Source organism: Triticum urartu, chromosome 2A (genome assembly GCF_056163025.1).
Source record: "Triticum urartu cultivar PI428250 chromosome 2A, HENAU_Tu73, whole genome shotgun sequence".
NCBI lineage: Eukaryota > Viridiplantae > Streptophyta > Magnoliopsida > Poales > Poaceae > Triticum > Triticum urartu.
Genome location: NC_141874.1, coordinates 705,380,861 through 705,452,732, shown reverse-complemented (window position 1 = coordinate 705,452,732; position 71,872 = coordinate 705,380,861). Strand labels below are relative to the sequence as shown.

Here is a 71,872-nt window from a genome sequence, read left to right as displayed (position 1 = left end):
TTCATGCTATTGAACACACGGATAATGAAGAACACAATCGAACCAGATTTTGTGTTAGCAACTCAGCATCCTCACAAAACTGAAAGCGCCCTACACACAATCTCTGGTATACGACACATTTTTATGGCCACTGCTATGTTGCAGCACATAACATTACTTGTTGTATTTTATTCAGTTATACAGTATCTAGCGACAACTTACCAGAGAGATAAACACATTAAATTTGTCCATACTTCTATCCCATACTCCTTTACTATAGCACCACACATAGTGCATGCATACACGCCCGCATGCAACGCATATGTATACGTGAAATTGCAGATACTCCCTCCGGTCTTTTTTATTTTGCATATATATAAGATTTGACTGAAGTCAAGCGTCGTAAAGTTTGACCAACTTTGTGAAAAAAAGTGTCAACATTCATGGTATGAACTGAATACCACTAGATGTGTCATGACTTAAAGTTTCATATTATATAACTTTAGCGTGACAGATGTTGATACTTTTTCATATAAATACGGTTAAACTTTGTGAAATTTGACTTCAGAGAATTCAAATATGCAGAGTAAAAAGGACCGGAGGGAGTACATTTCAAAACAACCATCGATGTAAATCTACTCGAGGTTGTAGCAGCAGTTCTTGAAGGCGTCCATGTCGCGGCTGAAGAGGGGCACGTAGGCGTCCACGCTCCCGTCGCCGGCGAAAGACGGCAGCAGGATGAGCAGGCCCTCCACCGGCAGGTAGCTTGGCATGAAGAAGAATGGCTGCCCGCCGCCGAAGTCGAGGTCGTAGAACGGGATCCGCAGCCAGCTGTCCACCTCGATGTTGGGGCTCAGCGCCATCTCCGCCGCGTCGGCCGTCGGCACCAGCCGCTCCTTCTGCACCGCCTCGGAGCTGGCGAAGTCGATGAAGGACTCGAAGTAACCGCCGTTGATCCGGGCCACCTCCCGGTTGATGAGCTCCACCGCGTGCTGCAACGGCCTCGTCACGAGCTCCTGCGCCGTGGCGGTGGGCCGCGCCCAGAGGACGACGTTGCCGGTGTAGCCGTCCGGCACCTGCGGGCTCATCCGCGCTCGGCCGTCCACGGCGATGGCAACGCTGGTGGAAACGCTCCCGTCAAGTCCGCGCGCCTTTGTGACGCACCGCCAGAGGTGCGCCACCAAGCACCGCAGCGTGCTGTACGGCCGGTGCGCGCCCACCGACGCCCGCGACTTGAGCTTGGAGATGAACTCCAGGCTGAGGTGCACCTTGTTTACCACCACCACGTCGCCGTCCCCGGCGTGGCCTTCGTCGTCGTTTTCGTCGACCTCCTCGTAGGGCTTGAACTCAACGCCGCGGTGTTCGTACTCAACCTGCGGCGGATCGCGTGGTTTAAAGAAGGAGGCGCGGTCGTGCACCGGGACGGGGTCGACGGCGACGCCGCGGGTGGCCTGGCTCCACGCGAGGAAGAAGTTGCTGGTGGCACGGCCGTCGGACACGAGGTGCTGCGCGGTGAACCCCACGACGATGGACCCGCACGCGAAGCGCGTGACCTGGATGAGCATCAGCTCCTCGGGCCCGTCGTCGCCGCTCGGGTGCAGGCTCAGCACCTCCGGCGTGGGTTTCATCGGCATGACGCTATCCAACGCCACGTCGGCCGTCGCCTCCACGAACCTAGCGCCGGCGTCGCATAGCAGGATCGCGCGGTCGCCGGTGGCCGCGTCGACGCCGAGCCGCCCGGCCCACTCGCGGTAGTCCACCAGCGCCTTGGCCAGGCCGGCCTCGAGGACAGCGTTGGGCGGCGCCGGCGGGCGGAAGGCGTAGATGACGGAGATGTACGCGTCGAAGTTGGCCTTGTCTAGCACGGTGAGCGGGACGACGTCGGCCGCGCTGCCCGGAGGCACACCGCAGGCGCCGTAATCGGGCTTGACGGGCCTGGACGAGAGCACGGTGACCTTCATGGCGATAAGTGCAAGGTTACGTACAAAGAAAACAAAAACCTTGTATCACTATGTGTCTATGACCGTGCGGCGCAGTGAGCTGTTAGCTAAAATCATCCAGTGATGTATATATATAGCCGTACGTAGCTAGAGTTGGAGGCTGAGGTCGCCAGAGATTGTTAATGCACGAGAAGAGATCAAAGGAGGGTAGGTGAACTCTACGGCTGAATACGATTCTCTAACAATTATCTTCTGGCTGAGGGTTATGATTTCTCGGCGCCGGTCAGTCGTCGACGTCGACGCGTACTGCTCCCACGAGCACCATGTCTGCGGCTCTTCATGCAGGCACATGCGTGGTACACTAGCTATTGCACCGCTCCAACAAATGCAACGACACGGTCGAGCTAGCAGCTCCTCCATGCACTGTAGCCGGTTGACGGTGCCGCTTGTGTGTTCAACGGTGGTGCCTGTGGCGGTGTGGCGTTTCAACGCTGGGAGTTGGTGAGCAGCGGGAAAATCGAGCCGCCACCTTCAGACGGATAGGTTTGGGCTGAACGGACATACCCCTACATACGCATATAGTTGCGCCGTTGTTCTGGGAAATATCCAATTGTGTGTGTGTAAATATCCTTCTTTCGTCTAAAGGAAAAGGTGGTGTTCCTGTCGGTTCCTCGGAAAAAATGGTTACGTTGGTGTGCGGTTGATGTAACTCCAGCAAGCGGCTACGATCGAGTGGCTCAGCTCCTGGCACAATTCGTACTCGTACTGATCGTGCGTGTGGGACGTGGAAAATGGGGCAAGAGGAAGCATGGTGTCGTGTATCGATCGGGGTACGCTGTCGACCGCCGCAAATTCGATGTGCACGTTACCCGATCGAGCGTGTTTCCAAGTTTGTAGATCGTGGTCAGATACTTAGACTAAGACAGGCTTGGACTAAACGGCACTACTATTGTCTACAGTGATAAGCCTTGCTAAGAAAAAGTCTACAGATAAGCCATGGAATCATCCCCGGGTCAAACGCTACTGCTTCTACTAGTTTGTGGCTGTACGTGCAGCACACAGTTGTCTTGAAGTAAATATCATAGGCACTATCGGGCATCTGTGGTCGCCATCTGAATCTCCAATCTAAATGTGCAGCTTAAGTGTGAGTCTCAAAATAAGCACGGGAGCTGAGCCTAGCTGCTTGGTATGCAAGGTGCTGCTAAGCCCACCTGTGTCGTCTGAGCAATCCAGCAACCAGGAGCCGAAGGCTCAGACGACGTCGCTGTTAGATAACATTTGTCGTCATCTATCTAATAAGTTTGAGTTTGCTCAATTCAAAACTCATCTGCAGAAGTTATGGCGGTCCAGGCTTTCCTGCTTCCATCTGTTTTGTTTAGGCCTTTTTGTTGCTCTCCAGCAGTGGTACTGCCCTGGGCAGCGGTAGTACCGCTTGCGCGATACTTCCGCGGTTCCAATTCCGTAGGCACTACCGCTTGTTTTCGGGGTTCTGGACTTGTTTTCCTCTGCGCGGAAGTAAAGCTGCAGTAGTGGGCGGTCGTACCGCTCAGTGCAGTAGTATCGCGCTGCAGTAGTATCGTGGTCAGATACTTAGACTAAGACAAGCTTGGACTAAATGGTAATGCTACTATTGTCTTCAGATAAGCCTTTCTAAAGAAAAGCCTACAGATAAGCCATGCATTCATCCCGGCCGGGTCAAACTAGATAGCTACTGCTTCTACTTGTTTGTTTTTTGTCAGTGCAGCACACAGTTGTCTTGAAGTAAATATCATAGGCACTATGGGTCATTTTTGTGGCTATCTGATCTCCAATCTAAATGATCTAAATGTGCGTCTTAACTGCGAGTCTCAAAATGAGGTACGGGCTGCACATTTAGATTATGAGTTTGTCTAGAACATATTTAGATGTGTCATAAGTATTGCATGTCTATCATGTGAAATCAATGAGCACATTTAGATGTGCTCTAGCAAAATTGTTAAATTATTAACTAAATAACCTACGTTCCTATGTATGATAAATACAGTAGGCTATGTAACATCACGTCTAGTCACATAGTTACTGTGGCTAATGTCTTGGAAGAAGCCTGACTCGTAATTAGATTTAGAAGAATACTCTGGGGCAGGGATGAAGTTAGAAAAAACATGCACCGGTGTCAACCATTGCCCACTATAGCACGGACTATGACAACACAATATAGCTAAATCTGGGGGCAATATAAGGAGTGAAAAGATGCAATGAATAAATTATGTAAATGATAATGTACTAAAAGGATTTCCATATCGAGTATTGTTGAGAGAAGTTATAACACCACTTGCTCATATATTCAGGAAAGTGAGGATTGCTGCAATGTTTTGGTCTTTGTGGAGGTCCAGAGATTATATTTTCTTTAATAGAAAAATAATTGGGGATCCGATGACAATTGTGAAAATGATGTGTGTTTGGATCACTGATTGGTCTATTTTACAAATAAAGGAGCCCAACACAAAAAGGTGGGCGCAAGGCTTCTCAAGTAGCAAGTGAAATTTTTAGAGCGTCCCAAGGATGGAGGCCGGGATGAGTAGGTGGACTGCAGCAGAAGGAGGGATCACTCTGGAGCTGTGGGTCATACAACTCTGGTCTCGTCCCAGCGAAGACCTGGAACATCTTCCTGGCGTTGCTTTTGGTTCTTAGTTTATGACTCTCGCTGCTAGTTGTAGTAGATACTTATTTGGTTTGCATATGTCGCGCCTGGTTGTTTTTGTGCCTGGAATGTTTCGAGATGTTATCCGCCCTTCTAGGTTCGCTGCTGATCTTGCATGTGGTGGCTGGGTTGGGATGACCCCCCTCCCAGTTTGTAAAGGATTGGTGGTCCTTTCCTTTTTCTTCTTTTAACAGTCCAGACATTGGTTTTCTATAATGAATATCGGAGAGGGTAGCCTCTCTTTTGCTAAAAAAACATATTCAGAAAAACAAGCAAAAGAGGTGACTTCGACGGTCGACGCACTCCTCTTGTAACTTTCCGAATAGGATAAACAAAAGGAAAAAAAATTAAATTCACAAAGAAAGATCGTTAAGCAAAAAAAGTGATGTGAGACTCACTTATAACTTACCTCTCGATATTTCATATTTTTAAATAGATTAATCATGACATCATTCGTACTGACAAAATATAGATCTTTCTCCACATAGATAACTAGCTACCTATTCTATTGCAACACACTCTTGACACTATTCATTGATGAAAAACACCTCTCCACCTACGCTGCGGCAAGCAGGCAACTAGCAAAAATAGCACCAACTTTAGAAGTTGATACACCAAGGAAAAAGCATGATGCTTCTTAGTGTCCAACAATTTAGCAAGATCAACAATGCGGTCCAAATTAGCAAATCTTATGTTCGGTCGGACATAGTCAATGTATGTTCGAAATTAATGACCAAGATCTGTCAATTGTGTTGAATCGAAGATGCCGGGATAAAACTTAGCTAGCTTCAACAACTGTCCGAGTTAAACGAAGCGTAAGTATTTAAAGTATGCTTTTCCTAAAAGGTCCTCTAGTTAAATATCTTCATTTGATCTCATGTTTCTTCTTAGGATTCTTCGTCCACTGTAGTATCCTTTTTCGACCAGCCGAATCTGAAGGAAGTTCATCTAAATTAATTTATGCTGGAGTAGTAGCACCACTGAATATTACGCAAATTTAGTTTGATAGTCCTTGCACGGCCAGGCCTTGAAGTACGTGACGCATCAATGTCTCGTATCCACTTAACAAAAAAAAATCATAAACTTCTAGTCCTAGAACAATCAAGGGAGGTAAACTTAAAATTTCAATCTGAATACTATACATGTGTGTCAGTGCGTGCAAAGCGGGTACCTGGAAGAGCTGAATTGGGCAATCTAAAACCCAAATGATAAGTGCCACACGTCAGATGCATAGCACTCCGGCTCTTACGTTTTTCGATGACAGGTTTAGTCACGTAAGAATGTCAAAGTACAGTGACACACTTATCAGGAAAAATAAACTAAATCACAAAAGTTATCATGCTTGTACTATAAAGTTGTCATCCACACGTCAGATACTGTATTAAAAGTTGTAAAGAAATTACAATAGGGTCATGTGGGTTTAGCTAAACTATGCTACCATGTACTACCATCGAGAGGAGAGCTCCTGTTTGACGCTCGTTAGCGACAAACTGACGAGGCTTCTCACAGATTCTTGTGCAATATCCCACCAGCCCACTCCGGCAATGTGTATGGTCACACTCCATTGCAGTATTTTTGTTTTTGTTTTTTTATCTTCGACTTCAATCGGTTTTCATTTAGTTATGGTGTTGTTAATGGGCCCAATTCATAGCCAATATGAATATTCATAGCACTTGTCCAAATTCTATTTCTCACCCTATATATGGTGAATTTACAATTGAGATGATAAATGTATATTGTGTTAACAATTGACATGATATGAATATTCATAGCAAATGTCTTTTCTGTTATGGGATCTAGTTTTGAAGAACCCATTACAAGAAAACTAATGATGAAAGAAAATCTTAATTTCGACACTTGATTCAAAAGTTATACTCCCTCCGTTTCAAAATAAATGACTCGACTTTGTACTAGCTTTAATACAAAGTCAATACGAAGTCCAGTCACTTATTTTAAGACGGATGGAGTAGTTTTTTGGAGAGAAAAAAATGTAACATAATATAATCAGATGACATCAGCATATATGCATGCAACTAGTACTGAAGTCTACCATGTGTGTACACTGGCAGTTTTCCCTGCTGCTCCCCGCATGCGTCTATTACTGGGTGGGGGTCCTGATGAACACCTGCACTTTTCTCGTCAGACAACAGCGCCAGGGTGCGCCCGACGCTGTGGAATAGAGCTGCTGCGCTTTAAAGTTCCTTCCTCTTGTTGATGATTTGCATGAATCTTAATAAAAAAAAATGGTTGTGTGCATCACAATAATGCAATGATGTACCAACGATAGTACTCCCTTCGTTCCATAATGTAAGACGTTTTTTGACTAAATGTTATTATAGTTAAATGAAAATCTTTTCTAAATTGGTCGCTTCGCTTCCCATCTTCCCATCTGAACCTTTGGTTTCTCTTCAGACTTAAGTCTCACCCCCACTGCAAACACGACGTGCAACTTCTCAAGAACCAGCGCGTTGCGAAGCAAGCACTTGACCAGCTTCCTATGTGGCTTGCTGCCATCGTAATCTTCCATTCTAATCTCCCTCAGTCGATGCCGCAGACACGGGATGGAGAAGATCAATTTACGAGGGACCATGATCTCGTTCGGAACCTTCCGCATTCGGCTCGAACAATGCCTTTGTGTCTCCGTCAGCTCTCGCGATTCGTTCATGACCAGAGACAGGACCTCCAGGCTCGGGGTCTGCTCCAGGATCCCGCCAACCGCGAAGACGCACCGTCGGCTGTGGATACAAGCTTGCAGCGTGAGCCGTGTCAGGCAGGAGAACAACGGGAACCTGGCGGCGAAGAACCCTTGCAGATTGAGGTGCTTGGTGTCAGAGATTTCCTCGAGGAACCACGTGAACCCGGTGAACTCCTCGGGGTCATCGAGCGGTCTGCACAACTCGACGGTGCACGAATGGATGATCGCCGGTGAGCCGTGCAGGGTTAGGACTTAGGAGGGACTCCGCGGGTGCTTGGCCTATGTATTCCAGGGATCCCAGCCCCACGCCCCCACCGACGTGTCCATGTGAACGGACCTCAGGTTGTGGCAGCACCGGAGGGCCACCCTTCGGAGGCGTTTGTCGAGTAGGGAGACCCTTTTGAGCTTGCACAGGGCTTCAAGCATCACGTCGGTGAAGTGGGGGCAGCTCGAGATCAGCCGCTGGATGTTTCTGCCGGAGTCGCGGAGGCCCGTCAGGTGCAGTGTCTCGAGGAGTGGCAGGTCGATATGAACCACCTCCGGTAGCTTGAGCCGGCAGTAGCTGAGGCACAGGGTCCGGATGGCGGCGTAGGACAAGAGCCTACGTGGGACGATATAGTACCAGGAGCCATCCTCTTCTCCTCCTCCTCCTCGTCCTCGCCGGAGTCGCTGCCGGCCTCATTGTAGCTGCCGGTACAGATAGAGCGGATGTGGAAGCGCAGGTCGAGGTGGAGCCCCGGGTGGTTCCTAAGCGGCGGCATCATCACGTAGGCGAGCCACTGGTCCACGGCGACCTTGTCCCACCGATGCCAGTGGTCGAAGGCGAAGCGGAGGCCGCGCAGCGGCACGGCGTGGCCGGGGCACCGGCGGCGGCAGAGGAGCGCCGCGCCGAGGCCGTCCAGGAGCGCGTCGCTGCAGCTCTTTCTCTCCGACGCCTGCATGTTGGGAACTGTAGAAGGACAAGTTATGGGCTCTGCAATCTCGATGTATTGATCGGTGCACCAGGCACGTATATATAAGTACAGAGGTGGGCCACAACCTCAACTATACAAGGAAATAGGAGGTGGGCCCTACACACAAATATACACGTACACAATATACTCAACACTCCCCGCAGTCGAAGCGGCGCCAGTGACGCAAAGACTGGAACGAAACTCCTCGAAGGTAGAAGTCGGCAGTCCCTTCGTCATCACATCGGTGAACTGTTGTGCAGTCGGCACATGGAAAACCCGAATGCGTCCAAGAGCCACCTGCTCGCGCACAAAGTGAATGTCCAGCTCAATGTGTTTAGTCCGGCGATGATGAACGGGGTTGGCGGAGAGGTACACCGCAGAAACGTTGTCGCAATAGACAACCGTAGCCTGAGAGACGTCGTGATGCAGCTCCTGAAGTAACTGTCGTAGCCAGGTGCACTCAGCAACAGCGTTGGCCACAACTCGGTACTCAGCCTCCGCGCTGGAGCGCGAAACCGTGGGTTGTCGCTTGGACGACCACGAGACGAGTGAAGGACCGAGGTAGACGCAGTAGCCAGAGGTGGACCGACGAGTATCGGGGCAGCCAGCCCAGTCTGCATCGGAGTAGGCCACCATCTCCAGGAAAGTAGACGCCGTGAGTGTCAACCCGAGGGTCATCGTGCCACGGATGTAACGAAGGATCCGCTTCACAAGAGTCCAATGGGAGTCATGAGGGGCGTGCATGTGGAGACACACCTGCTGAACAGCATACTGAAGATCCGGTCTGGTGAGAGTCAAGTACTGAAGAGCGCCGACGATAGACCGGTAAAAAGGAGCATCCGACGCAGGCGAACCCTCAAGAGCAGAGACCTTGGCCTTCGTGTCAACAGGAGTAGCAATAGGGTGACAGTTGAGCATGCCAGCACGCTCAAGAAGCTCATGTGCATACTTCTGCTGATGAAGAAAGAAACCATCCGCACGCCGAACGACCTCAATGCCAAGGAAATAATGTAGAGCACCCAAGTCCTTAATGGCAAACTCGTCACGCAACTGAAGAGTAATCTGCTGAAGAAGAGCTGCAGAGGAGGCCGTCAGGATGATGTCATCGACGTAAATGAGCAAATATGCAATCGTGTCACCTTGGCGATAGACAAACAGTGAGGCGTCCGAGCGAGTAACGCTGAAGCCCAGTGTCTGAAGAAACCCGGCGATCCGTTGGTACCAGGCGCGGGGTGCTTGCTTGAGCCCGTAAAGAGAGCGGGACAGCAAACACACGTGGCCAGGAAGTGAGGCGTCGACGAAACCGGTGGGTTGCTCACAATACACCTGCTCCTCAAGATGGCCGTGGAGAAAGGCGTTGGAGACATCCATTTGGTGAACGGGCCAGCCGCGGGAGACGGCGAGCTGGAGGACGGTGCGGATCGTGCCCGGTTTGACAACCGGGGCAAACGTCTCAGTGAAGTCAACTCCAGCGCGCTGGCGGAAACCACGGACCACCCAACGAGCCTTGTAGCGCTCGAGAGTACCATCCGAGCGAGTCTTATGGCGAAAGACCCACTTGCCGGTGATGACGTTGGCGCGAGGAGGCCGGGGAACCAGTGTCCAGGTGCGGTTCCGTTGAAGGGCATCGAACTCTTCCTGCATCGTCGCAAGCCAGTGAGGATCACGGAGGGCGGCGTGAGCGGACACGGGAAGAGGCGACGGCTCCACGATGGAGGCTGCGAGGACATATTCGTCACTCGAGTACCGGAGGCTCGGGCGATGAACGCCGGCGCGAGCCCGTGTAACCGGGCCAGGCGGCGCCGGCGGAGCCACCGGCGAGGCAGCCGGCGAGGCGGCCGGTGTCGGGGCCGGCGTCGGAGCCGGCGAGGAGGCCGGCGAGGGAGCCAGCGAGGAGGCCGGGGGCGTAGGGGCCGGCGAGGAAGCCGGCGTGGTGGCCGGCGTCGGAACCGGCGAGGGGGCCGGCGTCAGGGCCGGCGAAGAAGCGGCCGTGCCGGCAGCGCCCGACCCCGCGGCGCCCGAGTCGGGGGCGGCGGGTGAAGAAGGGGCGCCAGCTGCGCCGACAGGGTCGGCCGAGCGGGCGGGCGTCGGCATGAGGGCGCGAGGACCGCCAAAGCCCGGAGGCGGTCCACGAGCCAAACGAGACCGTCCACCTGACAAAGTCGCCGAAGAGCCGCCGGTGGCCGGCGGTGACGAGGCGACAAGAGGTACCTGCTACTGAAACGGAAACACCATCTCATCAAAGTAAACGTGTCGGGAGGTGAAAACACGATGGGAGACGGGATCATAGCAGCGGTAGCCCTTAGTGTTAGGCGGATAGCCGAGAAAGATGCAGGCGACGGAGCAGGGTGCAAACTTATGAGGCGCAGTAGCGGCGATGCTAGGGTAGCAAAGGCAGCCAAAGATGCGAAGCCCATCATAAGAGGGAGGTGCACCGAAGAGAAGATGATGAGGTGTAAAGTCCCCGCGAGTACGACATGGGCGGATGTTGATAAGGAGAGAAGCGATGGCGAGAGCGTTAGGCCAAAAGCGCAGAGGCACATTGGCATGAAAGAGAAGTGTCCTAACGCAATCATTGAGAGTGCGAAGGATGCGCTCAGCATGACCGTTCTATTGCAAGGTGTACGGACAAGTGAGACGAAAAATCATGCCATGTGTGGTAAGAAGATTACGAACGACGAAGTTGTCGAACTCCTTCCCGTTGTCTGTCTGCAACGCGAGAATGGGACGACCAAACTGCGTGAGAACATAGGAGTAGAACGCGGCGAGAGTGGATATAACATCCGACTTACGGCGCAACGGGAAGGTCCACACATAATGCGAAAAATCATCAAGTATGACAAGATAATAAAGAAAGCCCGTATTACTGGCAACAGGAGAGGTCCAAACATCACTATGAATTAACTCAAACGGGTACGATGCAACAAGAGAAGAAGCTCTAAACGGAAGACGATCATGTTTGCCGAGGCGACATGCATGACACGAGTGATCCTCATTCTTATTACACGTGAAAGAAAAACTCCGAAGTATGTGGCGAAGGGTGGCAGGATTAGGATGACCCAAGCGAGCATGCCAAAGATCCACTCCGGTGGCGAGAGCGACGAGGGCGGTGTGGGTCGCGCGAGTCCGGGCCACCCGCATCCGGCGTTTCTCCAACTTGAGGTACGCGACCACCTTAGCGAAGGTGGGCTGTGGGATGAGGGTGAGGTTGGAGGCGGCGTTCCCGAAGTCCTCGTTGAGGCCGCCGGAGAGGGTGCTGATGAGGAGCTCGTCGCCGATCTTTCCCCCGAGATCACGGAGCTCATCGGCGAGCTTCTTGAGGCGCATGCAAAAATCATCGATGAACGAGTCAAGTTGCTGGCATCCATAAAACTCACCGTAGAGCAGGACCTTGCGCTGCAGCCGGTTGTCGGTGAAGAGGCCATTGAGCTTGGTCCAGACCGCATAGGCGTTATCCTCGTCGTTCACCACGGTGTGGAAGAGGTCACTGAAGATGGTGAGGTAGAACCAGCGGATGATGGTGGCGTCGAGGATCATCCACTCCTCGTCGTTGATTATGAGCGCCGAGTCCACGGTGCCGTCCACGTGGTCGTGCAGGAGATACTCACGGAATACAAGCAAAAAGTACCGCTTCCAGGCGGAGTAGGATGCGGTGGTGTTATCAAGCTTGACCGGAACGCGCTCATGGATGTTGAGGTCGCGGACGAGGGTGACATCGGGACCGGCGAATGGGTTGGAGACGGTGGACGAGGAGGAGCTCATGACGAGGGTTAGGGTTTGGGATTTGCGGTGCGGGTGGCGGCGCGGACTGGGAGGTGCGGCGGCGCAGGGGAAGGTGCGGGTGCGGCGTGGGTGGTAGGGAGAGGTGCGGGAGAGGTAGGCGCTAGCGGAAGCGGGAGACGCGGCGGCGGCGGCCTCGGGAAGAGGCGGCGGCAGCGGCGTGCGAGGAGGTGGGGAGAGGCGGCGGCGACCAGCGGCGGCGACGGCGACCGGGGAGGTGGCGGCGGCGGCGGCTGGTGGCGGCGGCGGGGAGTAGCGGCGGCGGCGCGGAGAGGCGCGGCGGTGGCGGCGGCTTAGGGTTTAGGATCATGTTGCGATAGATACCATGTAGAAGGACAAGTTATGGGCTGTGCAATCTCGATGTATTGATCGGTGCATCAGGCACGTATATATAAATACAGAGATAGGTCATAACCTCAACTATACAAGGAAATAGAAGGTGGGCCCTACACACAAATATACACATACACAATATACTCAACAGGAACAATTCGAATTCGGTTTCCTTTGTGATCCAAGTGGCCACCGGATTAATTCCTTGCAAAGCAAATCTCTCCGTGACAACATTCATCACGATCGATCTAGAATTGGATTGATGTAAAATTAGGTGGGCTGAGCCTCCGCGAGCGGTCGACCTCGGCTCGGCTCCACCGTCGTCTTCCCCGCCGACCGGCCAAAATAAATCTCCTCGCTGCCGGTCCACTCCCCCGCTTAGCTCGATCGGCACCCAAACAGCGCTACCTCAGGAGTCAGGACCCCTCCCTCCTCCGAGCATCATAGGGAGGGCTTGACAAGGCACCCAGGCAAGGTTTGCACACTCGCCATCATCACATCCGTTTTTTCGATGCCGTCCAAGTAGGTCCTGGAACTATAAAACCATCATCCAAGTCTCAAAGTGCAATAAGTGTGCCGTCCAAATCTAAAATCAGTTCAACACTAAAGTAGTTCGAGGTCCTATATTTTGCCTAGCATGACACACTTGTTGTACTTCGAGAATGTAGACGATTATTTTTATAGTTTGAGGTTCTACGTGACATCCTTGAAATAGTTCAAGGAACTACTATGCACTTCGCTCACTATAAAATTTATAGTTGGCTCTTGCTATTATCTTTCTATTTCCCCCGACAACTGGAAAACGAATCTTAATACATGAATAAATCCATTGATATGTAGTGTAAGTGTAACTACTCCTATGTAACCATGCATAATTTGGGATTTACAGAGTCTCACTAGTTAGAATCAAATACAACAGGAACTGAATACTGAATTCCTCTGCATTTTTTGTCTATCTTCCCATTTTCTGTTAATAAATCATGATTCATTCTCAGATTGAAGTTTCTTCCTTTAGCATTGCTTTCTATGTCCTCCTACAAATATTGCATTCATACTAGCATACACATGATATTGTTGCATCTACGTGGTTGCTCCAGCAGTAATAATATGTCAAATAAATATAGGGTTAACGAAAAGGTGCGATGGCACCCGGGTTCACGACAGCCCCTTATCCAAGCCGTTCCTCGATTTGAAGATTCATGCAGTGTCATAGCGAGCAGCAGACCACATGCGGTGTCAGGTTAATTAAGCACCGAGACATACAGGGCAGGCCCTAGGCTTTCGGGAACAGTATGCATGCAGGGCGTCACCGCGGTAGGCCTGGCAGGAGGTCAGGCGGGCCATCATAGGGCGGTGCAGTGATGCAGCTGGCAAGGGTTCCCATGCCCAAAACTTTTCTCATACTCCATCTCGATATGCTGCGGAGTGATCTTTATATTTGTACATATGGCCTGGTCCATTGATATAACATGCATATAACATGTCTATATAAGACAGATATATCATGTATCTAAGCACAGAAGATCATTGGATTCCCAAGAAAGCATGGAGCAACAGAAACTTTTTAACTCTCGGTGTCCATATCCTATTTTCTAACACATCAGCTCTGCCCAAAAGCAAAAGGCCACAGTGCCACTCTTCAGTCTTCACACGAGCAGACGAGCTAGTCCTTCACAGACGAGCTAGTCTCTTGCGCTTTCCTGTTTCTTCTTCCTCTCCGCCTCTCCCCAAAATCCATCTATCCCCAACAGGTCAACATAGCGACGCTCAGAAGTATTGCAAGATTCAGACGGTGATTCATGTATCTGTTTTTTTAGCCCTGACCATAGAACAATCGTTCTACGGTATTTTCATTAATAAAAAGTGTAAAATTTTACAAGTTATAATACAAGAATGAAACAAGGGACAAATGTCCTCAGCCAATCCCTGCTCTAGGAATCATAGGTAGACCCATTAAAGATATAAATCTGTCCATGCTTTAACCTTGATTGCTTTGTCTTCTGTGGCTCGAAGTTGCACAGTCCAAAGTCCTTCTGACAGGTGAAATTTCCATGAATCAATCGCCGGTGGAGCAGACTGAATGATTTTGTCATTTCTGACTGACCAAATACTCCAGCAACTCATAATGATAATATCCAGTGCCAAATCTTTAGGAAGCCGAGTAGAAATTAGCACAATCTCATCAAAAGTGGAGATACCTCTGGTTCTCCCCGGTGCTATGAAATCCCAGCAAGACAAAGCAAATGGGCAATTCCAAAATAAGTGAAGTAGAGTTTCTTCCACATTGTCAGAGCAGAGAGCACAGGTTGAGTCTGGGAGGTGCATATTGCGTCGAAGTAGCATATTTCTTGTGTTAATTCGGTCATGTAGGAGAAGCCATCCAAAAATCTTGTGCCCCAGTCTGCAATTAGTACTCCAGAGATTTTGAAATATGCTGTGAGCTTTGGAGTTGCCCATAAGGCGTTTGTACATCTTCATGGAGGAATATTGACCAGATGCCCAATGATATTTCCATATGTCTCTGTTATCAGAAGGTGTCCTGGAAGTTAACAGTTCTTCAACCCTGGCCAATTGTTGATATGCTTGCAGGGAGAGTGGCCTATGGAAAATGCTGTGGAGATCCACTTGATTATCCACAAAGTGCAGTGTACAGTCCTTATGAATAGCGAAGGAGAACAGTTCTGGGAATTTAGCCTGTAGTGGTTGACCCTCCCAATTATCAGTCCAAAAGAAAATGGTATCACCTTGACCAGCTTGACAAATGGCATGAGATTTGTAGAGAGGTATGAGTTTGAGCAATGTCTTCCACCAAAAGGATCCAATTAGCTTGTCACTTGGTGGGCTATTGTGGTAGTGTGTCTCCCAAATGATTTGCACCCAGGGAGTATCCACTTTGTTAAGAAATTTATGAAGAAATTTCATCAACAGAGCTTTGTTGTGGACAGAGATATCAAGAATACCTAATCCACCTTGTGCCTTAGGTTTACATACAGAATCCCATGAAATCAATGCAGGGCCAGAGTCCAGAGACCCAAATTTTCTCCACAGACAGTTCCTGAGGTAACTTTCAATTTGTTTGATCACTGCTTTGAGTAACATCAAGGAGCACATGAAGAAGATGGGCATACTTGCAAAGACAGATTTGATCAAGGTAAGTTTGTCACCAGTGGAGAGCAAGGTAGAGCAACTTAAGAGTCTATTTTCAATTCTCTTCAGCATAGGCATGAAATCCACAATTCTTGGTCTGTTGAGACTGAGTGGCAGACCAAGATAGGCATGGGGAAGAGCACCAATTTTGCAACCAAGAATCCCTGGTAATTGCAGCATTTTAGCAGAAGGAGTGTTGATGGGAATCATAATGGATTTAGCATAGTTAACTTTGAGGCCAGTGTAGGCAGCATAGTGGAGAAGCGGATTTTTAATTTGAAGGAGTTGACCAGCATCAGCATTAGCAACCAGGATAGTATCATCAGCATGTTGAATGATTGGGTAGTCTGGGCAAGAAGCATGGATAAGAGGGGAACTTATCAAGGAGTGCAGCATGACCTGATTGAACATGGTTTGGAGTAGATCAGCAGCAAGAACACAAATGAGAGGAGATAAAGGATCCCCTTGTCTGACACCTTTCTTACATAGAAATTGCTTGCCGGGGATACCATTAAGAAGGATAGATGAGAAGCCAGTGCCATATATCATTTTTATCCAATTAATCCATCTGCTTCCAAAGCCCTTAGCTTGTAGGATCTCCACAATAGTGTCATGGTTAAGCATGTCAAATGCTTTCTCAAAGTCCAACTTGAGTAGAACAATTTCTTTCTTAGATGAGTGGCATTGGTGAATGTACTCATAAGACCAGGCAAGACAGTCCTGAATGCATCTATTATTGAGGAAGCCATATTGGTTCTTGTGCACCAGAGTGAGGATCACCTTCTGAAGTCTGCTTGCAAGCAACTTGGTGATGATTTTAAGTGTACAGTTCAGCAGGGATATGGGCCTGAACTCTGCAGGAGTGGATGCTGCATCTGTCTTAGGGATCAATGTGATGTAGGAGTAGTTGATGCTCTGTAAGTTGACTGTCCCATGATAGAAATCATTAATAAGCTTGTAGAAGTCAGGAGCAATAATAGGCCAGCATGCTTTTAAAAAAGTAGCATTAAAGCCATCCGGTCCAGGAGTTTTGTCAGCGGGCATATGAAGTATCACATGGTCAATCTCAGCTGTTGTGAATGGGACTTCAAGTTGAGCCAAATTGTCATTAGAGGTAAGAAGGTGTTCAAGGAGCAGAGGGTTATCTGTGGCAACAGTGGTACCCAGTCTTTCTTTGAAGGCTCTGTAAAGGATTGCACCTTTAGCACTGTGATTGTGATGTTCCAAGTTATCCTCATCTTGGAGCATAGCAATACAGTTATGCCTATGCTTGATAGTAGCCTTTGCCTGAAAATATTTAGTATTGGCCTCTCCCACCTTAATTTTCCTGATAGTGGCTCTTTGCTTCCAGTAGAGTCTTTGGTGATGAAGGATTTTTTCCAAATGAGCTTTCAGGATATGTCTACCATTAGCTTCCATAGTTGTGAGATCTCTGGCTTCTTCCAAATAATCAAAACATATGATCAAGAAGTTAGTATTAGCAATAATCTTCTTGAGTTCAGCGAGATTTCTGACCCAGTTCTTTAATCCTTTCCTTAGTCTCTTAAACTTGGCTGCAATGATCTTGGCACTATCTACCTCGTCCACTTCTTGGTTCCAGATGTTTTGAACAACAGACAGGAAGTCCTCATGTTCTAGCCAATACTTCTCAAATCTGAAAATGTGGGACTTGGGAATAGTTGTACCTATCTTGACCATGAAAGGAACATGGTCTGAAGTGGTTTTAGCCAGGGGATATGCCAAACTATCTGGGTAGCTTAATATTCAATTCTCAGAGGTAAAACACCAATCAATCTTTTCCAACAGAGGCTAATCCTGCATATTACTCCATGTAAAGTTTCTGCCTTTGATAGGGATTTCAACCAGAGATAAGTTGCTGATGGCTTCATTAAAAGCTAACATGTTAAGAATATTGCCCCCTTGCAGGTTTCTGTTATGTGGGTATCTGATATGATTAAAATCTCCAAGAACCATCCATTTGCTTTCTTCAGGGGTCTGGAACTGCCTAAACCACTCAATAAAGTGTGGTCTCTCATCATGTTGGCTAGGTCCATAAATGTTGGTCAAAATCCAACTATCTCCATTGTGGGAGGAGGAGAACGAGACAGAAATGGAATAGTCATTGGAATGAAACAGTTGGCCCTGGAAGATTTGTTCATTCCAAACCATAATCAGCCCTCCTGCTGCTCCAATTGATGGGAGATATTCAAATCTGCTTAGTCTTCTTGGACAGAAGTTTTGTAAAAATCTGCTATCAATAACCTCTCTCTTGGTTTCTTGAATACATAGAATAGCACAATTAGACTCCTCAATCTTATTTCTGATAGCTGTCCATTTCTTGGGGTCATTTAAACCTCTAATATTACAGTTAAGAATTGACCAATCCTTATTCAAAGTCATAGGTATAATATAACTGTGTACTTATACAATATAACAGCTGCACACCTTATGAGAATAGATAGATGGCTTTCCCATAGAAAGTAGACATCAGTCAAAGTACCCAACATCCACCAAGCAGTCCATAACATCCACATACATAGCTCTAAGAGTGACACCATAAACAAGTGGAGGTAACTGCCAGCAATCCATCCAAAAGCTGCAAGTGTTACAAAAGACCAAATAGTTCTGTTCCACAGAAGGATTACACCCTGGACATCTTTACAAGAGAGTTTCCAAAAGATAGAGCTAAGTAAACTCATGGGAGGGAGCTTAGAGCCCACTGAAGATGACTGAGACTATTAATTAATGGAGCTGGCTCTTGTGTCCTCCTTTGCAGCTGGGTTGCTTTTGCTTTTCTTGCGCTTGGTTTTCATCATCTCTTCTGTAGTATCTTGTGCAGCAACCTTGCAGAAAGTGGTATTAAGGCTTTTAATCACTTTTGTAGGTATTTGAGCAGGTAAAGCATGATAGGATAGACAATTTCTATCCATGCAAACTTTTTTCTTATAACCCTTTGCTAGCTGTTGTAAACGACAACTTCTCCTTACCTCAGTCTCTACAAGTGGGACCTTTTCCTTTCTCTTCTTGATATTGTGCATGGCCGAAGTAGAGACAGCACCTGGGGCCAGTAGAGGTGCAGATGGAGCTGGGGAGTTGACTTCTTGCTCTTGAGTTTCCTGTGCCAAATATTGTGAGAAAGACAGGGATGAGTCCACAGGAGGACAAGATTGAGGAATAACAAATGACAGTGTAGTAGAGCTGGCTCCTTGTGTAATGATCTCCCATACTGTTGAAGTAACAAATTTCTTTGCCCCGTCAAATTTGTCAGGTGTAAGGAATGTGACTGATAGAAAATTAATCCACTCTACATGTACCTGAATGGCAGCTTGTTCATTGTTTAGGGGGGCAAAGTGCCTGCACCAAACTTCAGCACCTTCCTTACCCAGAAGTTCAATCTTCTGATCTATGTTGAAAGTATCATCTGTTTTCAACTCAGAAGACATCATGAGTGGGTTTTCTGTCTCTGAGAGAAAATCATTGCTTGGAAGGAATGCAGGGAATGGAAAACCAGGTGGAGCAGACAGGTCAGAGGAAGAAGTTGACTCACCCATTGCTCCAACCTCAGTTGGCTTGACAATACCAACAGTAGCTAGAGTAAAGCTAGCAGTGGTATCATTCAGTTGTTCATACTGTCTGTCCTCAGGCCTGACAGATTGAGGCTGTAAATCCATGAGATTGAGGTCATGTTCAGAAGCAACTGCAGAATGTTTAGCTGGTTTCTGCTTGATGAAAGTCCTGTGCACAGATTGGGTCATGGTACTGGCTTCCAATAGCATAGGGTCATCTCTGTAGTCCATAACATTTGGTTGTGTTGATATCAGCATTAGGTTCAGGCTCAAATCTACAATAGGAAGGGGTGCCATCTCCTGGGCTTGCACAGGCAAATATTGCAGAATAAGAGGTGGGCCAACGGGCCCAGCTAGAGCTACTGGTGCTTGCTCCTGTATTGGCCCATTGGGCTCATCCAACATATTCAAATCTGGCACAAGTGGCGCAAAGGGACCAGCCACAGATGCTCCAGTATTGCCACTGCTGGTAGATTGTCCCAGAGAGAGTGTGGGGCTGCTTTGAGGGACCTGGTCCAGATTTAGTGGCTGCTCATCCTCCATGGGAGCCATCAAGTCCTGAAGTTCTAGAAATTCACCAGGATGTAATTCCTGATCCACCTCTGGGTTGCCTTCAGGAATAGCCTAGTGGCCCCAGCCAGGCATCTCTTCTGGGTCTTCTTCCTCTTCCATTTGATCCTCATTAACTTCATTGTGCAGAGCCAGGTTAAGATCCAGTGGAGGATTCCCAGGTGGAGCCACTTCATGATATTGAAGAGGGCCCAGAAAGTGGTTATGTTGATTTGGGTGATGGTGTTGCTGTGCTAGTTGAGGATGGGGATTGCCAAATGGAGGGATAGGATCCTCATCATGTGGTTCTTCCCCAAGAACTTGGTGCTGCAGAATGACAACTAGTACTGTCAGAGAATCCGAGTGCTCCCCATCTCCAAAAACTATACTTGAAGGTATATCCCTCAGTTCTTCCACTTTGATCTTCACCATTTGGTTGGCCTTAGTGCTTCTAACTCTATCCCACATCACAAATTTCCCAAACTTACTGACCGCATCATTAATTTCTGTAATATTCCTTCTGTCAAACGGATAACCAAAAAGCAGAATCCAGACCTCCCTAGTAAGAACTAGCTTTCTCCAATTCAGACCCTTATCATGATTTTGAAAAATGACATGGACATCAGTAAACTGGTGCGGGCTATGATTCACCAAATCGTCTCGATCAAAGACACTGTTGAGCTGGATGTAGGCTTGCCCGAATGGACACTGAGTAATTTCTCTGAACCCTAGTCCTCTGTCAGTGAGGAAATCGGAGAGTACGTCGCGCATCGTGTTGAACTCCACCGGCAGATTCGGCATAGGCACGATAGTGGCGATGGCCCATACCTCATGGAGTGGTGTTGGCGCCGCCGATAACACCTTGATTCTTGCTGGCCTCCCTTCTACTATGATGCTCTGGTGGTTGGGGAGGAAAGGGGAGGGATCGAAGGGGAAGGAGGCCATGGCAATGTTGCTCTCTGATGGAGTGGAGGAGGGAGTGGAGTGGTGTTGGGGTCTCCTGGCAATGGGGATGGTGGCGGCCAGCAATCTTTGAGCAGCGGAGGGAGGAGAGGCGGAGTAATGGAGGGAGCTAACTCGGGAAGGAACAGAGGAGGTAAAATCGAGGCGTGCAGGAGATGATGGCTGATTGACCGCACCTGCCAAGTCCGCAGCGGGAACAGTGGCTGGATACCTCGGAATCGCAAGCGTCCGGGATGGGCCAGCAAAATTGGTGGGGTGAACAGGAGAAGTGAGGGTGGGCTGTGTCTGTCTGGGCTAGGCCGCGGAGTAGCAGTTTTTAGCTATGTGGCCCCATTTTTTGCAAGTCCTACACTTAATACGATTAGAGAAATTGGTCCTCTCATGGCCAAAGAGCAGACAGCGCACACAGAAGGCCTGTTGGTTATTTTGAAATTGCTGTGATCCCGCCCTCTGCTGAATTGCAGCGGATGAATGGCCATTATGGTCATTATGGCCATCCACTAGTAGAAAATAGGGCTTTGGTCCAGGCCGGGTCAGCCCATTAGTCCCGGTTCCGTCCAGAACCGGGACCAATGGGGGCATTGGTCCCGGTTCATGAGCCCAGGGGGCCTCCCGGGCCACGTGGGCCATTGATCCCGGTTCATCTGGACCTTTTGGTCCCGGTTGGTGGGATGAACCGGGACCAATGGGCCTCGCTCCTGGCCCACCAGGTTCAAGCCACCAACCGGGACCAATGAAGTGCCTATATATACCCCCTCGCATAAGAGCAGAGCACACTGCTCTGTTTTTTTCTGGCCGAGGGGTTGAGGGCTTGGTGGTGCTCTAGCTCACCTCCTATGCACACAAGGTGTTCGATGGAATGCCCGAGCCACACTACTTAAGCTTTCTCCTCTCCAAGCTCGACCTCCAAAATCCATTTTCCAAAAATATTTTTCTAGGTTTAGCGGTCTGTCACGCCCCGTCCCCGTCTTCACCGCCGTCGATCACCTGTGCCGAGCTCATCGCCGGCACCACCGTGGTGAGCCTCTTGTTCTTATCTTCTTTCTGAAAGGAAAAATATTCTTACTTGTATGTTTACACAGATACTTGTATTATTTTCTTACTTTTATTATTGCATCTTATATAGTGCGATGGTTTTGGTATCCGCCCCCGTCGGCCCTCGTCCTGTCTATGATTCGGATGTGGTACATATATTATCTTTATAACTATTGGTTCATTTATTGTTTATGAAAATTATGCCGACCAACGTGACATAGATTTTATTTATGTAGGATGTATGTGAATCGGAAATGCCAACCGACCCTATTGTAGAGAGGTTAAATTTAGTTGAAGAAGAAAACAATTTGTTGAAGGAAAAAATAAAAAAAATTGAGGAGAAGATGATATTGGAGTTGCATGTTGTGGATGTCGTCGATGATCACAAGATCAAGATGGATGCAATGCGCTTGAAGATTAGAAAGATTAGAAAATATGCCATTCATACCGATGCTTGGTATCATTATGCCGTTGGATCAATTGTTACCTTGGTTGCGATTATGATCGCATTTGTTTTCGCATTGAAATGTTTTACATAGTTTAAATGTATGGTTTAATTAATTAGATGCTCTGGAGAGCTATATGTTGTTAGATGAGAACTATGTATGCACTTTGGTTTTAATGTGATGATGAACTTCTATTAATTTGGACACTTAATTATATATAATGCACGCAGATGAACCGGCAATGGATGTACGGTAACAGACACACCTGCGAGTACATTAAGGGCGTGCATGAGTTTCTCGATGCGGCTGAGGCAAACAAGCATAATGGTTTTATGTGTTGTCCATGCACTGAATGTGGGAATACGAGGTCTTACTCTAACCGGAAAATCCTTCACTCCCACCTGCTTTACAAGGGTTTCATGCCACACTATAATGCTTGGACGAGGCACGGAGAAATAGGGGTTATGATGGAAGACAACGAAGAAGAAGAGTACGATGACAACTATGTGCCCCCTGAATAAGGTGATGCTGCAACGGGGGGAGCTGGGGAAGATCAAGAGGAACCAGACGATGTGCCCAATGATGCTGCAACGGGTGAAGCTGCTGAAGATCAAGAGGAACCAGACGATGTGCCCGATGATGATGATCTCCGCCGGGTCATTGTCGATGCAAGGACGCAATGCGAAAGTCAAAAGGAGAAGCTGAAGTTCGATCGCATGTTAGAGGATCACAAAAAAGGTTTGTACCCCAATTGTGAAGATGGCAACACAAAGCTCGGTATCGTACTGGAATTGCTGCAGTGGAAGGCAGAGAATGCTGTGGCTGACAAAGGATTTGAGAAGCTACTGAAAATATTGAAGAAGAAGCTTCCAAAGGATAACGAATTGCCTGACAGTACATACGCAACAAAGAAGGTTGTATGCCCTCTAGGATTGGAGGTGGAGAAGATACATGCATGCCCTAATGACTGCATCCTCTACCGCGGTGCATACAAGGATCTGAACGCATGCCCGGTATGCGGTCCATTGCGGTATAAGTGTTGGGGAACGTAGTAATTTCAAAAAAATTCCTACGCACACGCAAGATCATGGTGATGCATAGCAACGAGAGGGGAGAGTGTTGTCTACGTACCCTCGTAGACCGATAGCGGAAGCGTTATGACAACGCGGTTGATGTAGTCGTACGTCTTTACGGCCCGACCGATCAAGCACTGAAACTATGGCACCTCCGAGTTCTAGCACACGTTCAGCTCGATGACGATCCCCGGACTCCGATCCAGCAAAGTGTCAGGGAAGAGTTCCGTCAGCATGACGGCGTGGTGACGATCTTGATGTACTAATGTCGCAGGGCTTCGCCTAAGCACTGCTACAATATTATCGAGGACTATGGTGGAAGGGGGCACCGCACACGGCTAAGAATATGATCACGTGGATCAACTTGTGTCACTAGGGGGTGCCCCTGCCTCCGTATATAAAGGCTCAAGGGGGGGGGGCGGCCAAGAGGAGGCGCGCCAGCAGGAGTCCTACTCCCTCCGGGAGTAGGACTCCCCCCCCTTTCCTAGTTGGAATAGGATTCGTGGAGGGGGGAAAGAGGAGAGAGAGGAGGAAGGGGGGCCGGCCCCCTCTCCTTGTCCTATTCGGACCAAGGGGGGGAGAGGCGCGCGGCCCATCTCTGGCCACCTCTCCTCTCTTCCACTAAGGCCCATATACCTCCCGGGGGGGTTCCGGTAACCTCCCGGTACTCCGGTAAAATTCCGATTTCACCCGGAACACTTCCGATATCCAAACATAGGCTTCCAATATATCAATCTTTATGTCTCGACCATTTCGAGACTCCTCGTCATGTCCGTGATCACATCCGGGACTCCGAACTCCTTCGGTACATCAAAACTCATAAACTCATAATATAACTGTCATCGAAACCTTAAGCGTGCGGACCCTACGGGTTCGAGAACAATGTAGACATGACCGAGACTCGTCTCCGGTCAATAACCAATAGCGGAACCTGGATGCTCATATTGGCTCCTACATATTCTACGAAGATCTTTATCGGTCAGACCGCATAACAACATACGTTGTTCCCTTTGTCATCGGTATGTTACTTGCCCGAGATTCGATCGTCGGTATCCAATACCTAGTTCAATCTCGTTACCGGCAAGTCTCTTTACTCGTTCCGTAATACATCATCCCGCAACTAACTCATTAGTTGCAATGCTTGCAAGGCTTAAGTGATGTGCATTACCGAGAGGGCCCAGAGATACCTCTCCGACGATCGGAGTGACAAATCCTAATCTCGAAATACGCCAACCCAACATGTACCTTTGGAGATACCTGTAGAGCACCTTTATAATCACCCAGTTACATTGTGACGTTTGGTAGCACACAAAGTGTTCCTCCGGCACACGGGAGTTGCATAATCTCATAGTCATAGGAACATGTATAAGTCATGAAGAAAGCAATAGCAACACACTAAACGATCGGGTGCTAAGCTAATGAAATGGGTAATGTCAATCAGATCATTCAACTAATGATGTGATCCCGTTAATCAAATGACAACTCTTTGTCCATGGTTAGGAAACATAACCATCTTTGATTAATGAGCTAGTCAAGTAGAGGCATACTAGTGACACTCTGTTTGTCTATGTATTCACACATGTATTATGTTTCCGGTTAATACAATTCTAGCATGAATAATAAACTTTTATCATGATATAAGGAAATAAATAATAACTTTATTATTGCCTCTAGGGCATATTTCCTTCAGTCTCCCACTTGCACTAGAGTCAATATTCTAGATTACACAGTAATGATTCTAACACCCATGGAGCCTTGGTGCTGATCATGTTTTGCTCGTGGAAGAGGCTTAGTCAATGGGTCTGCTACATTCAGATCCGTATGTATCTTGCAAATCTCTATGTCTCCCACCTGGACTAGATCCCGGATGGAATTGAAGCGTCTTTTGATGTGCTTGGTTCTCTTGTGAAATCTGGATTCCTTCGCCAATGCAATTGCACCAGTATTGTCACAAAAGATTTTCATTGGACCCGATGCACTAGGTATTACACCTAGATCGGACATGAACTCCTTCATCCAGACTCCTTCGTTTGCTGCTTCCGAAGCAGCTATGTACTCCGCTTCACATGTAGATCCCGCCACGACGCTTTGTTTAGAACTGCACCAACTGACAGCTCCACCGTTTAATGTAAACACGTATCCGGTTTGCGATTTAGAATCGTCCGGATCAGTGTCAAAGCTTGCATCAACGTAACCATTTACGATGAGCTCTTTGTCAGCTCCATATACAAGAAACATATCCTTAGTCCTTTTCAGGTACTTCAGGATGTTCTTGACCGCTGTCCAGTGATCCACTCCTGGATTACTTTGGTACCTCCCTGCTAAACTTATAGCAAGGCACACATCAGGTCTGGTACACAGCATCGCATACATGATAGAGCCTATGGCTGAAGCATAGGGAACATCTTTCATTTTCTCTCTATCTTCTGCAGTGGTCGGGCATTGAGTCTGACTCAATTTCACACCTTGTAGCACAGGCAAGAACCCTTTCTTTGCTTGATCCATTTTGAACTTCTTCAAAATCTTGTCAAGGTATGTGCTTTGTGAAAGTCCAATTAAGCGTCTTGATCTATCTCTATAGATCTTAATGCCTAATATGTAAGCAGCTTCACCGAGGCCTTTCATTGAAAAACTCTTATTCAGGTATCCCTTTATGCTATCCAGAAATTCTATATCATTTCCAATCAGTAATATGTCATCCACATATAATATCAGAAATGCTATAGAGCTCCCACTCACTTTCTTGTAAATACAGGCTTCTCCGAAAGTCTGTATAAAACCAAATGCTTTGATCACACTATCAAAGCGTTTATTCCAACTCCGAGAGGCTTGCACCAGTCCATAGATGGATCGCTGGAGCTTGCACACTTTGTTAGCTCCCTTTGGATCGACAAAACCTTCTGGTTGCATCATATACAACTCTTCTTCCAGAAACCCATTCAGGAATGCAGTTTTGACATCCATCTGCCAAATTTCATAATCATAAAATGCGGCAATTGCTAACATGATTCAGACAGACTTAAGCATCGCTACGGGTGAGAAGGTCTCATCGTAGTCAATCCCTTGAACTTGCCGAAACCCTTTTGCGACAAGTCGAGCTTTGTAGACAGTAATATTACCGTCAGCGTCAGTCTTCTTCTTGAAGATCCATTTATTCTCAATCGCTTGCCGATCATCGGGCAAGTCAACCAAAGTCCACCCTTTGTTCTCATACATGGATCCCATCTCAGATTTCATGGCTTCAAGCCATTTTGCGGAATCTGGGCTCACCATCGCTTCTTCATAGTTCGTAGGTTCATCATGATTTAATAGCATGACTTCCAGAACAGGATTACCGTACCACTCCAGTGCGGATCTCACTTTGGTTGATCTACGAGGTTCAGTAGTATCTTGTTCTGAAGTTTCATGATCATTATCATTAGCTTCCTCACTTATTGGTGTAGGTGTCACAGAAACAGGTTTCTGTACAGGTTTCTGTGATGCATTACTCTCCAACAAGGGAGCAGGTACACTTACCTCGTCAAGTTCTACTTTCCTCTCACTCACTTCTTTCGAGAGAAACTCCTTCTCCAGAAAGTTTCCGAACTTAGCAACAAAAGTCTTGCCTTCGGATCTGTGATAGAAGGTGTATCCAATAGTCTCCTTTGGATATCCTATGAAGACACATTTCTCCGATTTGGGTTCGAGCTTATCAGGTTGAAGCTTTTTCACATAAGCATCGCAGCCCCAAACTTTCAAAGACGACAACTTTGGTTTCTTGCCAAACCATAGTTCATAAGGCGTCGTCTCAACGGATTTTGATGGTGCCCTATTTAACGTGAATGCGCCCGTCTCTAAAGTATAACCCCAAAACGATAGTGGTAAATCAGTAAGAGACATCATAGATCGTACCATATCTAGTAAAGTACGATTACGACGTTCGGACACACCATTACGCTGTGGTGTTCCGGGTGGCGTGAGTTGCGAAACTATTCCGCATTTTTTCAAATGTACACCAAACTCGTAACTCAAATATTCTCCTCCACGATCAGATCGTAGAAACTTTATTTTCTTGTTACGATGATTTTCAACTTCACTCTGAAATTCTTTGAACTTTTCAAATGTTTCAGACTTGTGTTTCATTAAGTAGATATACCCATATCTGCTTAAGTCATCTATGAAGGTAAGAAAATAACGATATCCGCCACAAGCCTCAATATTCATCGGACCACATACATCTGTATGTATGATTTCCAACAAATCTGTTGCTCTCTCCATAGTACCGGAGAACGGCGTTTTAGTCATCTTGCCCATAAGGCACGGTTCGCAAGTACCAAGTGATTCATAATAAAGTGGTTCCAAAAGTCCATCAGTATGGAGTTTCTTCATGCGCTTTACACCGATATGACCTAAACGGCAGTGCCACAAATAAGTTGCACTATCATTATCAACTCTGCATCTTTTGGCTTCAACATTATGAATATGTGTGTCACTACTATCGAGATTCAATAAGAATAGACCATTCTTCAAGGGTGCATGACCATAAAAGATATTACTCATATAAATAGAACAACCATTATTCTCTGATTTAAATGAATAACCGTCTCGCATCAAACAAGATCCAGATATAATGTTCATGCTTAACGCTGGCACCAAATAACAATTATTTAGGTCTAATATTAATCCTGAAGGTAGATGTAGAGGTAGCGTGCCGACCACGATCAAATCGACTTTGGAACCCTTTCCCACGCGCATCGTCACCTCATCCTTAGCCAATCTTCGCTTAATCTGTAGTCCCTGTTTCGAGTTGCAAATATTAGCAGCAGAACCAGTATCAAATACCCAGGTGCTACTGCGAGCATTAATAAGGTACACATCAATAACATGTATATCACATATACCTTTGTTCACCTTGCCATCCTTCTTATCCGCCAAATACTTGGGGCAGTTCCGCTTTCAGTGACCAGTCTGCTTGCAGTAGAAGCACTCAGTTTCAGGCTTAGGTCCAGGTTTGGGTTTCTTCTCTTGAGCAGCAACTTGCTTGCTGTTCTTCTTGAAGTTCCCCTTCTTCTTCCCTTTGCCCTTTTTCTTGAAACTAGTGGTCTTGTTGACCATCAACACTTGATGATCCTTCTTGATTTCTACCTCCGCAGCTTTCAGCATCGCGAAGAGCTCGGGAATAGTCTTATTCATCCCTTGCATATTATAGTTCATCACGAAGCTCTTGTAGCTTGGTGGAAGTGATTGGAGAATTCTGTCAATGACGCTATCATCCGGAAGATTAACTCCCAGTTGAATCAAGTGATTACAATACCCAGACATCTTGAGTATATGCTCACTGACAGAACTGTTCTCCTCTATCTTGCAGCTATAGAACTTATTGGAGACTTCATATCTCTCAATCCGGGCATTTCCTTGAAATATTAACTTCAACTCCTGGAACATCTCATATGCCCCATGACGTTCAAAACGTCATTGAAGTCCCGGTTCTAAGCCGTAAAGCATGGCACATTGAACTATCGAGTAGTCATCAGCTTTGCTCTGCCAGACGTTCATAACATCTGGTGTTGCTCCAGCAGCAGGCCTGGCACCCAGCGGTGCTTCCAGGACGTAATTCTTCTGTGCAGCAATGAGGATAATCCTCAAGTTACGGACCCAGTCCGTGTAATTGCTACCATCATCTTTCAACTTTGCTTTCTCAAGGAACGCATTAAAATTCAACGGAACAACAGCACGGGCCATCTATCTACAATCAAACATACATAAGCAAGATACTTAGCAGGTACTAAGTTCATGATAAATTTAGGTTCAATTAATCATATTACTTAAGAACTCCCACTTAGATAGATATCCCTCTAGTCCTCTAAGTGATTACGTGATCCAAATTAACTAAACCATGTCCGATCATCACGTGAGATGGAGTAGTTTCATTGGTGAACATCACTATGTTGATCATATCTACTATATGATTCATGCTCGACCTTTCGGTCTCCGTGTTCCGAGGCCATATCTGTATATGCATGGCTCGTCAAGTATAACCTGAGTATTCCGCGTGTGCAACTGTTTTGCACCCGCTGTATTTGAACATAGAGCCTATCACACCCGATCATCACGTGGTGTCTCAGCACGAAGAACTTTTGCAACGGTGCATACTCAGGGAGAACACTTCTTGATAATTTAGTGAGAGATCATCTTATAATGCTACCATCAATCAAAGCAAGATAAGATGCATAAAAGATAAACATCACATGCAATCAATATAGGTGATATGATATGGCCATCATCATCTTGTGCTTGTGATCTCCATCTCCGAAGCACCGTCGTGATCACCATCGTCACCGGCGCGACACCTTGATCTCCATCGTAGTATCGTTGTCATCTCGCCAATCTTATGCTTCCATGACTATTGCTACCGCTTAGTGATAAAGTAAAGCATTACAGCGCGATTGCATTGCATACAATAAAGCGACAACCATATGGCTCCTGCCAGTTGCCGATAACTTGGTTACAAAATATGATCATCTCATACAATAAAATTTAGCATCATGTCTTGACCATATCACATCACAACATGCCCTGCAAAAACAAGTTAGACGTCCTCTACTTTGTTGTTGCAAGTTTTTACGTGGCTGCTACGGGCTTAAGCAAGAACCAATCTTACCTACGCATCAAAACCACAACGATAGTTTGTCAAGTTGGTGATGTTTTAACCTTCGCAAGGACCGGGCGTAGCCACACTCAGTTCAACTAAAGTTAGAGAAACTGTCACCCGCAAGCCACCTATGTGCAAAGCACGTCGGGAGAACTGGTCTCGCGTAAGCGTACGCGTAATGTCGGTCCGGGCCGCTTCGTCCAACAATACCGCCGAACCAAAGTATGACATGCTGGTAAGCAGTATGACTTACATCGCCCACAACTCACTTGTGTTCTACTCGTGCATATAACATCAACACATAAAACCTAGGCTCGGATGCCACTGTTGGGGAACGTAGTAATTTCAAAAATATTCCTACGTACACGCAAGATCATGGTGATGCATAGCAACGAGAGGGGAGAGTGTTGTCTACGTACCCTCGTAGACCGATAGCGGAAGCGTTATGACAACGCGGTTGATGTAGTCGTACGTCTTTACGGCCCGACCGATCAAGCACCGAAACTACGGCACCTCCGAGTTCTAGCACATGTTCAGCTCGATGACGATCCCCAGACTTCGATCCAGCAAAGTTTCGGGGAAGAGTTCCGTCAACACGACGGCGTGGTGACGATCTTGATGTACTAATGTCGCAGGGCTTCGCCTAAGCACTGCTACAATATTATCGAGGACTATGGTGGAAGGGGCACCGCACACGGCTAAGAATATGATCACGTGGATCAACTTGTGTCACTAGGGGGTGCCCCTGCCTCAGTATATAAAGGCTCAAAGGGGGGGGGGCAGCCAAGAGGAGGCGCGCTAGGAGGAGTCCTACTCCCTCCGGGAGTAGGACTCCCCCCTTTCCTAGTTGGAATAGGATTCATGGAGGGGGGAAATAGGAGAGAGAGGAGGAAGGGGGGCCGGCCCCCTCTGCTTGTCCTATTCGGACCAAGGGGGGGAGAGGCACGTGGCCCATCTCTGGCCACCTCTCCTCTCTTCCACTAAGGCCCACTAAGGCCCATATACCTCCCGGGGGGTTCCGGTAACCTCCCGGTACTCCGGTAAAATCCTGATTTCACCCGGAACACTTCCGATATCCAAACATAGGCTTCCAATATATCAATCTTTATGTCTCGACCATTTCGAGACTCCTCATCATGTCCGTGATCACATCCGGGACTCCGAACTCCTTCGGTACATCAAAACTCATAAACTCATAATATAACTGTCATCGAAACCTTAAGCGTGCGGACCCTACGGGTTCGAGAACAATGTAGACATGACCGAGACTCGTCTCCGGTCAATAACCAATAGTGGAACCTGGATGCTCATATTGGCTCCTACATATTCTACGAAGATCTTTATCGGTCAGACCGCATAACAACATACGTTGTTCTCTTTGTCATCGGTATGTTACTTGCCCGAGATTCGATCGTCGGTATCCAATACCTAGTTCAATCTCATTACCGGCAAGTCTCTTTACTCGTTCTGTAATACATCATCCCGCAACTAACTCATTAGTTGCAATGCTTGCAAGGCTTAAGTGATGTGCATTACCGAGAGGGCCCAGAGATACCTCTCCGACGATCGGAGTGACAAATCCTAATCTCGAAATACGCCAACCCAACATGTACCTTTGGAGATACCTGTAGAGCACCTTTATAATCACCCAGTTACATTGTGACGTTTGGTAGCACACAAAGTGTTCCTCCGGCACACGGGAGTTGCATAATCTCATAGTCATAGGAACATGTATAAGTCATGAAGAAAGCAATAGCAACATACTAAACGATCGGGTGCTAAGCTAATGAAATGGGTAATGTCAATCAGATCATTCAACTAATTATGTGATCCCGTTAATCAAATGACAACTCTTTGTCCATGGTTAGGAAACATAACCATCTTTGATTAACGAGCTAGTCAAGTAGAGGCATACTAGTGACACTCTGTTTGTCTATGTATTCACACATGTATTATGTTTCCGGTCAATACAATTCTAGCATGAATAATAAACTTTTATCATGATATAAGGAAATAAATAATAACTTTATTATTGCCTCTAGGGCATATTTCCTTCAATAAGATCAGACGAGATGACCCTGGTGATGTTGACGGCGAGCCCCCTAGGAAGAGGGTTCTTGCGAAGGTGATGTGGTATTCTCCTATAATACCACGGTTGAAACGTCTGTTCAGAAACGAAGAGCATGCCAAGTTGATGCGATGGCACAGTGAGAACCGAAAGAAAGATGGGAGTTGAGAGCACCCGCTGACGGGTCGCAGTGGAGAAAAATCGAGAGAAAGTACTGGGATGAGTTTGCAAAGGACCCAAGGAATGTATGGTTTGCTTTAAGCGCGGATGGCATTAATCCTTTCGGGGAGCAGAGCAGCAATCACAGCACCTGGCCCGTGACTCTATGTATGTATAACCTTCCTCCTTGGATGTGCATGAAGCGGAAGTTCATTATGATGCCAGTTCTCATCCAAGGCCCAAAGCAACCCGGCAACGACATTGATGTGTACCTAAGGCCATTAGTTGAAGAACTTTTACAACTGTGGAATGGAAACGGTGTACGTATGTGGGATGAGCACAGACAGGAGGAATTTAACCTTAAGGCGTTGCTGTTCGTGACCATCAATGATTGGCCCGCTCTCAGTACCCTTTCAGGACAGACAAACAAAGGATACCACGCATGCATGCACTGTTTAGATGACACTGAAAGTATATACCTGGACAAATGCAGGAAGAATGTGTACCTGGGCCATCGTCGATTTCTTCCGACCAACCATCAATGTCGAAAGAAAGGCAAGCATTTCAAAGGCGAGGCAGATCACCGGAAGAAGCCCGCCATGCGTACCGGTGATCACGTACTTGCTATGGTCAATGATTTACACGTAATCTTTGGAAAGGGACCCGGTGGACTAGCTGTTCCGAATGACGCTGAGGGACACACACCCATGTGGAAGAAGAAATCTATATTTTGGGACCTACCCTACTGGAAAGACCCAGAGGTCCGCTCTTCAATCGACGTGATGCACGTGACGAAGAACCTTTGCGTGAACCTGCTAGGCTTCTTGGGCGTGTATGGAAAGACAAAAGATACACCTGAGGCACGGGAGGACCTGCAACGTTTGCACGAAAAAGACGGCATGCCTCCGAAGCAGTATAAAGGTCCTGCCAGCTACGCTCTTACGAAAGAAGAGAAAGAAATCTTCTTTGAATGCCTGCTCAGTATGAAGGTCACGATTGGCTTCTCGTCGAATATAAAGGGAATAATAAATATGACAGAGAAAAAGTTTCAGAACCTAAAGTCTCATGACTGCCACGTGATTATGACGCAACTGCTTCCGGTTGCATTGAGGGGGCTTCTACCGGAAAACGTCCAATTAGCCATTGTGAAGCTATGTGCATTCCTCAATGCAATCTCTCAGAAGGTGATCGATCCAGAAATCGTACCAAGGCTAAGGAGTGATGTGGCGCAATGTCTTGTCAGTTTCGAGTTGGTGTTCCCACCATCCTTCTTCAATATCATGACGCACGTCCTAGTTCATCTAGTCGACGAGATTGTCATCCTGGGGCCCGTATTTCTACACAATATGTTCCCCTTTGACAGGTTCATGGGAGTCCCAAAGAAATATGTCCGTAACCGTGCTAGGCCAGAAGGAAGCATCTCCATGGGCCATCAAACAGAGGATGTTATCGGGTTTTGTGTTGACTTCATTCCTGGCCTTAAGAAGATAGGTCTCCCTAAATTGCGGTATGAGGGGAGACTGACTGGAAAAGGCACTCTTGGAAGTGACTCAATAATATGCAGGGACGGATATTCTTGGTCTCAAGCACACTACACAGTTCTACAGAGCTCTACCTTGGTGACCCCGTATGTCGATGAACACAAGAACAGTCCGTGCTCCAAACACCCGGAGCAGTGCGACGACTGGATTACATGTGAACACATCAGGACTTTCAGCAGTTGGTTGGAAACACGTCTCAGAGGTGACAACACTGTTTGTGATGAGTTGTACTTGTTGTCCAGGGGACCATCTTTGACTGTATTGACTTACAAAGGATACGAGATAAATGGGAATACATTTTACACGATCGCCCAAGATCAAAAGAGCACCAACCAAAACAGTGGTGTCCGCTTTGATGCAGCAACCGAGAGCGGAAAGGACACATATTATGGTTACATAGTGGACATATGGGAACTTGACTACGGACCTGATTTTAAGGTCCCTTTGTTTAAGTGCAAATGGGTCAATCTGTCAGGCGGCGGGGTACAGGTAGACCCACAGTACGGAATGACAACAGTGGATCTGAAAAATCTTGGGTACACTGATGAACCGTTCGTCCTAGCCAATGATGTGGCACAGGTTATCTATGTGAAGGACATGTCTACCAAACCGAGAAAAAGAAAAGATAAGGAAGCGAATACATCATACGATGAGCCAAAGCGCCACATAGTTCTTTCAGGAAAAAGGGACATCCTGGGAGTGGACTGCAAGACAGACATGTCCGAAGATTATGAAAAGTTTCATGAAATTCCTCCCTTCAATGTCAAGGCTGACCCAAGCATCCTGATAAACGATGAAGATTATCCATGGTTACGGCGCAATAAGCAAATGACACAAGCGAAGAAAAAGTGAAGACTTTCTCCCGCAACTATTATGATGATACCATGCCAACTTTGTAAGAGATGATCTTTCGTCTGAAACCCTGATACTTCGAAAGAGATTGTCCGATTTGTACACGAAGTGCATCCAGTTTTTGCCGTAACCATCTCAACTTTGTTGCACATGCTATGTGGGTGAAATGATGATACCATGCCAACTTTCAACCTTTTCGGAGTTCATTTGAAATGCTTTTCAATTTCAGGGTCTTATAGCTCAAAAAAATCAGTAAATGCATGAAAAATAACAAATAAAGTCAGAAAGGGTTGAAAATTGATGATGTGGCTTTGAATGGTGCATTTTGAACACAGAAAAAATATGGAGTTCAAATAAGTTCAAGAAAATGAAATCCCTTTGTAACAGATGATCTTTCGTCCGAAACCCTGATACTTCGAAAGAGATTGTCTGTTTTGTACACGAAGTGCATCCAGTTTTTTCCGTAACCATCTCAACTTTGTTGCACATGCTATGTGGGTGAAATGATGATACCATGCCAACTTTCAACCTTTTCGGAGTTCATTTGAAATGCTTTTCAATTTCAGGGTCTTATAGCTCAAAAAAATCAGTAAATGTATGAAAAATAACAAATGAAGTCAGAAAGGGTTGAAAATTGATGATGTGGCTTTGAATGGTGCATTTTGAACACAGAAAAAATATGGAGTTCAAATAAGTTCAAGAAAATGAAATCCCTTTGTAACAGATGATATTTCGTCCGAAACCTTGATACTTCGAAAGAGATTGTCCATTTTGTACACGAAGTGCATCCAGTTTTTGCCGTTACCATCTCAACTTTTTTGCACATGCTATGTGGGTGAAATGATGATACCATGCCAACTTTCAACCTTTTCGGAGTTCATTTGAAATGCTTTTCAATTTCAGGGTCTTATAGCTCAAAAAAAATCAGTAAATGCATGAAAATAACAAATGAAGTCAGTAAGGGTTGAAAATTGATGATATGTCTTTGAATGGTGCATTTTGAACACAGAAAAATATGGAGTTCAAATAAGTTCAAGAAAATGAAATCCCTTTGTAACATATGATCTTTCGTCCGAAACCCTGATACTTCGAAAGAGATTGTCCGTTTTGTACACGAAGTGCATCCAGTTTTTGCCGTAACCATCTCAACTTTGTTGCACATGCTATGTGGGTGAAATGATGATACCATGCCAACTTTCAACCTTTTCGGAGTTCATTTGAAATGCTTTTCAATTTCAGGGTCTTATAGCTCAAAAAAGCAAAAGGAATCAACTAAAAAGTTTTTATAAACCTCTAGTATTTTTGAAACTAAACTTATATAAAATTTATGCAACTTAAATTCAGAAAGTATTTTTTGTTCAACACATTAATAGAAAAAAGAATTTAATAGCAAAAAAATAACAAAATTTGTTTTTGATTAGAACATATATTAAAAATAACCTAAAATTACCAAATAGTCCTTGGCCAACCGAAGACTAAAGGGTTTGTCCTCGTTGCGGGCAGAGTTTAGTCCCACCTCGCCAACCGAAGGGGGCTCACACCGGTTTATAAGCCCTTCCCTCTCTGCCTTGTTGAGCTCCTCTCAAAGTGAAAATAGATGTCCTAATAGAGAAAAGTTTAACCTAAATTCAGAGTGAATTTCTCTGAAATTCATAGAAATTTACTATGAATTTAGGTTGAATTTTCTCTATAAGCGCATTTATTCTCATTTTTTTAGTAAGTTAATCACAAACTTGTGATTCACACAAATTTCAAAGAATTGAAATTTTAACTATTCAAATTTGAAAACTAATGGCACTAACATAAAGTTTATAATTTTTCTAAAACTAATGACACTAACAAAAAGCAAACAGAATTAAAAATTAAAGCAAAAAATAAAAGAAAATAAATAATGCAAAAAACAAATCAAATAAACTAGAAAAAAATATTTTTATAGTAAAGTTAATCACAAAATAAAATAAATAAAGCAACAAAGAAAACAAAAAAACTAAAAAAGTGTTTTCAAATTTGAAAAATAATGGCACTAACAGAAAGTTTATAATTTTTCTAAAACTAAAAGCAAAAAAGAATAAAAAAATAAAGCAAAAAACAAAAGAAAATAAATAATGCAGAAAACAAAACAAAAAAACTGGAAAAAATAGCAACAATAAGTATTTTGTTGTAAGTAGAAACAAAATAAAAGAATTAAAATAAAATAAAAGAATTAAAAAGTTTATAATTTTTCTAAAACTAAAAGCATAAAGAATTAAAAAATGAAGCAAAAAACAAAAGAAAATAAAATAAATAAAGCAACAAAAAACCAAAAAATGTGCCACCTACTGGGCCCCCACGGCCTGAATACGACTAGAAACCCATCCAAGGGCAAGGATTCAGGCCCGCAGGAGGCCTAGTAGGCCCACATGCATAGCAGTGACAATTAGGCCCGTAAGCCTGCAATGGAGAGAAGCTCGAGAGGGGGGCGGCAGTGGGGCTTATAAACCACTGCGCACCCCTCTCAACTAGCGAGGTGGGACTAAACTTTCGACGCCGCAGCAGCACAAGGCCTTTGGTCCCGGTTGGTGCCAGCAACCGGGACTAAAGGGGGCATTGGTCACGGTTCGTGGCACAAACCGTGACCAATGCCCCCCTTTAGTCCCGGTTAGTGCTACCAACCGAGACCAAAGGCCGCCGCTTCCCGCCCTTTGGGCTGCTGAAAAGAGGCCTTTGGTCCCGGTTGGTGGCCCCAACCGGGACTAATGCCCACCTTTAGTCTCGGTTGCTGCTACGAACCGGGACTAAAGGCTCTGCTATATAAGCCCACACTTAGGAAATTTTCACTCTCATCTTGCAGTTGCCGCCCCCGACGCCGCCGACGCCGCCAGGCTGCCCCGACGCCGCCCACCCCGGCCCGCCCCCGTCATCGCCGTCGCCCGCGCCCCTGCCCCGACACGCGCCGCCCCGGCCCGCCCCCGCCGTCGCCCGCGTCGTCCCCTTCCCTGACGCGCGCCGCCCCGGCCCGCCGTCGCCGTCGCCCGCGCCCCCTACCCCGAGCGCGCACCCACTGCCCCGTCGCCATCCTCGCCGCCGAACCCACGGTCCTCCTGGTCCGGCCGGCGCCCTCCCTAGCTACCATTTTTTTCATATATATGCTTTTTTTCTTATATATGCTTGTTTTTTTATATATATGTATATATATTCTCTGTGTATATATATGTTCATGTATATATGCAAAAGATAGTTTTTTAGAAAAATTAGGATTTTTTTCTGTTCATAGATTTTTTTGGTGATATTAATTATTGTAAATATGCAAATGTTTGTATATTCATATGAACAATGAATTAGGCAAGAAAGGAGAAGAAGAGGGGAGAGGAAGACGAGGAGAAATAAATAAGAAGAAGAAAAAAGAAGAAAAAGAAGAGGAGAAGAAGAAAGGAATAGAGGAGAAGAAGAGAAAAATAGAATATATATATTCTATTTTCTCTTTTCTCCTCTATTCCTTTCTTCTTCTACTCTTTTCTTCTTCTTTTTTTTCTTCGACACGTGGGGGGGTCGATATACCCCCTCCCGATAACTTCAACACGAGGAGGGTCGATATACCCCCTCCCCGATAATATTATTTTTTTTGTTCATATTTTTTTCATAGCATTATTTCCATGTATATATGTATGTGGCTATGTATGTATAGATGGATAGCATTTTTTTCCATGTATGTATGTCATTGTCGATATACCCCCTCCCCGTTAACTTCGACAGGAGGGGGGGTCGATATAACCCTCCCCGATAACTTCGACATGAGGGGGGGTCGATATACCCCCTCCCTGATAACTTCGACATGAGGGGGGTCGAGAACTAGTTTAGGGGGTTGAGGATTGAGAACTAGTTTAGGGGGTCAAGGGTCGAGAACATCGGACATTCATGAGAGAGGCGAGGAAGAAGGGGAAGAAGAGGGAGAAGAAGAGGAGAGGAAGAAGAGGAAGTCTTCTCCTCTATTCTTTCTTCTCTTCTTTTTTCTTATTCTTCCTATATGTATTAGTTTTTTTATTTAGGTTGTTAATTAGTAGATATTAATTTTGTTCATATATGTATGGATGCATGTGATATGTATGTATGTATGTATTGGGTATGTCATTGTCGATATGCCCCCTACCCGATAACTTCGACATGAGGGGGTCGAGAGGGGGTCTAGGGTCGCCGAGGGGTCGAGGGTCGTCGAACATGAGAGGAAGAAGAGGATAAAAAAAGAAGAGGAAGAAGAAAAAAAGAGGAGAAGAAACTTTCTTCTCCTCTTTTTTTTCTTCTTCTTCCTCTTTTTTTATCGGGAACGAGGGTCGTCGAGGGTCGCCGAGCGGTAGAGGAAACTCGAAGCCCGCGTCACTTGTGGGACGTGGATGTAGTCCGACACCGACGGCCACATGTATCTCACACCCACGATACTTGCTATTTAGGGTTTCCTCTACCGTTCGGCGACCCTTGTTCCCGATAAAATAAAGAGGAAGAAGAAGAAAAGAAAAAAAAGAGGAAGAAGAAGAAAAAAAAGAGGAGAAGAAAGATTTCTTCTTCTCTTTTCTTCTTCTTCCTCTTTATTTTATCGGGAACGAGGGTCGTTGAGGGTCAGGGTCGCCGAGCGGTAGAGGAAACCCTAAATAGCAAGTATTGTCGATGTGAGATACATGTGGCTGTCGGTGTCGGACACTACATCCACGTCCCACAAGTGACGCGGGCTTCGACGCCCACGTCACTTGTGGGACGTGGATGTAGTGTCTGACACCGACGGCCACATGTATCTCACACCCACGATACTTGCTATTTAGGGTTTCCTCTATCGCTCGATGACCCTCGACGACCCTCGTTCCCGATAAAAAAAAGAGGAAGAAGAAGAAAAAAAGAGGAGAAGAAAGAATATAGGAGTTCTTACTCCTCTATTCTTTCTTCTCCTCTTTTTTTCATCTTCCTCTTCTTTTTTTATCCTTGAAGCGTTGTCGAGGCCACCCCAAACCCTAGAGAAGCAGCGTCGAGGCCACCCCAAACCCTAGAGAAGTAGCGTCGAGGCCACTAATTAATATTAGTTCTACGTTTGCCACTAATATATCCATCTGTCATGTTTGAATAATAATTGCCATCTTGTCAATATTTGTAGAAACTATGGACACCGCCCGAGACGAAGTACAAGAAGAGTTGTTGGGGGACATAATCGCACGAGGAAGTAATGCCGCCTTCTCGTTGTTTCTCAACGACACCGATGGTCTAGAAGCAGCTGGCTATGATTATGATGGCTCCGGTGACCGTATGCCGGTGCAAGAAGGAGACCGTGAGGACGGCTCCGGTGACCCAATGCTGGTGCAAGAAGGAGACCGTGATGACGTCTCCGGTGACCGAACCGAGTCCGGCCACGTATATATATTAGTTAAGCTTCTGCTGACTAGCTAATTGATGCATTCATTGTTTTGGTATGTACACATATTGATTAAGTCTTTGTTCTTTTTTCTAGCCCTCCGGATCGAGCACAACTTCGGTAAAGAGACGAGGCCCGAGTAAAAAGTTGAGCTCGGATGAAAAGTTTGAGATCATAGCAATCGCGCCCGATGGCCAACCGATTGAACCCCTCCGGACAAAGAGCGCATTTGTTGCCCAGTGCGGGGTTTTGGTTAGGGACAAGATCCCGATCAGCATCCAGCAATGGTTAAAGCCGGCTACAGAAGACCCTGAGGTGTCTTATGTCAATGATATGCAGAAAAATGATCTTTGGACTGAGCTGAAGTCAAATTTCACCCTACCGCCAGAGGATGATCCGGAGAAGCCAGTTAAAGAGCAATTAATCAAGTCTTTTGCTCTTAAGAGGATGGCAGAACTATTCAGGAGGTGGAAGAAAGAGCTGAATAAGTTTGTCGAAAATAAAGAGACACCAGAATTCAAGGGCAGATATGAGAAGATCAGAGATCACTGGCCCGCATTTGTGGCCCACAAGACATCAGAAAAGAGTAAGAAGATGTTGGCGACAAACAAGCAAAATGCTACAAAGAAGAAGCATCACCATCGCACGGGGTCAGGTGGCTACCTCGTAGCCCGGCCTAAGTGGGCCAAGACTGAGAATGATCTGGTTGATAAAGGGATCGAACCAGAGACAATTAACTGACCAGACCGTTGCCGGACTTGGTTCTTCGGGGCTGGCGGAACCTTGGACCCTGTATCAGGAAAGTGCATTTGGACGACGAGCAAATGGAAATACCAGTCAAGAGGCTTAAGCACTATATCGAAGCAGCGCAGCAAGGGACGTTCTTTCCAGACAGAGAGAACGACGAGCTCACAATGGCCCTTGGGAATCCTGAGCACCCTGGACGGACACGAGGCACGCCAGGCTCCATTCCGTGGAAGGTTGGGTTTCCGGACGCAGGCACAAAAGCCACGAGAGGAGGAAAAAAGTGCAGCAGACCCAAATGCAGGCGCTGCAAGCAAGGGTACAAGCGATAGAGGAACGAGAAGCAAATCCCAGCAAACGAACTGCCGAAGCTTCCCCCGAAGCTACCCCGCCATCTCAGCGGAGAAGCAGCGTGGCTTCCACCGAGCTGCTTCAGCCGGAGCATGCCTTGACGGCTCCTGCCAGCTATCCCGTGGATGCTATCACGGAGTCTCAAAATTGCCACCTTATGACGCAATGGATGAATTTGAAGGTCAAGGCGGCTGTTGGCTCTGTTTATCCTACTGAACCCGGCGCAACTTTTCACTGCCGGCCGATTCCAGAAGGATATGCTAGGGTGATGGTGGATGAAATAACGGAGGGATTTGAGGACCTCCAGCTTGACCACCCTACCGATAAAGGGGAGACTAGGCTGGGGTCTGCTCTGAAGACTCCATGCCTATGGCGGAAGGAGCTCATCAACCTTCCGAACTGGACGCCTCCGCCTCCTCCTCCTCCTCCGGCAAGTCAGGGCACTCCGCCTCCTCCTCCGGCAAGTCAGGGCACTCCGCCTCCTCCATCGCCTCCTCCTCCGGCGAGTCAGGGCACTCCGCCTCCTCCTCCGGCGAGTCAGGGCACTCCGCCTCCTCCACCGCCTCCTCCTCCGGCGAGTGACGATCAAGGCACTCGACCGGCTCCTTCTCCGGCGCGTGGCGGCACTCCACCTCCTTCTCCGCCTGCGCCGACGCGCCCGAGCAGCCAGCCTCCTCCTTCTCCGCCTCGTCAGCAAGGGCAGAAGAGACCTGCCGCCGCTCCGGTTGCTCCGGCGCGTCGTAGTCCTTCTCCTCCGCCTCGTAAGCAAGTAAAGAAGACAACCGCTCCGTCTGCTCTGCCGGCGTCTAGCAGTACAGCCAGAGGCGGGAGGAAATACAAATTCGGTCCTTCTCTGAAGACTCCAGAGAAGTTACCATACGAGAGGACCCCGGAGGAGAACGCCGAGATCGCACGAGAAGAAGTGAGGAACTACTTTGAAGGGGTGAAAGCAAAGAAACATCCACCTCCGGAGGAGAAGGTAGATCCGGTGAAAGCAAAGCGCACTCTGGCTGCCCTGACAAAACCACCCAAGTCTCCGCCGAAAGGAAACTATGAGCGCATTATTGGAAAGGAATTTGCCGAAGCGGAGCAGTCGGGAAGTACTGTCAGTGATCAAAGGCTGAAAGAACGACGAGCTGGGAAACAAATTGCCCAGCTCGGCGAACAAGCGAAGCAATCGTGCCCCCCGCTCAAGGTGCCTAGCGACAACGTCGCTAATGATCCGAGGATGGTGCCCGGTTATACCAATCTTGGCGATTACCTGCCCGATGATGTACATTATGATTTCATGGAGGTGCAGATACAAAGATACGAGTACGGGAAGCCTCTCGTCAAAGATGAAAGATCTCTATCAACGATGATGCGAAGATTGCATGATTGGTACTTGAAAATCTGCAGAGACTCTGGGGGGAGGAGTACTTTGTATGTGAAAGTTAAAAAGGAGCATGACCTCGTTGGAATTGAACTATTGCCTGTTCCATTTGAGGAGTTCTTTCAGTTTTTTAATCAATTGGCCCTCGATAAAACAACGGTCACCTGCTACTGTCTGTAAGTAGTACTACTTCTGTCATTAAGTCTCTCTATATAGCTCAGCTCTTTCATTGCATGTATTTATAATCATCCTCACTATATTATGCAGATTGAAGATCGCCGAATTGAAGAAAAGACAAGTCGGTGATATTGGGTTCATTAACACATATCTCATAGATGCAACTCAGGTTAAATTTCATGTCGCAGATACCGAGGCCAACTTGCTACGATCGTTGGTAATAAATGAAAACAAAGATATAATACTCTTTCCTTACAACTTCAGGTGAGTGTTACTGTCTTGTACGTATTCGGTTTCCCTTATATATTAGTCAAGGTTATAGTAATGTAATTGATGAGTTATGCATGTGTGTGCAGTTACCACTATATTCTCCTAGAGATTAAGCTTGAGCAGGGACTAGTAACCGTCTTAGACTCAAGACGAAAAGATCCCCAGGACTATGCGGACATGACTCAAATGCTCGAGAAGTAAGTTAAATCGATCATTATCCACCATATCATCAACTTTGTTCATTTCCTGATATATCAAATAATTGTTTTCTTTATCTGGCAGGGTTTGGATAAAATTCTCCAAAAAAGCTCCAGGACTCCCGAAGAAGCTGCAATTTAGACACCCGAAAGTAAGTACTATAGTAGCATGTTCCGCGCATCTCCTATTGATTCAAGCGCTAGTTTCATCAATACCATTTGGCATTCTTGCTTATCAGTTTGATTGACCTCTATTTTTTGTAAAGTGGTTGTGGTAGGAATAAGGGAATGATTTCTGTGGATACTATGTTTGCGAGTCCATCCGCCACACGACCTGTGAGAGGGGCTACACTGACGAACAATATGAAGTACGTAAATAACAACATTCACAATTTTATTTTATTACCATCATTTGTGTTGAGTTTCATTCATTCATATATATATGTATTGACCCCCTTCTTCAAATTAGATGTTTTGGAAGCGGGATGAACTCTTAGCACCAGCTCGCATGCGAGCAATTCAAGAGGAATTGGCGGCATTCTTTCTTGACCACGTGATCGCTGAACACGGTGAATACTATGTGGACCATGAGTCCGTATGATTATATTTGTAAGAGATAATTATTGTATATATGTAGCCGGTAGTGTCGGATAGATATACGAGAACTTGTTGTTCGACCAATCTCTCGGAGAAGGAGAGGTGGTCGATATCACTTCTCTCTGTATGCATATATGTTCATGACGATCTTCTGTTTCCTTCGTTTGCTTACAAGCTAGCTAGCGTGTCTAGTCCTCTCTATACGTATGTATAGTACGTAGCGTCGACCAAGCACGGACATAAGAGAGGACACTTCTCTCTATTAATTATAGCTAGCTAACACAATATATGAAACACCTAAATTAACCCCCCAAAACCCCCAACCCCCCCCCCTTTCAAAAAAAAAAACAAAAATCCCAGCCACAGAAATGCTGACGCGTGGATGCCTATTGGTCCCGATTGGTGCCATCAACCGGGACCAAAGGGTCTCCTGCCTGGACTCCGCGCACAGGCCACGTGGAGGTCCATCCGTCCCGGTTCTGGATTGAACCGGGACTAAAGGGACAGGGCATTAGTACCGACCCTTTAGTCCCGGTTCAGGAACCGGGATAAAAGGCCCTTATGAACCGGGACAACAGGCCTTTTTTCTACCAGTGATCATTGCCCGGTGATGGGGCATGACTGATTGATTCCATCTCTGAAGGCAGCACAGGGATACATGCGTGATGGTAGGGCGTTGGCGTTTGCTAAACTTTGGAAGAAGGGGTTCAGCGGGGTCCTTACCATTCTGTGAAAAGGGAACAAAAAAGTGCGGGTATGTTCATCCGTTCAAGGCAAGGAAGTGGCCATTGATGTTTGGAGGAAGGAACTCATAAAGGTCTATACCATCTTTCAGGAGAGAGGAAACTATGTATTTTATTTATGTGTTTGTTGTTTGGGGACGGAGACATCTTATCATGTTATGTCTTTGAAGGAAATTTCTCTTGATGTTTATCTTGGAATTAGAGATACTCCATCTGTCCCATTATGCAAGTATAAGAAAACAAATTTCTGATTTCACAAGAATTAACCACGGTCAGATATTTTGGTAAATTGCTGTATAAATTTGATTAAACTTCAGATAATTTAATTTGACATGCAAAAAAACTAAAAATAAACTTATTACTGGAAACAGAGGGAGTGAGCATTTTATTGTAGTATTTTTTTCCCCCTTTGCCACAGTAGAGATGCTCTGCCCGACAGCTTCAGTGCTTGCTGCTAGCAACTACCGATTCAAACTTCAGCTCGCGTCCTGCCGTCATTACAGCCAGCGCCCAGTGGGCCAAACGGAAACAGAGTACGACGCTCATAACTTGGGAGTCTTGGATCACCTTTTTAAACACAACAATTTAACAATCAGGGCATTCTCTCAAGTCATAGAGAACATATATTCTTCGCATTACGAACGGTGAGAAACATTTCTGATAAGACTTTTGTTCTTCACACACCAAACAGCGAGAAACATAACATGATACAGAACTAAACACTAACATCAGTGATGGCAGAGTTTCTAGGGGTTCCAAACCTGCATTAGTGGGAATCAATCTCATGCTTATATGAACAAAATCGCCGAAGTTGCGATGGCTAATGACTAAACTGCACTGGCTAGCGTGTAAACTGTTCCATAGGGGCTTTTCTATCTGCATCTTTAGCACTCTCATCCACACTCTCAATATTTAGGAATTTCCAGCTCCAATGAAAATGGCTGGCAGTAGGAACTTCTCTATATGAATATATATCACTATATTCTTTTGAGAGTATATAAGATGTCTTTGGATCGTCTATACATTATTCAACTTTGATCAGCAGTTAATTGATATTGTGCAGTTATTGGGGCTGCTGCGCCGTAGCATTCGTTATCGCCCTCTCGCCACCACCAAATAGGAGGAAGAAGTTTTCTGGCGAGACTATAATTGAGTACATGTGAATCACGTTCGACTAACATAATTCAAAAATCAAAATGAATTCAGTTCTGAACACATTTGGAAAGCAAATTTTCTTATATTTTTGTTTTCTTACTCAAATATTATTGATGAGCACAAAGATAGTAATATATACATGTTAAAATTATGAGTTTGATGAGCAAGTAGAAATCATGTTAAAATTATACACCCTTTTTGAGAAAAGTGTATAACCAAACACATGCATATTGCAAGCACGCAAGACAATCAAGTATGATATGTTGTTATCTATACAGAAAAGTTAAGAAATTTAGTGACATTAAGTACAGAAAAAGGCTATAAATGAATAAGTGATAGGGTATGATAGCACAACCATTGGATGTAGGGCTGGACCAAAAGCTCATAGCTCGCGAGCTTAATGAGCGCTCGATAGTTCGGCTCATTAAGCTCGTAGCTCGATTCTTAATGAACAGAGTCAATCATTGATTTCATCTCGTTAAGCTTAACGAACGAACTAACGAGTTTCATGAGTAGCTCGTTAATTAAGCTCATTAGTAACAACACAACACATATTTTCATTTTACATGACAAACTTTTTGTAGCACATCAGCCCATCTATTCAATCTAATCGACATATGAGGCAATAAACTACTGCATTTCTTTTTGTAGTCACGATATTTCATCTTAAAAACCATACCTACACATTTATCCTGTATATCATAACACATTATAATTTGTTAACGAGCGTTCGCGAGCTTAACGAGCTTCGAACGAGCCGAGCCGAGCAGGATTTTCTGCTCGTTAATCCACCCCCAATTGGATGATCAATTTTTGACTAAAATTTTGGACGGCTTAGAGTAAATTATCCCCTCTAACTCTTATTTTTCATATCAGTACAGCAAAGTTTGTTGGTGAGAATCTGTCAACTGATTGGTTAGCATAATGTTTTTGGCTGAAAAAAAAGAGACCAATCTAGTCTGCTCTAGCGGTAATTACCTAGAAAATACCTCTATACGAAGATATTTTCTGAATTGGCCACTCCCCAATTTCCCATCTCTGCTCTAGCCGTGGTGGAAGTGTTCGGCCCGGAGTACCTCAGAGAGCCAATTGTCGCTGATACAGAGAGGTTGTTGGCGATCAATGCCGAGAGGGGCTTTCCGGGCATACTTAGTAGAATAGATTGTATGCACTGAAAGTGGAAGAACTGTCCACTTACTTGACAGGGGCAGTACAAGGGGCATGTGAAAGGTGCCACTGTTATTCTTGTCTTGAAGCTGTGGCTTCACAAGATCTTTGGATATGGCATTCTTTCTTCGGCATGGGTGGTTCTCATAATGATATTAGTGTTCTTCAGCGGTCTCCGGTGTTTGCAAAGCTTGCGGAAGGACACTCCCCGGAGGTCAACTTTGAGGTCAGTGGCCACCATTGCAACAAGGAATATTACCTAGTTGATGGCATCTATCCTCATTGGTCTACTCTTGTGAAATAAATTCAAACACGAAGCAAAAAAGCTTTCTCGTTTCATTCATTAAGCAGAAGATTGTCCAGTTAATCATGAAAAAAGTGAGAAAACCAAAATAAAAGGGCCAAGCCCAGTCTAGAATACTGTAAATACACAGGACTGAGCCCACTCTTGATAGCATGTCGAGTGCCACAACAAAAGCCAACCTAACAAACACTAGTTGGGGGACTTGCTCTAACGAACAAGCCGCTTTTCCATCATTGCGGGAAAAAAATCATTAGGCATTCTCCCGCGGCGAAGAAAAGAATCATTCCACATGCCTGCAATGGTTGCAACCTACACAACACAAGGTCCATGTCGTCGAACTTGCAAAGCTCTCAGGGTTGCCGCCTCGACATGTACTGCTCAAAATAAGTCGTCGCACCGACACGCCACTGCAGAGACATGTGCTGCACGTGCAGCTTACCGGTGACTAGAAAATACAATTAACTCAAAGAAATTTGTTTATCCAATGCAAAAAATGTAGAATCGTTTTAACCAAATGTTACGTATGTCTCAATTGACTGTACAATTTTTGTTTTGAGAACCAGTAGGAAATTTTCAGGCGACTAGGAATTAGCAAACCAAAACTTATATGTGCGGCTTCCAGTTAACCGAATGGCTCAAAATCCAAACCATGAGCAGGAGTTTCTCTCTCGCTCTTCTACTAAATCCAAGAGATGTCTCGCCCAAAGATAACATGACATCCTCAACAACAAAAAAGGAAAATTAACCAGAAGAAGAGAAAATAAACATCTATCTACGGATAAATCACTTGAAACTCTTTTCTGGTTCGCCCACTAGCCAGCCCTCGATCTCCTTCGTGAGCTCAGCCTGCAACTCGGACGGCCCCTTTTTCACAAACGCGACACACATCCTTTCAAGCACAAGCGCGTTGCGGAACAGCAGGCTGGCCAGCTCCCTATGCTGCACGTCACAGCGGTAGCTAGCCATGTTGATCTCCTTCACTCGACGCCGCAAGCACCGCATGGAAAAACTCGACCGGTTGGGAACTCTGAGCTCCACAAGATTATCCGAGGACTGATGGTGCTGCTCTTGATCATCATCCACGCCTCTTCTGTTGAACCGCTCCGGGTACATGGCCTCCTCCTCCTCCTCTTCCTCCTTTTCTCTTCGCTCCAGGTCATCCATGTCGAGCGACAGAACCTCCAGGTTGGGCGTCTGCTCCAGTATCCTCCGGACCGCATCGACCATGTCGCTGCTTCTGATGGGGCCATGTAGCTCGAGCCGCGTCAGGCTAGGAAACGAGGGGAACACCGCGAAGAATCGAGTGTCCAAACCACGGTGGTGCAGACGCAGGTGCTTTGAGGGCGAGACCTTTTTGAGGAACCTTCTGAACCGGGCGAACTCCGACTTCGTGGGCATCACCTTGCAAAAGTTGATGGTGCAGGAGGATATTGCCGGTGAGCCGTGCAGAGATAGCAAGGACTCCTCGGGCATGGCGCCGCTGTAGTCCATGGACCTCAGCTCCGACGCGTCGATGCTTACTTTCGTCAAGTCGTGGCAGCAGCGGAGAGCGAACCTTCGGAGGCATTTGTCGAGAACGAAGACCTTTTTGAGACTATTGTTGGCTTCCAGCGTCAGGTCGGCAATGCAGGGACAACCCGAGATGAGTTTTTGGATGGTTTCGCCGGAGTCATCACCGAGGATACCTGTCAGACGCAGGGTTTCGAGGAACGGCAGGTTGATAGCCTCCGGTAGGTTCAGTTTGCAATGGCCAAGGCATAGCGTTCGTACGACGGTGCAGGAGTAGAGCCTTCTCGGAAGGACATACCCCCAGTCCTCATTATCGCTCCCCTTTTCATCGTCGTCCTCGCGTGGGCAGATCGGGCCGATGAAGAAGCGCAGGTCGAGGTGGAGCTCCTTCTCGGCGTGGCGTAGCACGTCAAAGAGCCACTGGTCGACCGCGGCCTTGTCCCAAATGTCGTAGCGGTCGAAGGCGAAGCGGAGGCTGCGCAGCGGCACGGGGAGACCGGTGGCCGTGCCCGTGCTGCCATACCGGCAGCGGCGGCGGAGGAGCGCAGCGCTGATAGTGTCGATCAGCTCAACGCTGCAGCTCCTCTGCTCCTCGGCCTCGTAGTACAAGGTGTCCCAGTCGGTTTCCCTCTCGCCCTCTTCCTCCTCGAAGGAGATGGTGTGCACGCTGCAGAAGATGTCGCGCCACCGGCAGCCAAGCGCGGCCGCACGGCCGGCTTCCTTGTTGGGGAGGTAGGAGAGGACGTGGCCCAGCACGCTGTCGGGGAGGCCGCTGATGCGATCTCGCTGCCCCGACGACGGCGACGACGACGACCGCTTCTTGCGTGATGGTGGGGCCATGTCGATCCACCGTTCCGACGAGATTTGTCCAAGTTAATGAGGAGATCGATCCGTAGCGGACGCCTACCAAAGCAGCGATATATCGAGGATTTCCATAGGCGGTGCCGTGCATGCAAAAGAAAGAAATCTAAACAGAAATCTCCTCCCACTCCAAAACTCCTCGTCAAATATCGAGGGTTTGCTTAGGTTTTCGGCACACACGCACGGCACGCCTCCCGTCTCGTCTCGTCCATAGACGCCTCGACGAAGATGAAGCGGCGCAGGCAGGCGGACCGGCTGAGCACTCTCCCCGACGAGATGATCCAGCACATCCTCTCCCAGCTCCCGTCCGAGGAGGCCGTGCGCACCAGCGCGCTCTCCCGCCGATGGCGCGACGTCCCAGCCCGCGTCACCACCGTCGACCTCACCGACCCCGGCAAAGGCGATTATGGGCGTAACAATATGAGCGAGGAGGACCTCGACCTCCCGGTCTGCTTCGCCCACAAGGTGACGGGGGCGATCCTCGGCAAGGACCCCTCGGCGCCCATCCGCACCCTCCGCCTCGACATCTTCAACCCATCCAATGACCTGCTCGACCAGTGGATCGGCTCCGCCGTGTCCTCCGGCGCCGAGGACATCGACGTCAAGCTCAGGTACGGGCACCTCTCCCAGCGCAGGCTCTGCCCCTACGGCTCTTCGGAGAGGGCATCTGCGGACTTTGAAATCTACGAACGGAACGGCTATACCAAGACGCAGAACCATCTATTCCGGTGCCGCACGCTTCGCCGCCTACGCCTCGTCAACTGGAGGCTCGATGTGCACGGAACCGTCTCCATGGCATCCCTGGAGACGCTCTGCCTCGCCAGGATCATGGACCCCAAAGGGCTGCTGCAGCACCTGCTCTCCAACTGCCCACGCCTCGCTGACCTGACGCTGCAGGAGTGCCCGAGCCTCACGAAAATCACGGTGGCCAGCGCCCACCTGCGGAGTTTCGCCATGATCTGCTGCCACAATGCCACGCGCATCAAGCTGAGCAGCTCCTGCCTCCGGTCGCTGCACTACAAAGGCGGCCTTCCTCGCAAGTCGCTCTTCAAGCTTGCAAACCATGCCGGAGTCACGGCGCTGACAGTTGAAATCTGTGAAGACCTCTCCGGAAAAGAACCAGCAGAATTTGCTCCTGCCACTAAGCTCATCAAACAGTGCACCAAACTGGCGTACCTTCACCTTTCCTTCCGCCCATCAATGGCTTACTATAGCAGCTTGATCAAAGTCAAACATGTGGCGCCCTGCATAGAGCATCTTAGGCGGTTGGGCCTCCGGTGCTGCCTGCGCGACCATCACGACATCCGGTCAGTTGCCGTCTTGCTTTGTCACACCCAGAACTTGGAAGTGCTGTCGATGTTTCCTATGGCTCCTGAGACTCCAAAGGAGTACTCGTCTGATAGCGAATCAGATATCGAGCTTGAGAACAATGTCCTTGAGGATGGGGTCGACTATAGTAGCCAGGTGACTGATATTGGTTTCTGGCCAATGCAGATCAGCTGCTTGGATGATAAACTGAGAAGAATTAACATTGGGATGTACAGAGGGCTGCAACTCGAAAAGATGCTTGCAAAGTTTCTACTTTCAAAGGCTGCGGCTTTGGAGGAATTCTCCGTTACCTTAACGGCTGGATGTTCCCAAAGTAAGCGTAAGGTTGCAAAGGAGCTTCAATCCTGGCGGTCGAATCACCATACCAAAGTAACTGTAAATAGATGATAGCAAAAGCTGTGATTGCACTTGAAAAATGTAAAATTATGAGGGGGAAGTTAGGGTTGTTTTAGTAACACTAGGATATAATATACCATCATTTCCTTGAATATTTGGTTAAATTTGCTTTTTTCTATTAGTGAATGTGCCCGTGCGATGCGTTGCAACAGGAGAAACAAATCCTCGCATGTCCCTATCGCCCAATCCATGTTGCCAAAGTCGAGCAGATGGATGGGCGAAGGATGATGAAACAGAGAAAGAAATTTAATCGTTCTAACACTAGCAAAATATACATGTGTGTTGCAACGGAAAAAAACATGTCTATAACCCATATCAAATTTGAGATCAAGCAGCTTGTGGGATACCTCGCCAATGCTCATTTCCTGTGTCTGGATGCCAGTCAGAGTAGCCTTTGGACCGTCCTCGAGCACGACATCTCCGGCCCGGACTAACGGCCGAAGTATTCCAGGACAGGACCGGCAGCACTCTGGCTCGGGCTGAACCGGGCGGCTCGCTGCAGTTCACCGCTGTCGTATGCCATCGTCGTGCAAGAGCATCAGAGGGCACGAGAGAGAGGGGAAGGAGGAACGGAGCTCACATAGATGATGATGGCGAGGTCAACAAGGCTCAGGGAGGACGGCTAAGGGGTCTGCTAGAGATTATCTAACAAGTACTCCCTCCATTCGGAATTACTTGTCTCGGAAATAGATGTATCTAGAACTAAAATATGTCTAGAATCCATTTCTGCGACAAGTAATTCCGAACGAAGGGAGTAGGTGCTTATGTGGCATGCCACATAGACGATTTTATTTGGCAAGCTGGAAGCTTGATGCTTGTCTCATGTGATATCTTAGAGCCCCGTTCTTGCTGACAGTAAAGTTTCCTTGTTACAGTGATTGCAACTAAAAACTCTATTCATTTACAGCTACATTGGACGTAGTACTGAAACATCATTACATATGTATTGAAATTGATATTTTTGTAAGGCAGAAATCACGCTAGGGCAGATCCAAGACAATAAAAAATAGTTCAATAGTACGTTGGAATTGTTCCTGGTGCAGCTAGCAAATGCATTGTGTACTTGTATTATTTTCACTCGTGGTGCTTCTATGTTGTTCAATATAGGTCACCATGCAACTTTTGCAGCCTAAAAGAGTTCTTTTATTACAGCCTTCTCTAATATATTTGTATCTTGTAGTCAGAAATATGTTGCACAAATGCTAATGGCTATATGATTTTATACTCCCTCCTATCCATATTAATTGTCGTGGCTTTAGTACAACTTTGATTATCATGTTCGACTCTCCCATGCTTACTTCTTTTTATAATGCTATAGTTTTCCAATTCTGCAGTTGGCAATGAAAAAGTAGAACTAGGTTTCAAAAAGATGGATCTCACATCACTTGAAATGCGAAGCCAAAGAGATCATGAGAAATCCAGACCTATGGATGCGGCGAGAAATAGAATGCCAAAAATTTTGTTAAAACTGAAAAAGGATTGGTTAAATGAAGTATTTTTTTCTCAAGTTGGGTAGATCCTGTCAAAAATGTAAAACTAAGTGGTAAAAATCGAATTAACTAAAAGAACTTTGTGTATCCAGTGCAAAAAAATGTAAAACCGTCCAAGACAAAATCTTGTTTCTCAGTTGATTGTACAAATTTTCTTTTGAGAAATACTGTACAAACTTGATCTACACAACCAAAAAAAGTCCATAATGTTCTAGTGATTTTGCTCATCTAGTGCAAAGACATGTAATGTTTGAGAACTGAGCACGGGATCGACTCGTCCGCATCGTTTGAGAACTGCGAAATTTTCCGACAACTACTCCCTCCGTACCAAATTACTTGTCTTAAAAATGGATGTATCCACAACTAAAATACGTTAGATACATCCATTTCTGTGACAAGTAATTCCGAACGGAGGGAGTAAAAATTAGCAACCAAAACTTATATTGGCAGCTCCTAGTTGAATGTTAAAATACTACTCCGTGAAGATAATCCAAACCATGACCAGGAGTATATTTTTTTAGTAACAGTACTGACCAGGAGACTCTCTCTCTCTCTCGCTCGCTTTTACTAAATTCAAGACATGACTTTCCCAAAGATAACATGACATCCCTCGCAAAAAAAGGAACAAAGAAGAAAATAACATGACATCTATGGGTAAATTACTCTGAGATTGCCTCACGGAAGACAACTAACTCATCACATGAATCTCTTTTCTGGTTTGGCCACTACGTACCCAGCAGCTCTCGATCTCCTTCATGAGCTCAGCCTGCAACTCGGACGGCACCTTCTTCACAAACATGACACGCTTCCTTTCAAGCACAAGCGCATTGCGGAACAGCAGGCTGGCCAGCACCCTATGCTGCACATCACACCGATAGTTAACCATGTTGATCTCCTTCACTCGATGGCGCAAGCACCGCAAGGAAAAACTCGACCGGCTGGGAACTCTGAGCTCCACGAGACCATCCAAGGACTGATGGTACCGCTCCTGATCATCATCTACGCCTCTTCTGTTGAACCGCCCCGGGTACATGGCCTCCTCCTCCTCCTGATCATCATCCAAGGATTGATGGTACATTTCCTGATCATCATCTTCCTCTTCCTCTTCCTCTTCCACTTCCTCTTCCTCTTCTTCTTCCTCTTCCTCTTCATCCTTTTGTCTTCCCATGTTGAGCGACAGAACCTCGAGGTTCGGCGTCTGCTCCAGTACCCTCCGGACCGCATCAACTATCTCACTACTTCGGATGGGGCCATGTAGCTCGAGTTGCGTCAGGCTAGCAAACGAGGGGAACGCCCTGAAGAATTGAGTGTCCAAGCCTCGATGGTGCAGGCACAGGTGCTTCGAGGGTGAGACTTTTTGGAGAAACCTTCTGAACAGTATGAACTCCGGCTCCATGGGTGTGGCCTTGCAAAAGTCGATGGTGCATGAGGATATTGCCGGAGAGCCGTGCAAAGAGAGGAGGGATTTCTCGGGCACGGCGCCGCTGTAGTCCAGAGACCTCAGCTCCGAAGCGTCGATGCTTACTTTCGTCAAGTTGTGGCAGCAGCGGAGAGCAAACCTTCGGAGGCGTTTGTCGAGAACAAGGACCTTTTTGAGACGATTGTTGGCTTCTAGCGTCAGGTCGGCGAGGCGGGGACAGCCCCAGATGAGTCACAGCCAAGGATGCCTGTCAGGCGCAACGCTTTGAGGAAAGGCAGGTTGATGGCCTCCGGTAGATTCAGTTTGCAATGGCCAAGGGATAGCGTTCGTATGGCGGTGCAGGAGTAGAGCCTTCTGGGAAGGAGGTACCCCCAGTCCTTATGAAAGCTGGACTCGTCCTTGTAGCGGCTGTTGCCAGTGCGGCGTTTGCAGATCGGGCCCATGAGGAAGCGAAGGTCGAGGTGGAGCTCCTTCTCGGCGTGACGCAGCACGTCGAAGAGCCACTGGTCGACCGCGACCTTGTCCCAGTTGTTGTAGTTGTCGAAGGCGAAGCGGAGGCTGCGCAGCGGCACGGGGAGGCCGGTGCCATCGTACCGGCGGCGGCGGAGGAGCGCGGCGCTAACATGGTTGATGAGTACACTGCTGCAGCTCCTCTGCTCCTTGGCCTCGACGAAGTAGGTGTACCAGTCCTGTTGCCGTTCGCCCTCTTCCTCCTCGAAGGAGATGGTGTGCACGCTGCAGAAGATGTCACGCCACCGGCGGCCAAGCAAGGCCGCACGGCCGGCTTCCTTGTTGGGGAGGTAGGAGAGGACGTGGCCCAGCACGCCGTCCGGGAGGCCGCTGATGCGGTCTCGCCGCCCCGAGGACGACTTCTTTCGTGAAGGTGAAGCCATGTTCAAGATATGGGTAATCAAAAGATCTGCTACCAAATATATATCAAAGGATTTTCAGATCGGTTCCATAGGGCTGTGGATGTGGTTTGGTCTTTGATGAGGCGGTGCATGCAACCCGGGGGTCCGTGTTGACCTAACAGAAATCCAAGCAAAATATGTGGAACCGCCGAACCGAAAATTCCTCGTCAAGTATCGAACGTACTCCCTCCGGTCCTTTTTACTCTGCATATTAGGTTTGTCCAAAATCAATCTCATCCAACTTTGACCAAGTTTATATAAAAAATTATAGACATTCACATAACAACACCAATATCATTAGATTCATCTTGGAATATATTTTTATATTATATTTATTAAATATTGTAGATGATAATAATTTCTAATATAAATTTGATCAAACTTAGCAAAGTTTGACTTTCGGCAAATCCAATGTGCAGAATAAAAAGGGCCGGAGGGAGTACGCATCACGTCTCGTCCATGCATGTCCATCGACACTCCTCAGGGAGATGAAGCGGCGACGCAGGCAGGCGGACCGGCTGAGCGCTCTCCCCGACGAGATGCTCGAGCACATCCTCTCCCACCTCCCGTCCGACGAGGCCGCGCGCACCAGCGGGGCTCTCCCGCCAGTGGCGCGACGTCCCCGCCGGCGTCACCGTCGTCGACCTCGTGGACCAGCAATAAGCATAGAAGAAGTACCGCCGCCAAGGACCTCCCGATCTGCTTCGCCCACAAGGTGACGGGTGCCATCCTCTGCAAGGCCCCCGCGACGCCCATCCGCACCTTCCGCCTCGTCTCACGCCACCTGCCGGCCGACCTGCTCGACCAGTGGATCGGCTCCGCCCTCTCCTCGGGCGCCGAGGAGGTCGACGTCAAGCTCAGGTACGCACTTGTCCGGGCGCAGACTTCAAAACCTACGAACTGAACAGCTATACCAAGACGCAGAACCATCTCTTCCTGTGCCGCATGCTTCGCCGCCTGCGCCTCACCGACTGGACGCTCGACCTGCACGGAACCGTGTCCATGGCGTCATTGGAGACGCTCTGCCTCGCCAGGATCATGGACCGCAAAGGATAGCTGCAGCAGCTGCTCTCCAACTGCCCGCGCCTCGCTGATCTGACGCTGCAAGAGTGCCCGGGCGTCAGCAAGGTCTCGGTAAAAAGCACCTTCCTGCAGAGCTTCAACATGATTTGCTGCCACCATGCCACGCCACCATGCCACTCGCGTTGAGCTGCGCAGCTCGTGCCTGCAGTCGTTGTACTACAAAGGCGGCCTTCCTCTCAAGTCCCTCTTCAAGCTTGAAAACTACCAAGGAGTCGTGGCTCTGAGGATTGAAATCTGTGAGGACCTTTCCAAGAGGGAATCGGCGGATGTTGCTCTGGTCACAACACTCATCAGCCAGTGCACCGAGCTGGCATATGTTCACCTTTCCCTGCGCCCGTCAATGGCCTACGGTGGCGGCGTCCGTGGACGTCGTTTCCTCCTTGCAGGCTCCGTCGTGGTGCTCCCACTCCCTTCGGATTACTCCGGGTGAAAACTTGATCTGCATGATGGGACAATGGCGGCTATGGTCGTGCCCTTCTTGAAGGCACTGTTTTGGAGTCCTCGCTCCGCCGTTGGCCTCTCACCTCTCCTAGGTATCGCTCTTGGTGATCTCTGTCAGCTCAAGGCGGTGCTCCTTTGCTTAAACTTTGTGTGCTTTGTAGTCGTTGCAGTGGTGTGTTGGTGCCCGGCACCCTTGTATCTCGCCCTGGGTGTGAGTTGTGTGCGGTGTCGGTTGGTGTGTGTTTGTATCGTTCTCTCGGATGTACTGTGATATTGCTTTATATATAAAGCGGGGGAAAACCCTTTTTCGTTAATGGCCTACCACAGCAGCTTGTTCGCAGAGGCTGTACGGGGGCTACCTCATAGGCACGAGTCAATTGCAAAAAATCACCACATTTGCGGCTAGGTTTGCAGGAAACCACCAACTCGTTAATCCATTGCAGAAAACACCGGAAAATCTGTTAAGTCGTTGCAAAAAGCGCTGATCGGATGATTTGGCCTGTTTAATCACTTTCTTACAAGTGGGGCCAGATTGTAAGGAGTTGACATAGCTAAAAAATAACACACATCCCTAGATCTAAAAATCAAAAGCAATCAGACCCCCACCCTGCCCCCACACGCACGCGCCGGCCAGCGCCTCGGCGCGCTCAAGCCCGCTCCTCGCTGATCGACATCGGGGCCTCCACCTCCGCGGCCTCATCCTCCTCCTCGGCGGCCTGCATCTCGGAGAGGAGCCCCGTGGACGCCGGCGAGGACGCCCCGGAGGACGACCCCTTCTTGTCCCTCCGCCTCGACTCCTCGACGATCCGCTCCTGGATGGCCGTCATCGGCGCCGCCCACTGTGCCCGCTTGGCCGGGGCGACGGGGGCTCCAAGGTGCGCCGCCATGGCGTGCACATGGCGCCCTGTGGACCAGTTCTGGGACGACACGCTGAAGGCGAGCGCGCAGGCGGCGCGCGAGCTTCACGGGGTCGACGGCGTGGCCCGGGCGTCTGGGAAGAGCCGGGAGATGGCCCGGCGGGCGCGCGCGAACTGCGCGCGGTGGAGGGGCCAGGACAGAAGACGATGAGCGAGGCGCCTCATTCCTCCCGCCATCCCAGCTCTGCCCCGGCTACGACGGGCTGCCGGAGGGCGTCGCCATCACGACCCGCGTACTATGGAGGCGGTTCGCAGTGCAGCCGTGGGCGTCGGCCGCCTCCTCGTCCTCCCCCGTGGCGTGGCACTCTCCGTCGCCGACGAGGCCGGCCGCCTCCTTGACGAGGGCAGCAGCGCGGAATGGACAGGGCGTCAGTGTTCCACTGGGGGCTGATTGCTTTTGTTTTTTTCTAGGGGTGTATGTGTTATTTTTTTTTTGCTAAGTCAATTCCTTACAATCTAGTCCCGCTTGTAAGAAAGTGATTAAATGGACCAAATCATCTGATCAGTGCTTTTTGCAACAACTTCACAGATTTTTCGGTGTTTTATGTAACAGATTTTTCGGTGTTTTATGTAACAGATTAACGAGTTGGTGGTTTCCTGCAAACCTAGCCGCAAATGTGGTGGTTTCTTGCAATTGACTCCATAGGCACTTGGGCCTCCAGGGCTGCTTGAGCAACAATCATGCCGCCCGGTCTGCCGCCGTCTTGCTTCGTGACACCAAGAACCTGGAAGTATTGTCGCTGTTTCCTATGGGTAAGCCCAGAAAGAAGGCGTCCTGGACGTCCGATGGCGAATCGGATGCCGAGACTGAAGATTGTGACGATGGGGTTGACCGTATTAGCTGCGTGACCGATGGTTTGTGGCAGATGTATGTCAGATGCTTGCACCAGGCAAATTTGATAATTTGCCACCCCTTACCTCCCCCTTTCATAATTTGCCCCCCCCCCCCCCCCCCGAGAATGACAGGTGGGGCCCGGGCCCGCCCGTCATTGAGACAATGGGTGGCAAATTGTGAAAGGGGAAGTAAGGGGTGGCAAATTATCAAATCGCCCCTTGCACCATAAGCTGAGAAGAATCAACATTGTAAATTCCAAAGGACTGCAGCTCGAAAGAGGGGTAAGACTTTGGAGGAATTCACGGTTACCTCACCGGTTGATAGTTCCCGACAGAAGGATCAGATGGCATCGCAGCTAAGGTCCTGGCGATACAATCACCATACCAGAATAATTGTAAACAGAAGGCAGAAAAATTTGTGATTGCACTTGTAGAAACTAAGATCAGAGGGAAAAATAATGTTATTTCTTCTGGTAACACAAGGATATGATAGGTATCATGCTTGAATATTTCTCTGTTAAATATACCTTCTTTTTGAGTAATATAAGAACCCAACTAATTGGCACTATAGTTGGATGTATAGGACCAGATAAGCACACGACAATGCAGCATGGTCCTGACTCCTTGGTTGCAGAAGACGGGAAATTCTAGGATAAAAGAAACAGAATAACTTGACACGGCTGACAGATTGCATCTGACAAGGTTGTCGCATTTTATTTCCCAGGCAATGGTTCAGCATGAATTGAAATGGTAGTAGTAGCAAAAGTGTCTATGAAGAACAAACTATTTATTAGCCAGGCAACACATTACCTACAGGCTACAGCTTCTTAAGAAATTCCATACCGGCAATTAATGTTCTATGAGAAACTCAAGCTACTCAATTCTTAGGCGTGTGAACACGGTCTGATGAATACAACATGTAAAATAAGCTGACCTGATTCTTAGGCATGCGAACAGGATTCCATGTAAGACTGAAAATGCTTGGAGGAACAGAAAGGAATGCTCATGAAAACCAGGTCAGCAGAATCAGATATATAGCTATCTCAGAATGATAGTTAAGTACCACAAGTTTGCAGCAGTTCCAGGATGGTCATATTTGCAGAGGTCAATGCTTATCGAGGATTGGATCTCGAAATAAACGGGAACCATTACCCTGCAAACAAACAAAAAACTGTGTTAGATGTGAGGGGGAAAAGTTGTGATTGCACTTGTAGAAACTAAGATTAGAGGGGAAAATAATGTTATTTCTTTTGGTAACACAAGGATATGATACGTTTCATGCTTGAATATTTCTCTATAAAATACACTTTCCATTTTAGTACTGTGGGAACCCAACTAATTGGCACTATAGTTGGATATATAGGACCTGATAAGCACACGACAATGCAGCATGGTCCTAACTCCTAAGTTGCAGAAGGCACAAAATTCTAGGATAAAAGAAACGGAATAACATGACACGGCCGATAGATTCCATCTGACAAGTTAATTGGCATTTTATTTCCCAAGCAACAGTTCAACATGAATTGCAATGGTAGTAGTAACAAAAGTGTCTATGAAAAGTTATGCCAACGCCCAGCGTTTAAGCACGTCTAGGCGAGCTCCTAGGAGCGCCTTTTTGATCTATGAGAAATTCCATACACAAATTAACAGAACAGAACAACCTCAAGATTAAGTTGCTTGAAAAGTTCCACTATACTGAGAGTTTAAGATACAATACCGGCAATTAATGTTCTATGTGTTTCAAAAAAACTCTATGAGAAACTCAAGCATTCAAGTAACTCAATTATAAGGCATGTGGTGAATAAAGCATGCAAAATTAACTCATAATTCATGTTCACAGGATCTTATGAATACAGCATGCAAAATTAGCTGACATAATTCATGTGAGCAGGATCTTATGAATATGACATAATTCTTACGCATGTGAATACTAAAATGGCTTGAGGCACAGAATGGAATGGTCATGAAAACAGGTCAGCAGAATAAAATAAATAGCTATCTCAAAATGGTAGATAAGTACCACAAGTTCACAGCAGTTCGAAGCTGGTCATATTTGCAGGGTTCAATGCTCTCTAAGATTGTATCTCGAAGTAAACATGGACATGACGCTGCAAACAAAAAGAAACTGTATGAGAGGGCAGGAAAATATTTACACTGCAAATCAACAAGCAACCATCATTCAGGGCAAACTAAATGGATTCAAATAATTAGCTTTTTTCCTTGAAATACACAAGAGTGAGCCTGTAGGAAATGGAAAAAACTGGTGTTGTATTGTATCGGTTCTGAAATTGTTCCCCAAATGCTCAGAATACACTGGAATATAAATATCTTTTAAGTCTTTCTTTAGCAATAATGAGACGGTTAGAATCAGGCATATAACTAAATTGACCAGTTTGCTTTCTTTGTGCAGCCACATGAATGCAACGCGATCCATTGTTTATGCTATGTTCAGAAATTGTATGACAGTGCAGCAAAATATTTGCACGGATAAAAGAAGCAACAAACCGTTCAATGCCTCCTGCAGTCTGTAGCATTCTCATTCTCACTTGGAAACGGGCATTAGTACAAAATGTGTACAGCCTTAGTACAAAATGATCAAAACCAGTCGAATTTCCAGATGGGGCTAGTAGCGCAGGACCATGATTTTCTGCAAGTTATGAAAGAGGGGAAAGTGGGAAACGGGCACTGAACCATTTGGCCGAACATGTGGCAGACAGGAACTGGTAGGCAGAAGCATGCCGCTCGCAGCTGCGACGCGTCACGCCGGCGCGTAGCCGCGGAAGGACGGCGAAGGGGGGGTGTGGCGGGTCTCTCCTCGGAGAGGTGCCGATGCTCACGGCGGAGGACGGGGCTCGGAAGCGGGAGGGAGGGCGGAGGCGGCAAGAGCCGCGCGGCGGAGCGTCTCACGGTGGAGAGGTCGGATGGGACGGGTAGGGGAAGGGCTTGTGCGCCGAGGAGCTCGGCCGCAATCGGGTCAAGGCCGTCCGCCAGTGCCACGGCCGGAGGAGACCACCGGCGGGAGCATTCGCAGTCAGGCGAGGGGCGGAGGAGAGGGTGTGCTCGGAGTAGTAGTGCACTGGGTGGTGGCGTGGAACTGGAGGAAGCCCTGCGGTTTGTTTCTCACGCTGGGTGCCATGCGGCCCGAGATCGAAGTGGACCGTATTTCTGTTTTTCGGCCCGCGTTTGCTAAATCACAGGCAACAACTGAAAACATATTCCTTTTTTCTCGAATCAAGAGCTTGCATTCATTAATCAGCGGGCTTACAAATCATTTTGCAGACAATCAACTACTCCCTCCGTCACAGTTTAGAAGGCACGGCTAAATTTGCGTGCATTTCCATAATAGACAAGGTTTAGGGCGCATTGCATTTATTTCTAATAGCTAATTACTACTCCGATATATTATTTCTATATGCATGCGTAGTGTGAATGCTATTTTTTAGCCCATCTCACAACCAATAGATAACCATCTAGGTCTTAGAGAATTTCTAAGCGCGTCTTCTAAACCGTGACGGAGATAGTAGTAAAAAGCTAGGTACAAAATTGATCAAAGGCACCTCCTTCTACTAGCCCAAGCCTGCTTGGCACTAAGATGTACTCCCTCCATAGAGAAATATTAATGCATTTAAATCATTACTTTAGTGCTCTAAAAGCTCTTATATTTCTTTACAGAGGAAGTACCCCTTTATTAGCAATCACGTCCAATTAAGTTAAATTTGGAAGAAAAAACAAATCCAAATTGCCGCTAAGCTCTTCAATCTCTTGGAGAATTGAAGCAATATCTCAGATCATCCATGGTCCCGATCTCTCCACAACTTGACAACTTCCTTCGGATCAGTTTCAACAATGATATGGGAAAGGCCTAGATCACATGCTAGTCTGACTCCACCCTTGGCCGCTAGAGCTTCCATGATCATTGCATTAGCAGCTTGCCCATACCATATAGCTTGGCCTCTGAGCATAACACATGCATGCATGATCTCGTAAGGCCAGACCCGTCGCCCCTTCATCTATAATGGTCAACGAGCTTGCGTCCACATTCATTTTCAGTATAACCCTCCTCTGCTACCTGTCATTTCGCATGTACCTTTTGAACGCACACTTGAGTCACTCTGCGGTCCACTTCACAGACTCGGATATACCAATCTAACATTCCATCCTGACCACACAACCCAACCTCCACATAATGAGGTCTGTTTCGGTACACCCCCCCCCCCCCCCCTCCCCCCTCGCTTAACGTATAAGGGCATTTTGGACATACGGTGCTTAACGTATCCCGCGCCGTATGCGGCATGGCCATACAGGTAGAGCCGAGCGCACAGCTCGAGCCGATACGGCCGGCTCGCAACTACCCTCTCTCCTTCGTGCAAAAAAAAAGAACACGACCTGCGCTGATCACGCGGCCCATTCCAACGTCGCCCCGCCCCGCCGATCGCCGCCCTTACCCGCCGATAGCCGCCTTTCCCCGCCGATCTAGACGTGATCACGCTGCCAATTCCAACGTCTTCCCGTTCGGCCGGTCGCCGCCTTCTCCCCGTCTTCACCCGGGATCTGGCCGGCGCGGACAGATCTTGGAGTCGCCAGCCGTACGTGATGTCGCCTCCGTGCAGGTCGTCACGGTGACGTGGCCTACGTGGACGCCGTCGCCGCCCGCAACTCCGTGATCAACCTCTCCGGGAACCTCCTCGCCGTCCGCAGCCACGCCAGGCCGGCCGAAGTGCACGTGCATGCCATGTAAGCCGTCTAGTTCGTCAAAAAAATTGAATCTGTAAATAATTATGTGCAATCATTTGTTAGATAAGAATTTCTCATCTGTATGATCGTAGTATATTTAATTTGATTTAAAATTGATAGATCAATTTTTATTATAATATTGCAGTGTTGGTTGAGAGATCATTTAATGGATAAAGAAACTGGATTTATGGATCTGTTTTTGGACACGAGTTGGGATGGTAGCGATAGTGTTGATCGTACGAATGGTAATGATAGTAAAGATGATGATGATGGCAGCGACAATGAATCCTGGTCGTCGTACGATAATTTACCTGAAGAGGATTTTGAAAAGAAGGAGGAGGGTGCTTGTGGTGAAAACGTAAGTGTCATGTACATTCTTTTCGTCGGATGAAGAACCATATGGTACTTACACGTGCATATGATTTTTTTATGTGCAGGAGGATATTGACGTTCAGAACAAGGAAAATCATGGTGTTGAATCTTTCGGGGATAACATAAGCCAGGTTCGGTCCAAAATTTAAGATGTCATTGAATAATAAAAAATTGGTTATGACAACTTACACTTGCTTATGTGGAATATTGTAGGCTAACTTTGATGATTGGAGTGGTGAAGATGGATATGAGCATGAGGATGGAGCTAATATGGACATTGAGGAAGCTGAAATCCAGCAACGTGCGCTGGAGACACAGTTGAAGGTTATGGGTATGACATTTGCATCACAATGGGAGGCTCACATGTTCTATAATAACTACGCCAAAGACCGTGGATTCAGTATCAGAAAAGATAAGGTGAAACGAGGAAAAGGACTTTCAACCACTGTTCGGTATAGGAGATACGTTTGCTCGAGGGCAGGAAAACGTCTCAGTAAATTTTTAAACCCGAAGGGCCGTACACGCAGGCTAAGACCAGAGACTCGTTGCGAGTGTGGCGCACATTTAGTCGTGAAGTTGGACAAAGGACGTGGAGTTTGGTTCGTGGCAGCTTTTATGGATGATCACAACCATTTATTGGCTAGACCAGATGAGGTGGTATTTCTGCGGTCACATCGAGTGATGGGAGATCACCAAATAGCTGAGATCTTGGCGATGGAAGGAGCTGGGATCAGAAAGCATATCATCGTTGACAACTTCATTAGCAGGTATGGCTCGTATGATAAGTGTGGATTTCTGAGACGAGACGTGTACAATCCATGTTGCCGAGAAAAAATGAAGTTGATTGCGAAGGGTGATGCTAACACGGCAATCGGGATTATGAGGAGCAGAAAGGAAAAGGATCCAGAGTTTTTCTTTGAGTACGTGCTCGATAAGGAGGGCCGTTTGAAGAGCATGTTCTGGTGCGATGCACAATCGCGGCGGGACTATCAATTGTATGGAGATGTGACGGTGTTCGACAGCACGTATAAGATGAACAGATATGGTATGCCGTTCATCCCCTTTGTTGGTGTAAACAATCACCGTTGCACCACAGTTTTTGGTTGTGCCATTGTGTCCGACGAGACCGAAGCGACGTACGTGTGGCTGCTTCAGACATTCCTGAAGGCCAATTGTCAGAAAAAGCCAAGGTCAATCATCACAAATGGAGACGCTGCAATGATACGAGCTATTCGGTTGGTTTTGGTTGATGTGTTGCACCGTCTCTTCTCATGACACGTGAAAAAAACATGCAGAAGCACCTTAATTACAAATCGCTAAGTGAGTTCAGGGCACTCTTGTACTACTCCACCTCTCCAGCCAACTTTGAGGCGAGATGGCACGCTTTCGTCCGTAAATGGAAGACTGATAAAACAGAAGAGTGGCTGAGTAGGATGTACAGGAAGAGGAGTCTGTGGGCAGCATCATATCTGTCAGATGGTTTTTTTTCTGGGTATGCGCAGTAATCAAAGGAGTGAAAGTCTTAACTCTTGTCTTCACCTGCACTTGGACGGCGGTATGACTATTGTTGACCTAGTTGTGCATTATGAGAATTGCATAGTCCGACTACGTGAGAACGAGGCGCATGATGACTGTGTTTCAAATCAGTCATTGCCACCATCAGTCACAGAATATAAGGATATTGAGAAGCATGCCGCCGAAGTATTCACTCATTCCAATTTTTATATTCTTCAACAAGATCTGAAGAAAATGGGAGAACTTGAGATTTTTGAGACGCTAGTGGGAGTTGACTGCCACACCTTCATCGTGACATGGAGAAATAACCGGAAATTTCAGTTCAGCGTGAATTATCGAGCTGAAAACTCTGAGAATACGATAGACTGCAGTTGTGGACGAATGCTTCGGAAAGGATTGCCTTGCAAACACATTCTGTATGTGTTGGTTCATCTTAAAAAATCTAAAATACCTAAGTGTTGCATCCTTAAGAGGATGTCGAAAGTTGCGAGAGGTGGGCTGCCTGCACAGCGAAAGAGTGACTTGTTTGGCTGGGGTTGGACAGGGGCAGAGCAGCGTGCTCGCTATAGTCAACTTAGTATAACAGGAGCTGAAGCTTTTCATGTTGCTTCAAATGATCCATTCGTCTATGATGAGTTGATGCAGTGTCTGCAGAATATAATAGCGAAGAAAAAGGTCCCTGATGATGATGCTGTTGGTAGTACAAGAAATGTGCATGAGGATCCACGTCAGCCGGAACAACATGTTGATGTCATAGGTGATCCCGTGAAAGTTTCCACGAAGGGCGCCCCTAAACAGAGCAGGACAGGGCGGGCAAAGAAAGATCCAAATGTTACAAAGAATGGAAGACCAAAATCATTTTCTGAGAAAAAACCCGGTCCTCTTTGTGGCATTTGTAAGAAAGAGGGCCATAGACGGCAAACGTGCCCTAAGAATGAAAAGTAAGTTTTTCATTTTTTTCAACTATTTTTTGGTTTTGTCTTCACAATTGTCTGATGAGTTGTTTACAATTTGTTATGTAGGAACCGGGCATAAAGATGAAGTACTCATAATCAGTTGAAAGCACTGGCAATTTCAATTTATTTGTTTAAGAATAAGAGACATGGCACTTTGAGTTTATTCTTTAAACCACCTTGTTTGATGAAAGTCATTAGCACTTTCAGTTTATTTGTTTAAGAATAATAGACATGGCACTTTGAGTTAATGTTTATGCCACCTTGTTCAATGTTATGAGACATGCGATTTATATTATTATGTGTGAAACATATTATATTTGTATGAATGTGTTACTGCTGTAATGACATAGTAAACTTATGAAGATCTTTAAAATGTAATGTATGTGACAATTATTTTGTAAAAAAAAGCCCCAGCCGTGGCCGGGCGCGCGCGCGCGGACGGTAAACTACTACGCCTTCTGGCGAGGCTTTTCGGCCGCCGAGCGGGGAGGCCACGGCGCACAGCAGGGCATCATGTTCTGTAGCGAGCTTGTGAGAAGGCGAAGACGCGGGTATGTAAACCGGTCGGCGCGTCTCTCCGCGGGCGAGGTGGGACTAAACCTACTCGGCACAAAGCGCCAACGTCCGTATCCGCACACGAAGAGGATCGGCCCACGCGCCCGACGCGCGTCGTTTATGGGCCGACAGATCGCCATATTCCCCCTCGGGATCGTTGCATGTGTGCCGCTGGCTGGGGCGGGACGAGACGTGTGCCACCCGGCGCGCGGCTGGTCGGTCGGCCGGCTGCTGGGCCAGCAGACCCGCCCCGTGGCGCAGGACGAATGGCGCCAGCCCGCACTACCTGCACTGCGCGGGCCCGCCACTGGCTCGGATGTCGGCCACCGCACGGGCTGGAATATTCGTCGGACCTATCGCCGCTGCTGCCACCAGAATCGACATGAGAAATTGTGCAGCTTTTATCCACATCGCACCAACTCAGGACGGCGGGCATATTTTTTAATAAAAAAATGACCGCCGCGAGTAGGAACAACAACAACAGTACATGTAATATCGCAGAGGCAAACTGATACATTTTAGGACAGAAAAAATATTACTTGCCCACACGCATTTAAATTTTTAGTGTCTCATGAAAGCAATAAATAAAACATGAAAAATTATCGAAATCTATCCCAGTGCCATGTCGCATTACAATCGATCACAGTATCCAACAACGGTAGAGAAACCTTCTACGGGACTAAAACCCTACCGATGCTAATACCTACTCCTTCTCCATGATTTTAACAATTTTCATCTTCACTTTCTCTAATCTGTTGACCTCAGAAAAAATGGTTTCCGCGACAATACGCGGCCTTGACTCATTAATCTCTTGCTGGTCAAATTCATGTGTCCAGCGATCTCCGTCCCAGTATTTTATGCACCACATCACAAAAAGTCCACAAGACACTCTGCAATAAACATGTGTGTGATCAGCTTAGGATATAGCATGCACTTTCTTGTATTCATTTAACTTACCCATCATGTTGTCTCGGCATTTTATACTCATTAATTGGCCACGATGAGACATCTGGAAATTTTTTTGATTCAAGAGTAGAGTTGGCCTCCATAATATCCTTAGAAATTTCAGCTCTCTGAAACAAATTAACAAACCAGAATTTAATGTATGACTCAATAATGTTCTGAATGGGAGTGTGACAATTATAGCGTACCAGGGTGGCAATCATATTGCGAATTCTTTTGCTTATTGCGCCTTTAGAATTTGAGTCAAGAACTTGAAACTCCTCCTTAACGGTGTGCATCACTATGGTTATCTAATGATTATCATTAACGTGCATAGGAAAATACGCCTATATAGTAAGCAAATGATGTTAGTGCAATTAAATAATAATGACTAACAAAAACAAATAAATATGAAAGGAATACCTTGTCCCGTCTGAAATACTCATCCATTACTCTTGCGAGGACTTTTGCTTTCTTTGTAACATGTTCAGAATCCAAATCATTAATTGACTTGGTCTTTCCCCTAGCCCTACCCAACATAAATTTGGGGAACCACATTGTTGATATAAAACGATCAGAGAAATCACGGTGTTGTAAGTGTTTACAATATGCATTGATTATCTGCATACATAAACAAAAAATGAGGTCAACTTGTGAAGTATAAATAAGAGTTTTGTTAAAACCAAACTCATACTTACAACGCCATTCAAACATTTAAAAGTCAGGACATCGTGAAGCATAGCTGGCGTGCATATGTCCCCATCTGGTGGCGGCATATCGACCACGGTTCGGTGTGCATGCTTCTTTGTCGATGCGAGAGTCTCAACAAAAACTCTGGCTGCCTCTATGTGATCCGGAGTCATATTAAGGGAACTTGCCAGAATTGAATGTGGTGACGATGCAAACAGATCTAAAACAATGCAGCTACATTCGTTAAAAATAATAAAAAATTTACATAACGCGTGAACGAATTATAAAGTAGTACTTGACTTACTTTTTTTAACACGTTTGTTCCGGGTAATGAGAAGGTCGTACGGGGATAGACAATATTTCGACGGATTTCGTTTGTGTTTACCTTCATTGTCCTCGCTGCCTTCACCATTATCTATGTTGCTCTTTGCCGGGAAACTCTCAGACATGTCTTCAGACTTTGTTGGTGACAAACCACCCATAGACTCATCAGAAATATCAGCATTCTGCGGGGTTCGGGACATAGACGGAAAGTCTTTTGTACGTACAGTTGATGACGAACATGGAGACTTTCCATTATCCTCTATAATGAAAGGATCAGTAGCGTCACCTTTACCCGGTGTCGTCGCCGGAGCACCCGTGTCATCAACGGGCACGTAGGTATCATTGAAACCCGTGAAAGATGTTACTAGCTCCACGTCGGTAGGTGAATCAATATCTGGCCAATATTTTAATGACTTGTACTTGCGATTCTCCATCCCAACTTCTTCACCTACATTATCAAATTCGTCATTGGTGTCCCTCTTATTGGGTTTGTACAGCACACCTTCCGTGTTCAACTTTTCCATTACCATCTACAAACACAAATGAAACACGATAAGTACTTGAACAACTAAAACATGTTTAATATAAATTTTAAATTACCTGTGCACATCTTTCGGGTATATTGAGAACCTCCTTGTGAAGCAGCTTTATGTATGTCATCACACGGTCCATACTGTTAGTCGTGTTCGATGAAACCCCTGATGTGCTTGGCTTTCTACTCCTACCACCACCTTTCCGTTTAGGTTTCTTCGTTTCTTCATCTGGGACAGTCCCTTCACGTGCTATCTTAACACGTCTGTACTCTTCGCTAACGCAGTTTCCAAGCTGTACAACAAAAAAAAAATAAAAAAATAACAACTATAGTTAATTACTATGTGCAATCAATAAGGACTATACTCATTGACTTACATTGCCGGTGCCACGCCCGTGCATGTTGTCATAGTCGTCTCTCTTTTTCCCTTCCGTTTCTGGCCAGTTAACCATTAGTGGGTATTCACGAGACAAAGGATCAAATGTATCCACACCAATTGGCTCAACTTTTTCCCAGTATATATACTGCATGATAGTAAACACAACTAGTCAGACACATATATCACATAAAATTATATATACATACAACTATTACGAAATGACTTGTACCTGAAGAAGAGCCAAGTTCCCGATAGGCCACTTGAATTTTTTAAGATCTTCGACCGATTTTTTAATAGCATCCATGCACACCTCCAACGTGAAATTGTTCCAATTGTATGACTTGATAGCGTTCACGTCCTCCACCATTTTGTAATAACGATAAGGAACAAACTTGGTGGATTGTGGTGCTAAGACTGTACCCATAAGAACCAGTACGGCCCTTCTCACAAAATCATCATCATATGACTGAGTATCAACAATATTTTTTATCAACTCATCGATGAGGATTAGGCCTGTTCTTTTGTCTAGAAACCGATTCGGAACAATTTTTTTGGCATCTAGTTGTACTGTTGCTATCATGCTACTGACATCATCACCCTCGTTACGTAGCCCAAATATGTCGTAAACATCTTCATTAAGCACACTGAGGCCGTCAGTATTTGGCCGAATAATAAATCGCTTTCTAGTACTGTCATACGTTGTAATCATAAATTCCAATAATTTTTTCCTCATTTTCACGGAAGGAATTCTCAACATACAGTCCAATTTTGTGCCATGTAGCATCATGCGCTGTCTGGCTGTGAATTTTCCCACCAATTCGCACCACTTCTCAACCGAGCAGTACACATCTCCTAATTCTTGCATTCTAAATAAGATGCCAGTTAGCTAACTAGTTACGAGATTCAAAAAAGATTACGTACGGTTCAATACCATACCTTCCGGCGTCTCGACGAGCACCGGCAGCCATCGTTGCCAAACCCCACCCGGTGTGGGTTAGTCATGGCAGCCGCGCGCCCTCTGCCCACACGAGCGCGCTGGCCGACGGCCCGTCCTAGGGTTTAGGGTGCCGGCGAATTTGCCGAGACGGCACGGCCGGGCCTGAGATCCAAGTCGCGCGCGCAGATGACGGAAGGGAGTTTGGACGGCCACGGCGGTGCGACCGTCGGATCGGGGACGGGTGAGGAGGTGCGTGGAGGCGGCGGGGCTAGGCGGTCCTGGGGCGAGGTAATGGCGGCTTCGTTTCCATGCCATGCACGCACGTACGGCGTCATAGACGTGGTCACGACATAGTGGGCCACTTGGCCCGTCCCGTAAAACTACCGCCGGCTGGCCCATGATGCATTTATTAATAACATGCATTGTAGTTTAATACCACATCGCTAAGCCGGCGCGCCGTTGACTCTTTTATATAATTTTCTGTCGGTCAATGAATAAACATCTCAGTTTGTGGGACTCTATTTGGAGGATATGCAGGATAGATGTGAGTCTTCACCTGCTAAGAGCTTGTGAAGGTTCACATTGATCATGCATATTTTTCAAAAAGAGAGCCATTATCTTCGATGTTTTTTTAACGTCAGAAATTATTAATGCATTTTCTTAATGCAACAATTTTAACGTAAGCCGGTGGATCCCAAACTTTTTGGACACGCACCCATCGCCAGGTCCATCGTGCGTGCAAGTTTTCATAATTTTCCGGCACCGTATGAATTTCCTATGGTTTTCTTCGTGAAACGCACCGAAAACACTGGCCGGGCGTGACGCAACGTGCGTATGGTGTCGGAATTCGTTCAACTTTTGCGTGGGGCCCTAAGATGGGCATCCCACTGCCTCCCAAAATTGGGACATGTTTCGTTCATGCCACCTCGTACCACCAACACAACCGGCACTGATCTGATATGGCCGATGTCAGCCCCGTACTGCGTTCTCTTTTCTGACTCAGCCGGTGGACCCCAAACTTTTTGGACACGCACCCATCGCCAGGTCCATCGTGTGTGCAAGTTTTCATAATTTTCCGGCACCGTATGAATTTCCTATTGTTTTCTTCGTGAAACGCACCGAAAACACTGGCCAGGCGTGACGCAACGTGCGTATGATGTCGGAATTCGTTCAACTTTTGCGTGGGGCCCTAAGATGGGCATACCCACTGCCTCCCAAAATTGGGACACGTTTCGTTCATGCCACCTCGTACCACCAACACAACCGGCACTGATCTGATATGGCCGATGTCAGCCCCGTACTGCGTTCTCTTTTTTGACTCAGCCGCTGGACCCCAAACTTTTTGGACACGCACCCATCGCCAGGTCCATCGTGCGTGCAAGTTTTCATAATTTTCCGGCACCGTATGAATTTCCTATGGTTTTCTTCGTGAAACGCACCAAAAACACTGGCCGGGCGTGACGCAACGTGCGTATGGTGTCGGAATTCGTTCAACTTTTGCGTGGGGCCCTAAGATGGGCATGCCCACTGCCTCCCAAAATTGGGTCACGTTTCGTTCATGCCACCTCCCAAAATAACGGTTCGTGCACTCATTATTATTATGAAAAAATAATTAGTCATTAATGCAATACACATTACAGTACTAAACTTTGCACATATTTTAAGTATTTTTTAGACATTACTTAACATTACATACATATTAAAAATGTAATTACTAATTTACATAAATAACTAAACATAATATTCATTATAAAAGTACTAATTATCAATTAACTCAGTATTGTTTCAGTAATTAATTATAAAAAACTAATTATTTTTTTCTATAAAGTATAATAAAGAAGTAATTATTATTATAATAAATCTAGTTAACGAATGACATAAATACGTTCAATTCTTGGATTGAATGT

The 71,872-nt window shown here is 46.8% G+C and overlaps 4 protein-coding genes, 1 long non-coding RNA gene and 3 pseudogenes across 5 annotated transcripts; 4 read left to right on the top strand and 4 right to left on the bottom strand.

The window, feature by feature from the left end:
* Positions 1-487: 487 nt before the first annotated feature.
* Positions 488-2,034, bottom strand: LOC125534212 (agmatine coumaroyltransferase-2). The gene has a single exon (XM_048697492.2). It carries the CDS (start codon positions 1,938-1,940, stop codon positions 615-617), a length of 1,326 nt encoding a protein of 441 aa, XP_048553449.2. The 5' UTR covers positions 1,941-2,034; the 3' UTR covers positions 488-614.
* A 45,513-nt stretch (positions 2,035-47,547) lies between these two features.
* On the bottom strand, positions 47,548-49,198 carry LOC147986981 (F-box/LRR-repeat protein At1g06630-like). Its single transcript, XM_087540212.1, has one exon. It carries the CDS (start codon positions 49,185-49,187, stop codon positions 47,622-47,624), a length of 1,566 nt encoding a protein of 521 aa, XP_087396338.1. The 5' UTR covers positions 49,188-49,198; the 3' UTR covers positions 47,548-47,621.
* A 227-nt stretch (positions 49,199-49,425) lies between these two features.
* Positions 49,426-50,924, top strand: LOC147986980 (FBD-associated F-box protein At5g60610-like). The gene has a single exon (XM_087540213.1). The coding sequence runs from the start codon at positions 49,437-49,439 to the stop codon at positions 50,922-50,924; it is 1,488 nt and encodes a 495-aa protein (XP_087396339.1). The 5' UTR covers positions 49,426-49,436.
* Positions 50,925-52,943: 2,019 nt separating this feature from the next.
* On the bottom strand, positions 52,944-54,907 carry LOC147986979 (F-box/LRR-repeat protein At3g26922-like; annotated as a pseudogene).
* Positions 54,908-55,242: 335 nt separating this feature from the next.
* On the top strand, positions 55,243-56,549 carry LOC147986978 (F-box protein At5g03100-like; annotated as a pseudogene).
* A 1,741-nt stretch (positions 56,550-58,290) lies between these two features.
* On the bottom strand, positions 58,291-61,141 carry LOC147986977 (uncharacterized). The gene is made up of 3 exons (XR_015615257.1): positions 60,535-61,141; positions 60,050-60,137; positions 58,291-59,182 (listed from the first exon to the last, which is right to left on the bottom strand). It is a non-coding gene; the product is annotated as an uncharacterized LOC147986977 (long non-coding RNA).
* Positions 61,142-63,405: 2,264 nt separating this feature from the next.
* On the top strand, positions 63,406-64,320 carry LOC147986976 (protein FAR1-RELATED SEQUENCE 5-like; the record flags this gene model as incomplete). The annotated part of the gene is made up of 1 exon (XM_087542220.1): positions 63,406-64,320. A coding segment is annotated over exon 1 (915 nt), but the record flags the coding sequence as incomplete, so codon positions are not given.
* Positions 64,321-64,353: 33 nt separating this feature from the next.
* LOC147986975 (protein FAR-RED IMPAIRED RESPONSE 1-like) lies at positions 64,354-65,595 on the top strand (annotated as a pseudogene).
* Positions 65,596-71,872: the final 6,277 nt, after the last annotated feature.

Bases quoted from the DNA above. Each gene is read 5' to 3' on its own strand.
- LOC125534212 (XM_048697492.2), bottom strand. From the start codon at position 1,940: ATGAAGGTCACCGTGCTCTCGTCCAGGCCCGTCAAGCCCGATTACGGC.
- LOC147986981 (XM_087540212.1), bottom strand. From the start codon at position 49,187: ATGGCCCCACCATCACGCAAGAAGCGGTCGTCGTCGTCGCCGTCGTCG.
- LOC147986980 (XM_087540213.1), top strand. From the start codon at position 49,437: ATGAAGCGGCGCAGGCAGGCGGACCGGCTGAGCACTCTCCCCGACGAG.